Here is a 72,089-nt window from a genome sequence, read left to right on the forward strand (position 1 = left end):
TTGGAGGCCGTGATGCCATAGTCAATCTTGGATTAATCACTGGAAGGGGCCAGGGCTTGTGACGGGGTTTCATGCCCAGAAGGTAATGCCACAGCCTCTCCAGTCCCCATCTGGCTCCTGGAAGTCTTGCCCACTTAGCGATTCTGGGTGCTGGGCGTGCTGATGAGCCTCGGTGGTCAGAGTGAAGCTGGGCGGCCTCTTCATCAGGCCCTGCAGCCTGTGCCCCTGACCACTGGAGGTGAGATGAAATGAAGGAAACAGTGGGGTGCCCGGGTGGCGCAGTTGGTTAAGCATCTGCCTCTTGGCTTCTTCGTTTAGGTCATGGTCTCACAGTTCATGGGATCGAGCCCCATGTCAGGCTCCACGCTGAGCATGAGCCTGTCTAAGATTCTGTCTCTCTCTTGGGGCACCTGGGTGGCTTAATCGGTTAGGCATCCAACCCTCGATTTCGTTCAAGTCGTGATCTCATGGTGCGTGGGATGGAGCATCACATTGGGCTCTGTTGACAGTGTAGAGCCTGCTTGGGATTCTCTCTCTCTGTGTCTGCAGCTCCCCTTCTCATGCCCTCTGTCTCTCTCTCTCTGAAAACAATAAAAATAAATTAAGGAAGCAAGTGCCTTCCCCATGTCGCAGAGACGGTTTCTTCTTGAAATCTTCTCATTGCCCTTTTGGCTTTTTGGCTCATCATTTCCCGTTTCCATTCTTCTGCCCCTTGGGCAGCCTGCCCTTGGGTCAGGCAGAGGCCAGAGACTGGGAAGTACCAGACAGAGGAGCCCAACACCATGGTCCCACTTCGTGTCTAAGTCCGCAAAGAGGATTCAGACCAACATCCTCGTTGTGAATCGCTTTCCTAAACCGTCACTCCCCGGTCCCCATTAGGTGCCAGGCCCCATTCCAGAGCTGTCCCATGTATCCTCACCACATCCCTCTTGGGCTGGCAGGAATGCACTGCTCCCGTTTTCAATAAAATATGAGGAAGCTCAGAGAGAGGGAGGAGCTTGCTCATAAATGGTGGAACCAGGATGGGACAGGATCCGGCCCTCCAGGGACTCATGGATACAGAGTTCCCACGAGGAGTCCCACAGAATGCTGGGAAGAAGACATTTGCAGGTGAGGGGAGGGGGCCAGAGTCGAGGTGGATGGACGCAGCCGGAGGATGGACAACGTGGATGTGGCAGATGCCCCCCCCCCCCGCCCCCCACGGCAGTTAGAAGAGGTAGGGACCCTGGCTCTGTCCTCACTACCATGGTAGCGTTGATGCATATTTAACTGACAAATATGCCAAAAAAGGGGGCAGGTGGCAAAATCTCAGACTGAGATAACTTTGGTCAAAGACTCTAGAAATTTAGTTTTGGTTGCTGCGTTTTCATAATTAAAGGTATGAGAGGAATAGAGAGGCTTTCCCTTCCTTTGCAAATGTCCCCACCATCTGTCTCCTCCCTCTTTCTGACACACACACACACACACACACACACACGCGCGCGCGCGCCCCCACCTGGAGCTTCCGAGATAGCCAGACCCCACCTGGGCATTATAGCTATTGCCTCACCAGGAAGGGACAGGGACAGCACCATGTAGGATAAGGCTTTATTTTCTGTGCCTCTTCCCTGCCTGGGCTGCTGGGTGTCTGCTGGGCTGGAGACAGTGAGGGAAAATTGTGTCCTTGTGTTCCCTGGGGCTACATGATGTGCCCAGGCTCTTGGCCCAGCCTCTCTACAGCACTAATCAGCTTGCATTACAAGGCTCGGTTTCCAAGGCTGTCTTCACCATGTGCTTGCAATTCCCACTGAGCCACAGGCCAAACGTGATTTATTCTCTGCACACAGAAGTTGCTGGTGGGTGTGCTGGAAAGAAGGGGTTGCGGACAGAGTTAGAAGCCGGCGTTACCCTGGCACACCCTCCCCACAAGCCCACGTGTGCAGATGCGGAATTCCAGACCGAGCCATGAACCCCAATTCCAGGGAGTCCCAAGAGACCAGGGGACTGTGCTAGTGAGCCATGTGGTAGTTTTGCAATGGGAAGCAGACTCTTCTCGATCCAGAGTACAGGAATAGGTCGGGTGCTGGCGTTACCTCCCAAAGCTGCGTTGGACGTTCTAGGCATTGGTTCTTAGACCTAAGTGAGCATCAGAATCACCTGGAATGCTTCTTGAAACACAAATGGATGGGCCCCACTGCTGAGTTTCTCCTGGTCCAGGAGCATTTGCGTTTCCAGTCTGTTCCCAGGTGATGCTGATACTGTAGATCCAGAGAACTGCACTGCCTCGGTCAATCTGAGGGGAGCACGGAGACGGGAGCACGGTTTCAGTGGTCCCCCGATGCTGGGGTCTGTAGGGGTACCTGAACCACTGCTCAGGGTCATTCTATACCACACTGCTCCCACGCTGCTTTTTCTCATCTCATCTATTTCTTGCCAAAATAGCCAAGGCAAGAGGGAAAAAAAAATCCACAACCACAAAAATGCTCCTAAACAATAGTAGGAGCCACCGCAACAAAACTAAATAAGAAACAATATGTATCCCGGGTGTCGTAAAGCGGTTTTGCACGACGTCCTTAGTGCGAGCTCGTGAGGAGCGTGGCAGGGTCTAGGCATGCTGGAGTTTGCCAGCCAGGTCCTCGGTGCTGTTTGGGGAAATGGCTCCAGAAAGCTGGTGCGAGTACGAACCTCAGTCCCCACCTGTCGTCCCTTCCATTCGGCTGCCTCCTAAGGCATGGACGCCTCACCATCTGTGCCTTCAGTGTGAGAAACAGATCTTAACATATACTATTTGAGTAAAATGGTATTTGCAGGGGCGCCTGCGTGGCTCAGTCGGTTAAGCGTCTGACCTCTGCTTGGGTCATGATCTCACGGTTCATGCGTTCGAGCCCCATGTCGGGCTCTGGGCTGACAGCCCAGAGCCCGGAGCCTGCTTTGGATTCTCTCTCTCTGCCCCTCCCTTTGCTTGTGCTCTGTCTCTCTCTGTCTGTTGAAAAGAAACACTTAAAACAATGGTATCTGTCAGCTCACGGCTGCACTGACCCCTTCCCATTGTCGTGTTGCTGCAGGAACTATGGTACAACCAGGGGCGCAGGTCCAGGAAACGTTCGGCTTTCCAGGGAACGGAGGTTGGCAACAGTGTGGGAAGTTCAAAGAGAAGCTGCAAAGTGTTTGATAGCCGGCAGTTAGGCCCTCATGTTGTCCTCAGACACTGGGGACCTTCCGGAGGTCGAGGGTTATACAGTCTACGGTATTGACATTCCTAGAGGGCATGGGCACCTCTTAAACCCTCCATGAACTTCTCCACCCTTTCTCCCACCTGCCGTGCAGACCCCGTGGGTAAATACTAATCAACGTGTGTACCTAAAAACCCCTAATAATCCACAAACTGCACATCCCTGCCTGGAATCTGGCTGGGGTCCCAGGGCTAGAATGTACCTTCCTCTTCTTTCCAAGTCCAAATTGTGCCTCCATTCAGCCGGTTTGCTGCTCTCCATCATGGAAATTCGGAAGATTTTTCACAGCCTGGGTCCGACGGGCTTGTTACCGCTGTGCTCTGAATTCATACCTGCTCAGCCAGCACCACCTTCCCACGAGGAGGTGTCTCGAGGTGTCATCTGGGCTTTTAGCTCTGTTGTCAGCTTTGAGATAAATTGGACCCACATTGCGTGGCAAAGGGGAAGAGGTGAGGGAGGAGGGGAGGGAGAGGGGAGGACGGAGAGGCCGAGACAGACAGACAGACCCTCGTTCTAGACAGATCTATTTTCTGATTAGGCTCTAGAAGAATGTTCCCCGTTAATTGTGTGCCCCAAGTGTGGGTCTGTCAGCGGATCTGCAAATTTTTCCAGCTTTGTTTGACTTGTGGTTTGAAGGCAGAAGTTCCACCAGGTGGGGCTAAAGAGAGGCTTGTTTTGAACGAGGCCCTTAGCTGACTGGCTCACTTAACGAAAAAAGTTAGTCTTGGCAAAGAGTTTACTTTTCGCATCTTAAAATGAAAGTGAAGATCTGGAAAGTCGGTGCGGTTCATGCTGTGACTGTAGAACGTTCCGTGCTTTCAATGGTGCCGGGGGTCTCTCTTCAGCCTCAAACCAATGCCCTGCAGTGGGCTTCCTTTCTTCTTCCGGCCTCCCTCAGCCCCTGATCTCCCTCCCTTTCCTCACTCCCTCTCTTCTTTCCATCTCTCTCTCCTTCCCTCCTTCTTAACCACTTCCCTCTCAGGGCCAACTCCCCCCACCCCCATTCGGATTTAAGATTCATTTGTCTGTTGGGACAATCCAATCTCCCCTTCACCTTAAAGCACGATTTCGATTTCAGGGACTAGCTATGTTTTCATATGTTTCTGAGGCCTTCAGACCCCGAAAGGCAGGGCAGAGCAGCTCACCCTCTCATGACAGAACTCGTTGCTCTAGAGCGATTAACATTATTGCTTTGGAGAAATTTCTTCAGCCAACTTCCAACTGAATGTGTGTATAGCATTTGCCGGGGAGATACTAACGGTTCTCAGAATCCCCCGACAGAGCACCTCACCTCCCTGACATGCTGGTGATCTCTCCTTCCTGGTGAATGATTTGCGAATTCCCCTCCCTTCTCCCTTGAAAGCATTAGGGAAGAGTTTCCGCAGTCGTACTTTGAAATACAAACATTTGAAGTTCAGAGTGTGCAGATAATAAATAATGCTCTAAGTTTTTAGATTAATTGGTAATTAATTTTTGCAAAGAGCTTTGGAGATAAAAAGTGTCGCACGCCATCGTGTCAAATTAGCATTGATTACAGAGATTTTTAAGTTTAACACCATGTGCATGTTGGGTTTTTCAGACTACTTCTGTTGCGTTTCCAGAACAAAAGCGCACCTCTTTGGAATCTTACATCAATTGTCAGATAGATGAGACAGAGAATCAGTGACCTTGATGAACATAACAATCAGTCTGGTAGCAAACACACACACACGCAAACACACACGCACACACACACACACACACACACTCACTCTCATGCATGCCTGATGAGAATTTTGACTGCATTGGGAAAGGCATTCTGCATCATATTCTGGGCAGACTGGAGTGGGGAAAACGGCAATGAAAAGATGGCTCATCATGGAAGCCCACAAACGGACCTTTCTCAATTTCAAGTTGAATGTGATCATGAAAGTCATTGAGTGGCTGTGTTGACTCGGTCCTCAGAAGTCAAGAAGAACCAAGCAGGAGGTATGAGAAAACAGTCGAGGGCTCGGGAAAAGTACCTCACAAAGTGTTGGCATAGATGACAGCCCAGGATGGCTTGGGACAGCACAGGCTGTGGAGTCCCCTGACACAGAAGCACTGCTCACCCAGCCGCTTACTCTTATGCAACTTTGGGAGGGTGGTCCAGCCACCTGGGGTCTCAGCTTCCTCTCTGAAGGGTGGGACAATAATACCTACCTCAGAAGCTACGTGCGAAATGAAGTTCCTTGGCACACTGCCCGACAGGTGACGTTTTCCGGAAGTGTTATCCTATGTACCATAAAGCCTAGGTCTGCCCAGAAAGGGTTTCCCCAAATTGTCACAGGAGAGAAGAACCCGTAGCGTGAGAGTATTTGAGACAGGTCCAGCAGGAGGAACAAGTGACATTTGCCTCCTTCTTTGGAACTGACGGTGCACCATCACAATTACTCTTTTGTGGTCATCCCACAACCTCCTTACGAGGAGGTCAAGGCAAGTAGTGTTTTCCCAGGCTCCAAAATGAGAGTTAAGTGATTTATTTCTCCAGCTCTTTTGATTCTGAGCCCAGTGCTGTTCTCCTGCACCCCTGAAGGTACCGTCCCGCCCTGGACGGTGTAAAAGGAAGAAAACAGATGTAGGACATCTTCGTTCCGGATCAGAGAAATCGTTCCTCTGATAGAGAGAGGGAGCCACGACCTCTCTCATCCCTGTGGGTCAAGCACGCACACGCACATACACACACTCACAACACATTCACACACCCCCCCAGACACCTCTCTCATCTCTGTGGGTCGAGTGTGTGTACTTGCACACACGCACACGCACAAACGGACCTGAGGGTGACCTGAGAGCTAGTTTGAACTGCCCCCCTGCATAATGCATTGAAAAAGGAAGCTGCCATTTCTAAAGGCTAATCCCTACTTTTTGGTGTGTGAAACAGAAAGGAAATTGTGAGTTAGACACTGGTGGAGTGAGGGAAGGATGCTGGGTTAGTTCTAGAAGTGTGAAGGAGGCACGCTGGTCTGGGCAGTATAAGTGTAGTTTTTCCCTGAGCTTCACATTAATGTCTTTCTTACCCACGTCTTCTTTTTCTTCTTGTGAAATGATGCTGACGAATGCGGAGGAGAGGACTTTTATTTTGTTAAAAGGAGCTTGACTTGAGACAAGTTTCCATGACGACAGACTTTTTATATATAGCAACAACACTACCTGCTTTTAAATAATTCTTCTGGAATCAATGTCTGAGTCATTTTACATCTGGTGAATTCCTAAGATACACCGGGGACAGGCAGAAGGGGTTCACACACACACACCTTCCGATCGGTGGGCTTGTGGGCACTTGGCTGCACGTGGCTCGACCTGTTCTCTGTGGATCCCCTGCCGGAGGGAGGCCTGGCAGGCACTCTGTCTGTACCGAGAGGGCTGGAGCGAAGGCTGGCAGTTCCCCACGTCAAGTAACACTTCCATTCCGGATCACCTCCTTGTTCTCTGCAGCTCTCTTTCGCTTTCCTCCTTTCCTTTTCTCCTCTCTGACCTAGCAGGTTAACGACATGCTGGGATCTTTGCCACACGTAGACCTCAGACTTGGCTACGTGGACCCAGTCGCTTGGGTGAGCTGATTAAAACTGCAGGTTCCCGGGGCCATATCCCTGCTGTCCTGAATTAGGCCAGAGGATCTGCATTTCTAGGCGTTTCCCCAGGTGATGCCGAGCCCACCAGCGTGGCCTGAGTCCTGCTGACTTGTAAAGAACAATGTCAGATCACAAAGAGCATTGTTTCTATGCGCGCGCATTCGATATTTGCGATCGCTCTATAGGCAGAGGCCGAAGCTGAGACTTCGGGAATTTTCAAAGTCAGCTATTTATTCACTCACCCATTCACTGAATCCTTGAGTGATTTCTACGTTCATCGTTTCTTTAGGGTCCAGGCCCTGAGATATGACCGGAAATACATAGAGAAACAAAGCATGGTCGCGCCCCTCCGCGGCTGTAAGAGTTGGGGGCACAGCTCATTGCTGCTGGAAGCACAGCTCAAACCTCTTATTCTGACTCCAGACCTTATGCCTTTGAAACACCTTTTATTTTGAAATAACGATGGGCTCACAAGGAGTTCGAAAAACAGTATAGAGAGTTGCTGTGTACCCGTCACCCAGCTTCTCCCAGAGGTAACACCTTACAAAGCTGAAGTGCATTCTCAAGACCAGGAAGGTGACACTGGCACAGTGTCACTAACGTGGCTCCAGACCTTCCTCAGATGCACCAGTTTTTGTTTTGGACTCTTTTTACCGTAGCCTGAGGCCACCGGTGGACCTCACGTAGCCTTGGCATTGGTTCCCAACCAAAACCGAAGTGGTTTTGATCTCTGGGATCATAGGTGCTGATCAAAAAATGAAGACACAAACTTTACTCCGGGTTTGTTTCTCACAGGATGAAAGCGTATGTGGTATCTAATGGACACTCGCGATGCTACGACCGGATTCCCTTTACTGGGCCAGCGCTTGTCCCCCGGTTGTTGTTCACTGCTACTGGCTTATGTCTGCCTTCTCTGCAAAACTGGGTCTCAGTTAAGCCAAAGCTGTCTTGCCTGGGATGTCACGTCCCCCTCCCCACCTCATGCACAACCCACAGCCTGCGGCCGGTGAAAGACTGACATGGGGGCAAAGAAAGCCAGTCCTGGGACCTCCCAGCGGTCCCAGCTGTGTGACACAAGTCATGCTCCAGACTTCCCAGGAGGCTCAGGCCGAAGCCCGTCTCCAGCTGAGAGCACTTCCTTCCTGGCTTAGCTCTTCCCCTGCCCCAGCCAGGTCTCCTCACTCCCTTTCTCCATAAATCACATGCTTCTCAACCCCCGCGTCAGACTCTGCGTGTAGGGAACTTGAGCAGAGCTACATGCTTATTTTTTCTTTCCTCCCCTTTTCATTTGAGAGACAGGCAGTTTCAGAGAAGGGCAGCTCAAAATAGATTCCCTTGCAGCACGTTTAAATACCCTCTCACACCTCCGGGACATACACAGACACACAAACGCACACACGCACACTTAGTTGCACATCCTCTCCACCACTCATCTCTTACTCACAGATAAACCAGAGCCGCGTGGCAGGTGGCGGCGGGATGGTCTCGAGTAACCATTTTTGGACCCTCTATTGTGTGCATAAGCAAACAACAAACTGAAGCCAGGATCAATGGTTATGAATTTCATGTCAGATTGGGTCTCATTAGTTGGTGGACATTACTTGCAGATAATCAATACGGTGTGATTACAATGCAATTTTAAGTGTAGCATAACATCTTAGCTGGAAATCCAGATTACTGCCTCCCTGCCTCCCATTTACACAAAGTCAACTTTAAATGAGGGATTGAATCGAACAGATCATTTGTTTTTCCTTCAGCAGAGAATGACATCAAGAAGCCTGCTTCCTGGCCTGCTGGAATGGTTGTGGCCACTACAAAATCATGAGGAAGGGCCATAGTCTCTCTGGAGGTACCATTGAGTGCAAAACTGGGATTTGGAAGTCTGGGGCTTTCCTAACCTGCTCGATGTGAAACCCTGGGCCCACTTTTGTAAAATCTCCAGCTTATTTTCCCATTCAATGAAGCTAATATACCCTCACCTTTCTGCCCCAGGAAATAAGATAGCCTTGTTGAAGTGAAGGTTGCTTTATAAGCTCAGAAGGGGCTGGCGAGAGGCAGGCGTCAGTTTCCAGGATCTCAGCCCTGGACTTGAGCATCCCAAGATATTGAACAAGCCCTGGTAGTTTTCTACAGAATACCCCCAAAGTGCTTAGTGTTTCTCTTATGGGATGTCTGGAACCAAGGAACTGTTCCTTAGATCACCCTTCAGTCTGCTGTGATCACAGAGCAGCTAAGGGATTGGTAGGCACTCAAGGGAGGGCTGAGGAGCATGTGGTGACGGGGGCTTAGTCTTCAGGTTTGGAGACTGTCTCCTTTGAGTTCATTTTCCACTTTTTCTTGCTTCTGGAAATATACGCTTAATTCCTTCTTCCCACTTGAAATCAGATATTAGCATCCTCCCTGAAGACTGCCTCCATATGGGGTGCAAACAGCATCAAAATATAACAGTCCAGATTTTGTATGCTATAAAAATATAGCATTTATTGACATGAAGTTAATTATATTGGAGGATACCAGAGGGAATAAAAAGATTAAACTTCTACACAAGATAACTTCACTTCTCAAAATTCATGCAACTTACCATAAAACTTGTTTCGGAGACAAAGTCCAAGCAGTTTACTAATGCAGTTCAAGGTCTGAGCCTTCTGGAAGTCATTGATGTCTATTTCCTGAACTTGCCTGGGAAAGTCTCCAGGGAGTCCTGGTTGCTTCTTATCGGTAAGACTCTGGAAATGCACAGACTTCTATGTTCTACTGGGTTCAACCTGGGCATTTTGAGCGTTTCAGTTTGTGGAATGTTTGGGCTACAATCAGCAATGTTTGCAAACATTAGAACATCATTTTTTTGTAATAGCAAAACAACATCAGCAACAACAACTACTGCATTCTCTGTTAATGCCAACTCAGTCAATGGGTACCATTGTCTACTGGTTACATCAGCCTTCAGAGGTCATCTTCAAGCTTTCCTCTCACTTCCCATGTCTGATCGCTCACCAATTCCTATTGATTTCACTTCCATAATTCTTTTTTTAATGTTTATTTATTTTTGAGAGAGAGAGAGAGAGAGAGAGAGAGGGAGTGAGTGCACGGGAGGGGCTGAGAGAGACAGAGACAAAGAATCCGAAGCAAGCTTCAGGCTCTGAGCTGTCAACAGAGCCCCACACAGGGCTCAAACTCATGAACTGTCAAATCATGACCTGAGCCAAAGTTGGATGCCCAACTGACTGAGCCACGCAGGCACCCTCCATAAGTCTCAATAAATCTTTCCATTCCTCTACATTGTGACTGCCCCCGTTTGAACCTAAAGACCTCTCATATCATGCCTAGATTAGTATAACTTTGTCTTCTTGAAGCTGTTTTTCCCCTCTCCCATCCATTCTCCTCACATCTACTGGGGTGACCTACAAAAATGCCCATCTGGTTTCTAATTTAAGATGACAGACCAATATGTCTGGTCTTCCTTCTTCCCAAAAGTCCCTGAAAAGGACAAAGGAAAAAATTTTAAGAATGATAATTTATAGACACATAGATCAATAGAACAGAATAGAAAGCCCAGAAATACACCCATAATGTTATGGTCAATTAATCTTTGACAAAGGAGGCAAGAATATGCAATGAGAAAAAGATAATCTCTTCAACAAATGGTGTTGGGAAAACCGGACAGCTACATACATACAAAAGAATGAAACTGGACCACTTTTTTTTTACACTGTACACAAAAATAAACTCAAAATGGATTAAGGACCTAAACGTGAGACTTGAAACCATAAGAGTCTTAGAAGAGAGCACAGGCAGTAATTTCTCTGACACTGACCATAACAACATCTTTCTAGATATGTCTCCTGAGGCAAGGGAAACAAAAGCAAAAAATAAACTATTGAGACTACATCAAAATAAAAAAGCTTCTGCATAGCAAAGGAAACAACCAACAAAGATAACCTACCGAATGGGAGAAGATATTTGCAAATGACATATCCGGTAAAGGGTTAGTACTCAAAATATGTAAAGAACTTATGCAACTCAACACCAAAAAAATGAAATAATCCAACTAAAAAATGGGCAGAAGACACGAACAGACATTTCTTCAAAGAAGGCATCCCAGTGGGCAACAGACACTGGAAAAGATGCTAAACATCACTCATCAGGAAAATGCAAATCAAAACTACAATGAAATATCACCCCTCACCTGACAGAACGGCTAAAATCAACAACACAAGAAACAGCATATATTGATGAGGATGTGGAGGAAAAGGAACGCTCTTGCCAGGGTTGGTGAGAATGCAAAGTGGTGCAGTCACTGTGGAAGACAGTATGGAGGTTCCTCCAAAACTTAAAAATAGAACTATCCTATGACCCAGTAATTGCATTACTGGGTATTTACCCAAAGAATGTGAAAACACTCATTCAAAAGGATATATGTAGCCCTATGTGTATTGCAGTGTTATTTACAGTAGCCTAATTATGGAAGCAGCCCAAGTGTCCATCAATAGATGAATGGATGTGGTATATATATATATATATATATATATATATATATATACAGTAGAATATTGCCCAGCCATAATAAAGACTGAAATCTTGCCATTTGCAATGAATGACATGGATGGATCTAGAGAATATAATGCTAAGCGAAATAGAGAAAGACATAAGCCATATGAGTTCACCCATATGTGGAGTTTAAGAAACAAAATTAATGAAAAAAGGGAAAAAAAGAGACAAACCAAGAGTCAGACTCTTACCTCTAGGGAACAAATTGATAGTTACCAGAGGAGAGGTGGGTGGGTGGATGGCGAAATAGGCGATGGGGATTGAGAGCACACTTATCTTGATGAGCACTGAGTAAGGTATTGAATTGCTGAATCACTGTATTGTACACTTGAAACTAATGTAATGCTGTATGTTAACAACACTGGTTATATAAACACAGCCAAGAAAAAAACCCACAATAATTTAAGTGCAATAGTGCTGGAAGACAAGGACAGAACTCAACAGCAAAAGAGAAAGTTTGAGGAAATCCTGGATGCTAAGACAGATGTGACCAGTTTGATGCAGCCAACAGAACTGGAGCAACACCAGTCTGAAACGCCTGAGATGAGAGCAGTCTTCTCTCGGGAGAACAGAAAAGGCTTTGAGGTTGAGGCCAACAAACACAAAATGCTGGCCACGGGTGATCACCAGGGTTAGTAATTAAAACAGATGAAACTATAACAGCTTAGTCCTTTGGGGGTATCCCCTTTCTTCCACTCTCTCTCATACCTAAAGCATGTGACAATGGCATGAAATCCAAGAACTAGTCTCTAAACAAATTGTGTAATCTTTCTAGAAAGCTAACCTCCCGTGGTTTGGGAGATCTGGAGAAGAGCTGACCAGATCAGAAATGAACTTGGCAAAAATTACCATTAGAAAGAGAGAAATAAGGCCATCAAGAACAAAGCAGCTCCACCCAAGAAGTCATTCCAATATGATGAGCACTCTCCTTACCTGGCAGTTGTAGGGGAGGCGGAGAGGGGCCGTGGGGCTCTGCCTACAGAGGGCTCTCCAGCCCTGCACTGCACAGGGATGTCTGCAGGTCACCAGCCTCTGCCTCCTGCTCAGAACCTGCCTTCAGCTGCCTGGCTTGTGGAGAGAGAGAGAGAGAGAGAGAGACCTACCCAATTGTAGAGATTTTGCTCTTTACTCATGAGTATGAATTCTCAAGCAAAAATCACCAGACAGTTAAGGAAACCTAGCAGGAAAGGGAAGAACAAAAGGGAAAGATTGAGATAAAAAACAAAAAATAAAAAACCCCAGAGCAACCTTCTGTGGAAGAGACAGAAATAATTGGGAAATAAAAAAGTACTTGAAAGTTCTATTAATATCCTTAAATGGCGAGGCTGATGGATACTGTCTATACTTTTCTATTTAAAAAACAAAGAACAAGAGGTTATTAACAAAAAACAACAATAAGGAATTCACAAAAACGGAATCCCTGGAAACTCAAAATGTGTTCAATGAAAGTGAGAAAAGAAATCCAAGGACTGACTAAATAAGAAGCAGAAAAGCCAGGGTTAAAGACCCAAGGTGAAAGACAAGTCCAGGAAGTCTCCTGCAATGGGAAACAAAAATCTAAGAGGTCATCCTTTGAACAGGTGAATGGACATAGGTCACAGGAGAGTCACATGTGGGGAAGTATACGATAATGAGAACAAGAACACCACAATTACACATGAACGTGAGTGAACCTCATGAACATCAGGTTGTGCAAAAGAAGCCAGCCACAAAGAGCATATATTATATTTTACATATATAATATCTATGATATTATAATTATATTATAATGTAATATAATTATATTATCATGTATAACTGTAGTATATGTATTATGTTATAATATATATTAATTATACATATATATAAAATACATAAACATATATTTATTATAGTTATTATTATACTTATTTATTTATATAAATTATATAATTTATATATTAATGGGGCACCTGGGTGGCTCAGTTAGTTGAACATCTGACTTCAGCTCAGGTCATGGTCTCATGGTTCAGGGGTTCCAGCGTCGCATCGGACTCTGTGCTGCCAGCTCAGAGCCTCGAGCCTGTTTCAGATTCTGTGTCTCCCTCTCTCTGTCTCTGCCCTTCCCCCACTTGCATTCTGTCTCTCTGTCTCTTTCTCTCAAAAGTAAACATTAAAAAATTTATAATTTATATATTAATTCTTTAATATGTATCTTTATATTAAATATATTATATAACATATCTTTATATTAAATGCATCTTATATTATTATAAATGTAATTTATGTAGAACCAATATCTATTAATATATATATACAGTTCAAGACAGCAACACCGTCTATCCTATGGCATTATAAGTCAGGAGAGAGGTTGCCTTCAGGGAGGTTGTGACATGAGGTGACCCTGGGGAATTGATAATGTTCTCTTTCTTTTTTTTTTTTTTTTTTTCAACGTTTATTTATTTTTGGGACAGAGAGAGACAGAGCACGAACGGGGGAGGGGCAGAGAGAGAGGGAGACACAGAATCGGAAACAGGCTCCAGGCTCCGAGCCATCAGCCCAGAGCCCGACGCGGGGCTCGAACTCACGGACCGCGAGATCGTGACCTGGCTGAAGTCGGACGCTTAACCGACTGCGCCACCCAGGCGCCCCGATAATGTTCTCTTTCTTGATTGGGGTGCTGCTTACACAGGTTGTCTGGCATTGCCTCGTGTCCTTGTGTGCACTTTTCTCTAAGTGTGTTATACCTTGGTAAATTTTATCAAAAAGAGAAGAATACATATAAAACTTCATGCCTTCAGATTTATCAATTTATCCTTAATGGTTCTGAGTTTTGTATTATATTCGGAAAACTCTTCCCTCATCTGAGATTAGAAGTTCCTTTTTCCTGATGCTTTCTTCTAGTACGTTTGTGGTTTAATTTTGTTGTTGTTGTTGTTGTTGTTGTTGCTAAAAGGGCATGCCCATCTAGATCTCCTTGTAAATCATCATTTTAAAAGCTATTTCATGTGTCACCAACAAATGGGTAATGATAGCTTTAATCAATGCCCTATCACTAGGAATATAGGTTGTATCCAGTTTTCACTACACAAAAACTAATGAAATACAGACAGCTGAGCACTAAGGAGTTAAACATTCATCCTTCGGGAGTTACAGAAAGAGGACAGAGATAATGGAGTGGAAGAAACCAGTGGACAATAGAGGAAGTTTCTCAGCAGTGAAGAAAGAAAAGCTTTCAGAGTGTAATGGTCTCACCACACTGAGCAAGATGCTGAGAACACAGACCCACACTTAGAGGCAACCGAGTTAAAGTAGAAAACTCCAATGACACGAAGAATATTACAAACACGTCTGTAAATTAAAAGCAGGTTACCTGAGATGCAGGGAGAATCAGCTTGACATTAGACTTACCACCATCAAGAATGAAGAAATCTTCTTGTTTTTTTTTTTTTTAAAGAAAAGGATAAACCTCAAATTCTAAATATGCCCCCCACCCCCAGCCAAACTTTCAATTAAAGATATTTTTGAAGGGTGCCTGGGTAGCAGTTGGTTGAGCATTTAACTCTCGATTTAGGCTCAGGTGACAAAAAGGGATCGAGCGAGCCTTGCGTCTGACTCCGTGCTGAGTATGGAACCTGCTTAACATTCTCTCTCTCTCAAAAAAAGATATTTTTCATAAATCAAGTACTCAAAATATTTACCACCCATGTAGCTGATCTGAACATAATTACTTGAAGAGTTGTCCTTGGATGTAAGAAGGAATATAAGTAGATAATTTGAGGTACATGAAACAGTAACAAGTGAGTGAAGAAATTAGAACACGATGGGAGACACTTGGACCTAGGTGATGCTGGAAGCCTTCTTTAAGCAGCAAGGATTCAGGGGCATCCGTAGTAGGTTTGCATTACACACAGTTCTATCCATGGGTGCAAAGACGGTGTCGCTTTATTTCTCTGCATCTGATCTAATATTAATAAGAAATACCCTGTCCTCCCTTCCTATCCATCACTAAAGTTGCAAAGTACACTTGTCAGATATCTCTCCCTGTTTCTCTTTTAAACTGTGTGTTTGCGGTAACTTGGTATCTTCCCGGAAAATATCCCAGCTCTCATTATTCTTTTCTGTTTTTCCTAAGATGCTACTGATTACTTTTTGGCGGGGAGGGGGAGGTTTACGTGCCTTCATGATGTTGGGAGAGATGTCCTCAGATGCATTTATAGAGATGTTTGTGCTTTCCTTGGGTTCTTGCTGGCCTCTGCCACGGACTGTATGATCAGGCTGGTCCCTGAGCCACTAGGAGGTGTGTGCTGGGTCATGGCTGACCTTGTCTGGCCTTCCAAGGAGAATGCTGTCACCTGAAGCTGAAGTCTTATTGCAAAGTCTTGCTGCTCCATAATCTCTTTGTTTGAACCCCAGACCCACTGATTCATCAGTGTTCTTGGTAGCCCCATGTCCCCTCATCAGGATTCACGAGTCTTCTGGGCCTTCGCCTTACCTTACACCAACAAATGAATAATGAATAATGAATCAAAGATGCGGCCTCCGGTACTATGTTTAGATAATTCTCTCCACCCATGCTGCACCATTCACCCCTCCCCAGTTTGGACCTGGTGACAAGCTGAAGGGAGGGCTTCTCCTAAAGCAATGCAGTGTCCCTCAAGCTCTGACCTAGGAAGTAGTTCACTGGCCCCCAGTGGTCTCATGAACCCTTGTGCTAACTGGAAGGTTACCATTATGCATGAACCCTGTGGGATTTCAGCCTGGAGGGAAGCCCGTGCATATGTTTCTGACTGTTCGCATCTCCACCTCTTTTTCTTCTTCATACTCAGCAGAAGAGTGGGACCTTCCCATGTGGCTGGGATTTATTGTATCCCAAACTCTCTCTTTTCCTTTGGCTTGTGGCTCATCTCCCGGGCCTTGAGAACCCGAGAAATATAGATAATTCTTCTCCTCTCAATATGACAATTTCCTTGATAGGAACTTGAAAGTCCTTTATGGAATAGTTGGAAACTATTGACTCGAGTATTCTCGCTGGAACCCACTGTCTTCTTTCACGTGGTAAGTCTTAAGCTTCGTTTGATCTAAGGGCAGCTAACGCTTCCTTGACTCCTCCCAAGCTAAACCAGGTCTGCCCTGTTTACACCCATCCAAGGCTTAGTAACTGGCTTCTTTGTGTGACTATCATCTGTTTATTACGTGGCTTCCCCCAGATCATGCATGTCATGAGACAGAGGCCTCTAGACAAATCTATGAATTGCCCTGAGGATCAGATATTTCAAACCCGTGGAGGACTACCTCATTGCTGTTTCTCTGTGCAAAATGGCAGTAAAGCTGAGGGGTAAGAAACACCTCTATATGTGTGCCTCATGATGAGGCATGGGCTCAGGAAAGACACAGATCCATTTTACCCTTCTTTGTCGATATTTGCAGTTTTCTCCACAATGGCTATCTTTTAAATTTTTCAGAGAGTCATGTGAGGTGGCAGATCATTGCTTCTGTGACCACGTTGATGTAGAGGCAACAAAGATAGCAGAGCTGGGACTAAAACTGTGTCCCGATGATTCCTATTCAGGTCTCCTAATCCACTGAGTGCCGCACCTCTGGTAATATTTATTCATTCGGAAAATGACCACGTGAGCCAGGTGATTTGTCGTTACCTCCGTTTGCTCGTCTACTTATTGGGGATATTGGGGAAGCCAGTTACTAACTAGATTTGTTGTGAGGATTAACATTAGTAAGGTGCTGTACTCAGGACAGAGGGTAGATCGGTGATATTTGGCAGCTTTTACTCTGAAAATCACCTCCTTGTCAATTGTAGTTACAGCAATGAGGCAATTGGTTTCTCTAGCCTTATATTGTGACATCTTCTTAAAGTGAATTTATCTATTTGGAGACAGTGGGGGAGAGAGAGAGAGAGAGAGAGAGAGAGAGACAGAGAGAGAGAGATCCCAAGCAGGCTGCAGAGCCTGATGCAGAGCTTGATCCCACAAACTGAGAGATCGTGACCTGAGCCGAAATCAAGAGTCACAAGCTTAAGTGACTGAGCCACCCAGGTGCCCCAGTATTGTGACATTTTTGGAATAACAGCAAATGCAGATTTGAGGTGTCAGTTTTAAGCAACTATTTGGCCATTCAGAATAAGAACTATTTATTTATTTATTTATTTATTTATTTATTTATTTAATTTTCTACTGGCCACGTGGAAGATGGTGTCTGACCAAGAGCGGGGGGCACTTGAGTCATTTAGAGTTATTCTGTTGAAGTGTTGCAGGTAGTAGAAGCCTCAACTCTAAATTGTGGTTGATTGATTAGCAGTGGCTACTTAGAGTGCTGCTTTGGGAAGGATTCTCAGGCTTCATCCAGACTCAGTATGAGAGGGAACTGCAATTGATTAGTGATGTCTGTAATGAGAACTGGAGGTTGAAGCAATAACAGTAACGTACCGTGTTTTCCGTTCATGACGTTTGAAAACAAAGTAAACCTTGTATGGAACCACAAAAGCCCCGAAATAGCCAAAGCAATTTTGAGAAAGAAGAACAAAGCTGGATACATCACACTTCTGATCTCAAACCATATTACAATGCCATAGTAATCAAGACAGTATGGTACCGGCATAAAAGCAGGCACATAGATCGATGGACACAACAGAAAGTCCAGAAATAAGCCAATTCATATCCAATCAACTAATCTTTGACAAGGGCTCCAAGAGCACACAATAGGGTAAGGAGAGTCTCTTCAATAAATCATGCTGGGAAAACTAGATATCCATAAACGAATGGATGAAACTAGACCCTATCTTATACCACTCAGAAAAATTACCTCCAGCTGGATTAAAGACTTAAATGTAAGACCTGACACCATAAAACTCCTGGAAGAAAACATAAGGAAAAATCCCTATGGCACTGGTTTTGACAGTGAGTTTTTTGCTATAATGCCAAAAGCACAGACAAAAAAAGCTAAAATAAATACGTGGGACTATATCAAACTAAAAAGCTTCTCCACAGCAAAGGAAACCATCAGTAAAATGAAAGGCAACATATGGAATGGAGACAAATATTTTCAAGTCACATATTTGATAAGAAGTCAATTTCCAAATTATATAAAAGGAGTTCATACAACACTATAGCCAAAAGAAAAAAAAATCAATTAAATAATGGGCAAAAGACCTGAACAGACATTTCTTCCAAAGGCATATAAATGGCCAGTAGCATGAAAAGGTGCTCAACGTCATAATAATGAGGGAAATGCAAATCAAAACCACAGTGAGATATCAACTCACACCTGTCAGGATGGCTATTATCAAAAAGACAAGAAAGAGCAAGTCTTAATGAGGATGTGGAGACAATAAGAGCCTTGTCACTGTTGGTGAGAGTATAAATTGGTTTAGCCAGTGCGGAGAACTCTTTGGAGTTTCCTCAAAAAATTAAAACTGGAGCTAGCATATGATCCAGCAATCCCACCTCTTGACATTTATCAGGAGGAAACAAAATCAGTAAAAGAGAGGTATTCATCCCCATGTTAATTACAGCGTCGTTCACACCAGCCAAAATATGGAAACAGCTTAAGTATTCATCAACGGGTGAACGAATAAAGAAAATGTGGCATATCTCTACAATGAACTATCATTCAGCCATAAAAAAGAAGGAAACCCTGCTATTTGCTATAGTGTGGATGAATCTTGGGGGGATTCATTAATTAATTCTGAATTAAGCCAGAGAGAGAAAATAAAAAATGTATGGCATCATTCATATGTGGAATAACAACAACAACAAAAAGGTGATCTCATAGAATTATAGAGTAGAAGAGTGGTTGCCAGAGGTTGGAGGGGGCAGGGAATGGGGAGACATACGTGAAAGAGTACAGACTTTCATCTGTAAGGTAAATAAGTTCTGATAATCTATGTGCAGCATGGTGATTATAGTTGATAGAGTAGTATGGTATACTTGAAATTTGCTCAGAGTAAAATCTTAAGCATTCTCGCCAGAAAAAATAATTAAAAAAAATTTTTTTTACATTTCATTTATTTTAGAGAGAGAGAGAGAGAGAGAGACAGAGCACAGTAGGGGAGAGGCAGAAAGAGAGGGAGACACAGAATCCAAAGCAGGCCCCAGGCTTTGAGCTGTCGGCACAGAGCCTGACACGGGGCTCAAACTCACAAACCATGAAACCGTGACCCGAGCCGAAGTCAGATGCTTAACTGACTGAGCCACCCAGGCGCCCCTCGCCAGAAAAAATAAATTAAAAAAAAGTTCACTATATGAAGTGATGGATGTGTTAATTAACTTGATTTTGGTGATTGTTTTACAGTGTGTGTGTGTATGAGATAATCACATGGTATACTTTAAAAATATACAATTTTATTTGTCAATTATTCTCAATAAAGCTGGAAAATATGCATGCTATATTATTTTAATAAAGTAAATTAAATATTATTTGAAATATGTGCTAAAATGTACTCCTTCCTTAATTCGAATCACTCTACCTGGTTACTTTCTTCTTTAAAATAGCTGGAGTCCTCCACCTTAATGAAAAATTAAGTTTGGGGTGCCTGGGTGGCTTAGTCAGTTAAGTGTCCAGCTCTTGATTTCGGCTCAGGTCATGATCTCACATCAGGCTCTTCGTTGACCATGTAGAGCCTGCTTGGGATTCTCTCTCTCCCTCTCTTTCTGACCCTCTCCTGCTCATGGTCTCTCTCTCTTTCTCAAAATAAATAAATAAACAGAAAACAAACAAACAAAATTAAGTTGCAATTTGGAGAGAGTAGAGAGAGGACATTTTGGATCCTAAAGAATTTGGAAGGAGAAGGAAAGATGAGCCTGGGAGGAGCAACAAAGCTGGAGGGGTCTGGACTGATTGTTCTTTCTTGGTCCTCCCACATTCTCTGTCCCCACTCTGTGTTGTTCTGTGCTCTGAAAGGATGCCCCACATAGACTATCTCCATGGGCTCCCTTGCCCTTCAGCTTCCAGGTGGATTTGGACAATGGTCAGCCCTGTCCTGGAGAACAAGAGGATGGAGAGGCCAGAGTATTTGTCTGCCTCCCTCTGTGCCCCTGGGGTCATGCTTCTGTCTGGAGCTGTGCCCTCCATGACTGCACCACCCACTGTGTGGCCTTCCACAGTCTGCCCTCACTGAGTTGCAGAAGTACTGCTTCTTGGACTTGTCCCATCAGCCATGGGGGCTTTAAAAGGTGCACCCTGGTGGCTCAATTGGTTAAGCGTCTGACTCTTGATTGCGGCTCAGGTCACGATCTCACAGTTCGTGAGTTCGAGCCCCGCATTGGGCTCTGTGCTGACAGCATGGAGCCTACTTGGGATTCTCTCTCTCCTTCTGTGTCTGTCCCGCCCCCACTCTCTCTGTGACTCTCTCTCTCAAAATGAATAAACTTTAAACAAAAGGGAGGGGTTATGCTTTCCAGGCCTCTGACTGCTGCAACATTCCTTATTGATTTCCTTAACCTTTTCATCTCTTCAAAGAGTCTCTTCATCTGAACCATCCATCTGAAATGAGTTGTGAACCTCGATGTGGCCCTGGCTGGTTCAGGGTCTTATCTGATCCAGATGGAGAATGAGAATCATGGTGGGTGAGGGAGAGACTCACACTTGAAGCCAAACTGTGTAGAAGGAACACAGACAGATGGGCAGGAAGCAGTGACCCTCCACACTGTGCTGCCTAGAAACAGAGCCAGTGGCTCATTCATAAAGGGAAGCGAGTGCAGAAAGCTGAAACCCGCAGATGATTTCCAAACCTCATCTTCAGCAATAATTTCAACCTCCCCTCTGATTCCATTGCACTTTCATTTTTTTTTTTCTTTCTCTTAAGACAAGGGCTGCTAACAAGGGAAAAATGGACTGATTTAAATTTCATCTTCTTTAATTTTCTCGGTGCAGGCTGAGGTAGAGGAAAGACAACAAGGGTTCATCGGAGGGGTGACAAGGAAGGCTGGAGAGGCCAAAGCCCCCACCTAAGTGGTAAAATTATAGAGAGGGAAGGTCTGCATGAGGATGTGCTAGGTGCCTGTAACAGAAGACCCCCAAATCTCCTTGGCTTAACACCACCGTAGACATACCCTCATTCATCGCAGAGCCCAATTCAGTAGCGGGTAGTGGTGCTATGCTCTGTGCAGTCATTCAGGAACCAAGGACCGTTCCATCCCTTGGGGCATCAGAGGCCTCCACTGGATCCTCTGTGTCTGGCTTGAAGATAAAGAAAGAGACAGAATATGGAGAATTATGAGGGAAGTCTTATGCGCCAGGCCTGAAGGTGGCATATGCAAGTTCTGCCCACGTAGAACTTAGTCGGATGGCCCCCTCTCATTACAGGGGGAAGCTGAGAAATGTGGTCTAACCACATTCCCAAGAAGAAAAGAAATAGAGTGAGGGAACACATTAGAACACCCAGGTCCTTTGCATATGTTGGTTGGGAGCTCAGGCTCTGAACTGGGGCAAGAACTTTTCTCAGCAGTGTCTGTGCTCATTCATGGTCTTACTCCTGGTTCTTGATTCACCCCTTCCTTGTCAGACTTCAGTTAAGCCCCAGCACCAAGACCACAGCTTCTCTCAGTCAAAGAAGCTCTTTCTGATGGTAACTGACTCTTTCTGAAGGAGGGAAAAGGAGATAAAGGACTGCTATTTCTTTATGGTCTAGTGCTGAGGGATGGAGCTTCAAGCCCTTCAGATCCGATCTTGAATGTTTGTTGTGTCGTTCACCTTTCTGGGCCCGAGTTTCTCCAACTGTGAAACAGGAATTAAAACCCTTGTCTCTTCAGGCTATTGTGATATTGAGGGTAGTGGTTGTCATAGTATACAGGTCTAATATCGTATTAATCTATAACTCTCAGTGGACTCAGAAGTGGAAGGAAACTTTCGGACTTTGCTTCCGATCCCTGTGACTCTTGGGAGTTGTTAACCTGGGGAGGAATCAAGTTCCCTGGTGCTGTCTCTTTCCTGCAAATTGACTGACAGACATTGAATCCAGTTATGGCTTCTTGTAACCAAGAGGACGGGAATAATGGCAAAGAATATCCATTTCTGGAACAAAAACGAGGTTTGGAAGGGCATGCTCAAGTGTCCAATTCTGCCAGTCTTTAGAGCATCAAAGGACCAAGTGGATGACTGTTGGAACAGTGCTGGGAAAAGGTAGAACTGTTGGAAGCAGTTAGGGTTGATCCTGAAATTTTAGAGCTTAGATGACCTTGTGGAAATCTTTTCCTCTGTTTCCCATGGGAATACAAGAAATGAAAATAATTGTTAATTCTCTCAGCTCAACGTCTGTTTTAGTTTGTGCTACTCCAGGACTGCAAGGGCCACAATTATAGTCATGATTACTGGAGTAGTGAGGGCGCTGGTTGAATGGTAGGAAACAAATACCCCTACTCGGTGGTTACCATATGCGGGCACTTTCTAACTTGTTTATTATCTTCGTCTTGATAGACCTAGGATGGGTCCAGCACCAGTTGGCTACAGAGTGAAGCCTTTTGCACAACACGGTGCTGTCTCTTGGGTTGTGTAGCAGTTAGTGCTATAAGACCCTCAAGTTCATGTGATGATCACGTGATGATGTGCCTTTGTTACACCGGATGGAAATTGCTAATTGGGCAGTGGGTTATTGGGCAAGTGTGGACTATCTTCAACAGTTTTTGTTAGGAATGTCCAGTATTCTTAGTCTATTAGGTGAACTACGTTTCTGTGGGTCCAGATTCCAAGCAGGGACAGAGTTCCCAGTTTCATGAGTCAGAGTATATCTGGATGGTTAAAGTTGTGCGTCCAGCACCAAGGTTCCCAAGGGAGTTCACAAGGGATGTTAATGTTATAGAAAAGATCTGTGTCAGGGTGGGGAGAACAAGCTTAGACAGCGAAAGAATAGAATGGGGTCTGGGCCTGTCAAGTGGGTCTTAGAGTCTTCTTGGGAGTTATTTGATATTCAGGATGCAGAAAGTTCTCAGAAAGACCCTGGGTTCATTATGCTTGTGGGAAGACCTCTACCTCTTTGTATGTTCTGGGCAGGAGTAACCTTGGTGGACGAGGTGTGTCCATTCAAGGTCCTCGCGTCAGTGATAGCAGTGGGCTCTAAAGTAGAGATTGGATGAAGCTGGAACAGCCCTCCCCCATCCCTGTCCCCAAGAGCAATGACAAGTGACCAAGGACACTTGTATAGACTCTTTCCTACAGATTTCCAGGAAGTGGGAGACGGACAAAGGCTAACTCTTGTTTGACATTTCTGCTGCTCTCCCCATTTCTTACACTCTACTCAGGAGTTCGGAAGTATAAAGAATTACTTTGTTAACCAAATGGGCAATTTAATGAACCCACTGAAATCAAAAGGAAGACCCACAATATCTTTATCTGTGTAATTAATTAGCCTATGTCTGTGAAGTGTTCCGAGCACGTGAAGTGCAACGGAAATCCTGTGTTATTAATTATTATTATGCATGGGAAACGTAACTGGATTTCTTGACCTCCGTGCACTTAATGGTTCCTGTTTAATGGCGTGTTAATTGTAGCTTTACTTTTTGATCAGCTTTGATTCTCTCTAGGCGGTGATATATTGAAACACCTTCAAGACTTTCAAGACTTTGCTTCAGAAAATCAGGTTTTGTAAATGTGTGTGCGAGTGTGAGTGACAGTGAGGAACAACCAAGGTGTCTGAGGCAGGGGGAGGGTGTGTGGCTGCACAGGAAGCAGGTTTTTAGATGATGCACCTGCTAGCATCAGAGTAAATTAAAAGGGGAAGAAGAGACCCACTTAGGCGTGAAATAATGAAAATCTGAACTAGGGAACTGGGGATTGTATGGTAGAAAGAGAAATTTATTATTTCGGGAGGTGTGGAAGGTAAGGTCCTAATGGGCCCTCTGGTGTACTAGGGAAAAAACTGTAGGTAGCTTAATGCCCTCTGTTAAAAACGAAAAGGAGCTTGAGGAGCTGGAAGTAGCTTTGCAGATGCAAAGTGAACTTGGCACGAGAGCACCACCACAAGACTCCAGCGAGCTTGAGGAGGAAGTCCCCTGCGGCGCGTGGTTGGGGCCGCAGCATGTAGCACGGATTGTCCAGGAGGGTCTAGCAATCAAGCTTATCTGCTAGTCTGTACTTTGCTGCAGTGTAATCCTCACCCGTTGTTACTATAAACAGTCACTAAAAATATGCAGCGCCAGTGGGGGTGGTGCTTTGGAGGAGTCAGGGTGATCCATCCCTGGGTCAGCAGCACTCAGAGGGAAGCGGAAGTTGAAAGGGCAACGTGAGTTGGGTGAAGTGTCCGCCAACGTGGGTTCATGTGACTATGGACAAAGAGCCAATCGGAATTCTGTGAAGTCTTGAGCAAGGCCTGGATTTCCTACAGTATGTGAGCTGGGATCCAGCCAGGTTTGTTTGATGTTCAAAACCAAGGTGACCTCAGCTGATACCTAGATAGCAAACAGAAAGACAAATCCTAGAACTGGAGATACTTTCCAAATTGAGGATTCTATGCATCACCTTATGCAAGACAGAAGCCCTCCCTCTTTCAATTTTTTTCCCTTGTGGCTCTGTTCACTATTTTTTTTGGTTTACTTTTCTAGAATAGACACCCATATCTCAATGGGACAAGCTATCTTTTCAGAGGTTTCTGAAAATCCTTCCCCCCTCTCCACCCTCCCTGCTGCAGAGCCATTCTGTTCTGGATCACTCTAGGTGTTTAATGGGACACGGTCTAGATAAGTACTCTGGATCATTCTGGACTTTTAATGAGATGAGAGCCAGAGACATCTGTCCCAGAGCATTTTTGGCTATGAATGATGTGAGGCTAACAGAGGGTGGACTAAGTTCGTTTTTCCCAAGCTCCTCAGAGTCCAGATACGGCTCTGCCATCTCAGAAAATCTATACAGACAGGAAATGCAAACATACGGATGAAGTCTTCCAAGTTGCTACCTTCGTTCCCTAACGCCTCTCCATTTCTATCCGTCATGTTGTTTCTTTTGTAGTTAGTGTGTGTGTTGGTAGGCTTTATCAGTGGAGAGGTGGAGGTTAAAAGTTGGGGGAGTAGCTGTTTATGAACTCCAGGACAGCCTTTGTCACTAAATAGCTTCGTGACCCTTGGCAAGTCACGTACTCTCCTCCTCTGCCTAGCTCTGACATGTACCTATCCACTGTTTGGACTTCCCTTAGATAGCCTTGTTTAGCTGCCTCAACTGACAAAACGCTCAGGGTAACTGGTCATTTTATCGCCCAGAACCCAAAGAAAAAAGTAACAAATGTTGCCTTCTACAGTGACACCGATGTCAAGATACTACACTATTGCTCACTTTAATATCTCAAGGTGGGAATGCCTTCCCAGCCTGGCCTCTGGTGCTCGCCTGTGAAATGGCTTTGAGGTTGGAGCCACTGTCTTGTGGGAGAGAAGTTTCTCTCCCTGCAGAAGTTATCGTGCCCACCCAGGCTTGCAAGTCATGTCAAGGATCCTGGGCAAATGTCCCAATATGTCTCTAAGGTATATTTCATTCTCTGTGTTTCTTTCTCTCGTCATTCTAGGATGCAAACCGGTTGAAGACAGGAACTGTCTTTAATAGAATCTGAACAGTGCCTAACCCCTGTGGATATTCATTGAATGTTAAATAACAACAGTGATCATGTAATAATGATGCCCAGCCCACTTGGGAGAGAATACCAAATAGCTTGGAATTTTCCCATTACTGACGGCACAGCCTAGGAGCATCCTGAGGTGAATTTAAAAACCTCAGCAATTCGAATCACATTTCCCATAAGAAATACATCTTCTAGCTTGGAGTAATTGTTCGGTTTATTGCTGGTTTACTGCGTGATTTGTTAGTCTTTGTTTGAATCTTCCAGGTCTGGAAGAAAGATATTGTGTTTTAATGATAAATAATCTCCAAAAGAAGGGGAAAAAATCCAATCAGCTCCCCTGGCCAGTATTTTTTTTCCTCTTTTTCTTCAGCCAGTATTTTTTTTTCCAACTGCTTTAGTTGTTCTAAAGTAAATTATTACCATATGAGCTCAGTTTAAAGGGCTGCTATAGAAAACAAGCTGCCACAGGCTAGTAAGAAAATAACCCTATTTCAGTTTTGAGTGAAAAGGAAAAAAATTAACTCCATTCACGATACACACACACACACACATATATATATATATATATATATATATATATTTTTTTTTTTTTTTTCAGTGAACCAGAGTCTTTCTCTAAAGTGTCAGTGAAGAGGAATTGTGACCTTCTTATCCTCCTGGCTTTTCTCAATTTAGCCCCCAGTCTCACTGCATGGTATCCTGGAGGAGGCTGTCAGAAGTCTCGGTTAAAAGCTTTCTGATGGGGACATTAATGATCGGTTTGGAAAGAGCCAGGTTTAGTGGGCGTGGACACGGCTTCCCTCTCAAGATCTTCATAGAGCACAAACATCTTCTTCTTGACAAGTGCCTAAACTCTGCTGTGGTATTACTGGGCTTGCACATCGTTTGCTTATTTATTTATGGTTTGCTAAGTGCCAGACATATTGCTAGGTGATGAGGATATAATAAATAAGACGAGAGAGAGAGAGAGAGAGAGAGAGAGAGAGAGAGAGAATGTGAAAACGGGAGAGGCAGAGAGAGAGGGAGAGAGAATCCCAAGCAGGGGTTCGATCTCATGAACCAGTGATATGACCTGAGCGGAAATCAAGAGTCAGACACTTAACCAGCTTTGTCACCTAAGCACCCCACTCCCCCTGTTGATGAATATAGTGAAAATGACAGATACAGGTTGGAGGTGAGCTGTGGGGCCACAGCTCGGGAGAACCTACCCACCTTTCATGGGAGGAATTGATACTTGAGTTCCTTTCAAAGACAGATAGGAATTTGCCAGTTGAAGGGGGGGCCAGGGAAGAACCTTTCATTATAGCATCTTATTTGCTTTCTGCCCCTGGAAATGTAGGTAGAATTATTTTACCCCACACTTCCAAACTTGGCCATAGTCGAAGAGGAGACTGTCTCACGGCCATCTCTCTTTCTCTGTGTCCACCACTAAGTCTAACAGCTATCAAGCACCTAAAATGAAGCTGATGCTGGGTTGGGTGCTTTGTAACATCTTCTTTCTCTTAATTTTACTCCCATATTTACATATGAGGAGGCTGAAGTCACACAGCAGATAATTCAGAAAGCCTAGCCTTTTTCCCCAAACTCTAAGCTCTTCTCAGTATAGCATGCTGCAAATTAAAAAGGGAAAAAAGTGTATGGTCTAAGTGGAAGGATATTCTAGTCTGAGCTCTCCACTTCCTATCATGAAAGGTTATCTACCAAGTTTATGGTATTTGCCTGAACAGATAAGTAGTATTGTTGTTACTATAGTTGAACAGGGTTATTATGCTTGCCTTTAATTTTTCAGTATTGTCGGGCCTTGAAATGTATATTTTATAACACATTTCCATTTCTTATGAAAGACATCTCAACATTTCTATATTGTTGGTCTGTGGGCCCAAAAAGAAACTCAAATTCCTGAGCCAGTTGCTAATAGACTCTCAGAAACACTGAGGAGCATGATGTCTAGGTAGAAAGATTGAACACTTCACAGTCTCTTGCTCCGGTGTAGACACAATGACATGTGACACTGGATTCGGAAGTGTCTATTTAGGGCTTTTCCCTCTTATGGATGTACCAAAATTCAAATGAGAGTATTAGGAAGTTTTGAGCTGATCATCATCCCGGGACTGGTCCGAAGGCAAAGACCACTGACTGTATGAAAGTGGTTTTGGTTTTTCTTCTTCCTAGGCGTATGGCTAGACTACATTTCCCAGCCTCCCCTGCACTTACAGTGGTCATGTGACTGCAGTCTAGCCACGGACTGTGGGTGTCCATGATGTGCATCATTTCCAAGTGTGTCTCATAAAACCTCCCATGCAAGTGCCCCCATACTCTTTCCAATGTCTGGAATATGGATGACTTTCAGGGTGATCTTGGAAGCCATGTGGTAAAGATCCATGATCAACTGTTTTCCCTGAATCATCAAGTGGAATAACTCATTCTCTGCCAAAAACTTTTATGTGAACAGGGAATAAACTTCTATTGTGTTTTCATGAATTATTTGTAGGCTTATTTGTTACAGTATCTGGTTTTATTTTAAATGATACAGGCAATCATCCCCGGAGACATTATTGTCATAATCTGTGTACTGAATCTTGCAATTTCTACTGTTGAGACCCCAGCAAGGATAAAGTTGAAGGAGTCTGTGAGGTTTTAAATGGAAGTAAGGCACATCTCAGGCCTGATCTCTGCCTGTAGCTGCTTTGCATGGCTTGTCCCCTGAGGGCTTTGCAGTCATGGGGGATGGGATGGGGGAATGTTCTGACTGTGGTCTAGCAGAGATATTTTCCTTTGACTGATTTATCAGAATGGTTTGTTCCCGCTGAAGGGTTTTTGGCGAGATTTCTGGCCACCAGGGCCTGCCATCTCTCTGTCCTTATTTTCCCCTTCTTCTCTTAAAGAGTTGTCTATGATAGTGGCTTCATTAGCTCTGGCTATTTTCAAAATTTTATTCAGGTAAGAGGGTGAGAATCTTCCCACTCTTAGAAGTCAGAGCTGCTGAGTGAGAGCAGCTATATTTGGTAGGTGGGAGCACAGCAATTTCTTCTCTTACTGATGTATGTATCAGTGGAAGGTACTGGCAGGGGCCTGGTGTCAGCGAAATGCCTTTTTATACCAGTTTAGTTAGAAAAATATGCATATATCCTGTCGATGTTTCTAGAGTGCTTTGTAAATCTGAGGGTTGCAGACAGTTTTCCTGGGTAGATCTGGGGGAAACTGGGGGTCTTCTCTCTTGGTGTGTCTAGCCCATATGAAGACAATAGCCAGGAAACATCTCTTGCTGGGCAAATCCAATTCTCACTTTATTAAAATGATCCAGAGCCTGACCCAAAAAGGAATGGTCAGAGTGGTCCATGACCCTGTTACTAGAGTCTTCAGAGTCTGAGAACTAGGTTAAATGCTTGCCTTCTCTGTGACTCTGCATTGCTATTTCCTTCTTCTTTCCCTAGACAAGAGAAGGGTGACGTGGGAAGGATGCCATGGATGGTATCTTCAGGATATGCTCTTCTTCCTATTTCTGGATATGGGCAATACGGTGCAAGTGGGTAGAATGAGACTGGTCAGCAGTTGGGAATGTCGGAGGTACGTTTGATATTACAATCATCACTCTCCTCTTTCTGACCTAGCATGTCAACCCAGACTGAACTGAATAAAATGTTATTTGTTTCTCTAGATGGAGGCATCTCCTTTTACTCCTCTGGGTTTCCTATTGTATTTATACCAGAACATCCCACAATTCTTCAAATATGTACTGTTGATCTATTGTTTATTATTATTTGGAAACCTATCTGAGCATTCGTCTCCATTCAGCAAGAATACTCCTGACATCATCCCAGAGGCAGCGGTAATAATGGCCATATGACCTAGAAAAGGCCATGGCTTTCTTACCTTCTTTAAAGATATTATGTCTAAATAATTCTAACTTTTTAACCCCTACTGAAGATCTTAAACTGATTATCCTCATTCACAAACTCGCCCAGGGGAAACTGGAGTGGCTCCCTTAATAACTACCCTTTCATTTAGATCATGTTGAATTGTCTCCACTTGAATAGTGACTGCTAAGTTACATTAGTAACAACAAATCCTTGAAGCTGTTAGAATTCAGAGGGTGCTTTTAACTTAACCAGACACCAAAACATTTGCTGTACATGCCATTAATGGGTCCAGTTACCCCCTGAACACCTTGTCTTAGGGTCTCTTCTTTCTAAGTCTCTGGAGACCCGGGGAAAGCAAAAATCTCTTACTAGAATGCAGAAGCCCAGGAAAAAAATCAATGCCTGATAGAACTCAATGACAGGCCAATAAGGAATGTCTTTAATTCAGTCTTGATAATTTGTAGCTAGAAAATTGTGTTGGTTTTCTTATTGAGATCATGTTGGTTTAGTCATATTTGTAAGACATAACCATCAGGGAGCTCATTTGCTTTCATTTTTTTTATGTGGCTGGATGGGGCCCCCTCCTCTCTCCTGCTGCTCGCCAGCCCCCTCCCAATGCTAAGGAAGTATTAAGAGAGGTTTTGAGCTTTTTTTTTTTACAAAACAGTTCAGGCCAAAGAAGCAGATAGACATTGTTTTTCACATAACCAAATAGAGGAGGTGTGCCAGTGGGGCAGTAATCTCACCCTACAGCATAGCCGATCTGGTTGGGCTTTGGACACCTCACACTCTGATCAGATCCAAATAATGGTCCTTTTCCTCTTCCTCTGGTTTATAAGGCCTAACTTCTCGCTCCTTTACAGCAGCAACATCAGTGAGAACTGATAGGGACTCTCCGTCCATCCTGGAGGCCGTAACCAAGAGAAGTCAAAGGAGAAAGGAGGCTTTCAATGCAGAAAGACAGGGAGAAGGAGGGGCTGGGAGGTTCCTTCTGTCCCCTGCAGGGATGGCCCCTCTTTCTCATGGGGGTCTGAGATCCTGTATCGGGTAAGATAATTTCGCACCAAGGAATAGAAACCCCCAACCCAGGTGTTGAAGAAGGAAAACTTATTTCATGTAGATGCATTCTGTGATGTATTTGCGATGGCTCCAGCTTCCTCAGACTTTCTAGCGTATGCTTTCCTTGACATGTCAGCTTTGTCCTGGGACTGGTGTCTTAGTGGCCTCAGTAACCTCAGGTCTTCTAGACATTACAGCACCAGAGGGAGAAGAAGGGCCTTTTCTGTGGCTTTCTCTTTACATCGAGGCAACTTTTCCCGTGACATTATTTCTTATTGGCTAGTGTTGGGTTACTTGCCCACTCCTTAACCGATAACTCTAAGGGGGTGTAATTACCGTGATTTGCTTCGAGTAATTATTTGGAGTGAAGTGAATGTGTCGTATGATGTCACCATGACATCAGAGATTCCATACCTGTGATGGCGTAAGATCGTAATCTCTTATTTTATTATCTCTTATATATTATCTTATCAATTAGATAAATGATACTTAGGTATTTAAAAGATTTAATAACTGATATGTAATACAAAATAAAAATCTAACCATAGTCCCTTTGACTTCTGTAACTAAACTACATATACTTTCTATATAAAATAAATTATATCAATATGTATCCTACTTGTATATTTATATTACCTATTAATATACTCAAGTACTATAGTATATACTGTGTATATTAGACGATTACTATATATAGAAAGTATGTGTGTGTGTATATACATAACACACACACACACACACACACACACACATATATATACTAAACTCTATGCAATGTAAAAACTTTCAAAGTGCCATATGTTGTAACACAAATCCTTCATCACATCAATCTAATAATTTCCTCGTTGTTTCTTGTTTTTTTTTTTTTTTTTTTTTTTTTAATGTTGGTGTTTTCTTTTGCTGGATCCAGCAATCACTAGCCATTGGGTGCGTTCTGTCAGAGCTATGGTCTGACAAGTGCATCAGACTCTTGCGACGTCTTTCCCATTACACTGATAGACACTGGGGACTGGGCTTCTTGTTAGAACCTGAGTGGGGTTTGTGACTTTGCCCCATCTTAGCATAGAGCTCTCCAATGGTCTCCAGGCCTTGGCTCCTGTCCTTCCGCCTTCTCTTCCCTGCAGTTGCTCAGGGTGCTACCTAGGCCCCATGTAGGAGCTGCATCTGGGGGCATAGCTCTAAAGGGACAGGCAGAGGATAAGGCAGGGATAGGGGATAGCAGGCAAGGGGCAAATTGCCCCCCACCTCCAGCTGCAAGAGCCAGGGCTTGGATCTTTGATTTGCCTTTTCCATGGAGGGAACTCCAAATAACTGTAGGCCCAGGACAGTCACTGGAGAGGGGGCTCTGTTGAGAAGGGGGCAACTGACTGGGATACTCTCTGGGAAGTGGAACAAAGGCAGAGGGGAGAGACGGGAAGGGAACGTGGATAGTGAAGAAAGATGAACCGTGGTTATCAGTGGCCTGTTTGGATGGGCTCAGCTGCCTGGGAAGCGTGGGGTGTGGAAGGGGAGGTGTGTATGGGCCAAGAACCCTCTTCTTAAAGGTCACTTGAAGAGGCACAGGGGACTGACACAGACACTTGCTGGGATATCTGGGCAGAGTTCTCTCTAAGGCTTGTTCAGCTCCCTACTGGGGCACAGGTTGTCAAATAAAGCAGAGCTCCCCCAGCTCACCTGGAGGCCCTGCTCCGGTATCTGTCTAGGCCTGCTGGCCCTGACCGTTATTCAGCCCCTCCCCGAGCCCCGTACGCTTGGATGTCTTTGGGTTGCCTACAAATGATCCTCCCCAGCTTGGCTGAGGGGCCTCCCTTTTCCACCCAAAGACTTGAACCCGGAAACAAATTCTCAGCTCATTAAAAAAGTGGACTGAAGCAGATCCAGGATCCAAAATAGAAAAGCATCTTGACATTGCCAAGTCAATGTGTGGCTTCTGAGATTAAACCACGTGGGATAGAATTTACATCTTTAATTAATCCTCCTATTTATGGCAGTTTTACTGTTTACTGGTCAATATGGAGGCATTTAAATATTTGGATAGCTTATAGTGGTGTGTACCCACTGAATATTAGCTGTGGTTACATTTCTCCCTGTCCCCCAAAAGGTGGCTTCTGGAAGAGGTTGCTGAATGATGTTGCTCAAATGTGAGTAAAAACCTTACTGGTTGTTTTGGGGGCTATGCGGTTCCTTGTGTTCTAGGGAGGGGTAAGCCACCTTCTCAGTCTTCATCAGAGTAGCGTCTCAAGTGTTTTCCAGTGTGGAAGGTGAATGCTTAGCTTGACGGCTGACTAGTAAACAGATAACTTCCTGAATGTTCCACTCCCTTCCCCTCCATACTGAGGGAAACACATCATTTGGTTGTACTTTTTTTTTTTTTTAAGTAACATATTCTCCTCTGCTAGGGAACTCAGAAGTGGATGTTCTATAGACGTGTGGACTGTGAAAGCATATCTTGTAATTGATGGTCAATGTGCTTTGAAGGTGAAAAACACCCTCTGGTCATACAACATAACTGTAGCTTCTGTCTGTCCTTTTATCCATTTCCCCCCCTCGTTTGCTAGCTGACTTGGGTAACCCATGAAAGAGATCTGAAGAAGGAAGGAGAAATGAAGAAGCACACTGGAAAAATTCTTCATTTATTATTAAGTTAAAACTCCAATTGACTTGCTTCCCCCAGGGCTGAAGACTACAATGAGAGCACGGAATTGGTCCAGTTAGCCTCAAAAATTCAGAGGGAGATTGGTGTCATGGAAAGATCAGTGAACTGGGAGAGAAGAGCTGAATGCCAACCGTGATTTGCTGAGTCCTTTCACTTCTCAGGGACTCAGTTCCTACTCTGAACACTGTTCTCCCTCCTTGCTGGCCTCTATGCCTACTCGTTCTGTGGGTTTCTAACTTCTTGGTTGGTTTAGAAACGGAACAGAAGACACCTTAGGACTGTGTATTGCTTAACTTTTATTGTGTAAAAAATCATCTCAGAACACCGTGGCTTAAAACAAAAGTCGTTTTATTTCGTACATAATTCTGTGAATTGTCCAGTCCTGGCCCGGGGCCGGCCCAGCTGATCACGGCTGGCTCTCTTATGCATCAACTGGCACGTTTGCTGAATGGTCTAGCATGGCCTCTCCCGGTAGGCTGGCTGCAGGGTTGGGACGCCTGTTGACTGGGGTGCTTCCTGGGGTGCACCAGTTCTCCTGCAGGTGACCTTCCGTCCTCCAGCAGGCTACCTTGTGCTGAATCATGATAGTCTCAGGCCTCCCAGTTCAGCAGGTGGGCAGGCCAGAATGCTCAAGCGTTTTTCACACTTCTGACCGCATCACATTTGCTAATGTCCAATTGGCTGATGCAAATCACATGGCCAACTAAGATTCAAAGAGAGAAGAAACAGATTTCCTTTCCTGATGGGAGGAAAAGAATTTACGGCCATTTTTTGCCGTCTAGCGCAGGCTGCATTTTAAGATGCTGGAAAAAAAATAAATGATCGTGGAGAAAACAATTTTCAGTATTTACTAGGTGCCAAATCATTGATTTTACATCATCTCATGACACTTGATCTCCTTGGTCCTACATCTTCGGTGCTTTCATTAAAAAAGAAAGTGACTGTGTTAGAACCTTGCTCTACTTTAAGAAGCAGACGGGGAGCAGAAATGTTTCTTGTCAACAGAAAGTTTGTATCTTAAATTATATTTTCAGCCCCATGGGGGAGTTGGCTATTTCCAGGAACCCTGTTGTGAATCCTTTTTTTGCAAGCAAAGAATCCTTTTGTAACATCCCAAATCACATCCTGGTTTAGCTGCTTGGCAGGTCAAAGCAAAGGAATTTCAAAATTTAGATGATGTAGAAAGGGCTCCAACTTTCGATTTGAACTTCCACAGGTTCAAATCTTACTGGCTGTGTGATCTCGGGAGAGTTACTTAATTTTCCTAAGCCCTTGTTTCTTTTTATTTTGATAAAATAAGTTAGTAGATACCTACCTCCGCTGGGTTTGTTGGAAGGATTACATGAAAAGGGAAAACTATATGTAAAGACCTAATATTTTACAGATGTTCAAGAAATGAGTCCAATGTATTCTTCCACATTTTTTCAGATACTAGGTTTTGTAATTGCCTGTTCTGTCATTTCTCACCGTGGACAAGAACCTGATGAAATATTTGTTTTCCAGTTTGGGAATTAGCTTGGCTTGGTTCCCTTTGTCTCTTCTTCCGAAGTCTTGCAATAAAGCTTTACAGCCGTTTGTACTCCTTGATCAAATTCAAGAGGATAGATGAGGAAATGAATTCATAGCTCTGTAGACATTACTGGCTAAAGAGTCTGTACTAACCCAATTTAAAATAAATTAGTTGAGAATGAGGCAGGTGCTGCCTAACATAGTCTGCAGAGTTATCTTTTCACCCAGTCCGCAGAGAGGAGGAAAACAACGGATTTGGAAGCCATCCTCGGCTGTCTGAGGACCACAGACCACAAGGTGGCCATCGGAGAGACTGCTACTGACTTAGGGTCACTGGGTGCGCCTGCAGTGTCAGCACAAAACCTTGACTTGGGGCGGCTGGTCTCCCAGTGCTGGGAGAGCATTGGAAGGAATTTATAGCTGGTGACTTACAAAAGCAGCTTTAATTAGCCCCAAGCGGCAGTTGCATAAGAACTACAGAGAACATTGCAGACTCCTATTTGCTTCCTTCTCAGGATTTCATATGAGAGCCTGGTAATGAATGTTCTTTAACAATAGGAGCTGAGAGACCTGAGCCCTATTTACTCCTGAGGACGCAGCCTCCTCTATTTGCAACCCTGCAAAGATCAGTCGGATACTGTTGTTAAACCTTGAAACTGCCCCCCAATTTGCATTGTGGTTTAACTCAGAAGGGAGGACCACAGGGGAAGAATTTTTCCTTAACCGCCACCCTCTCTCCCCATGCAATAATGAACAGTAAATAATCTCGCGCTCAAATAGATTCCTGGGCCCGATTTCAGTGTGTGTGTGGGGAGGTGAAGGTGCGGTTCCTCACACCGATAATCAACTCTTGGTCCCCAGCAGCATGTCCTGCAATTCAACTCAATTCAACCTAGTTCTGGCATTATCTATTCCATAACAGCACCAGATCCCACAGGTTAAGGGTTCAGTCTACAAGACTGCTCCCTACCCTTCAGAGGCCAGTTGCCAGGCCAGTTGCCAGCCCAGGTTGTTACCTGTGCTTCTGACCCACTGACTATACATCCGAGGTTCCCACAACCCTCTCCTCGGGGTTGGTTAATTTGCTAGAATGGCTCACAGAACTCAGAGAAACATTTTACTTACTAGGTCACCAATTTATTATAAAGGGATGTAACTCAGGAATAACCGGATGGAAGAGGTGTGTTCGGCGAGGTATGTGGGAAGGGGCTCAGGGCTTCTGTGCCCTTTCTGGGGTACCACTCTACTGAATCTCCTCATTTTCACCAACCCAGAAGCTCTCCAGACCCTATCCTTTTGATTTTTTAAGGAGGCTTCATTATGTAGGCACGAATGATCAAATCATTGGTCATCAGTGATTAGTTCAGCACCCATCCCCTCTCTTCTCCTGGGAGGCTGAGGGGGTGGGATTGAAAATTCCAACCCTCCAATCGCAGGATTGGTTTCCCAGGCAATCAGCCCCTCGTTAGGTGACTTAGGGGCCTTACAAAAGTCACTCATTTACTTAATAAAAGACTCCTTTATCCCTCTTACCACTTAGGAAATTGTGGTTTGAGAAGCTTGAAAAATGGGGATGAAGACCAAATACATTTCTTATATAATTCACAATATTACGGGCACTCATAGGTTTTGGAATTATTTTTTTGAGGAACTAGCACGTTTTTAAAAGGATTTTTAGGCACAAATGGTTTGTTTGTTTGTTTGTTTGTTAATTTGTATTAATAAAGAGTAACAGCACCTCTCTGACACTCGCAGGTTAAAATACTCTTTCTGGGGGCGCCTGGGTGGCTCAGTAGGTTGAGCATCCGACTCAGGTCATGATCTCATGGTTCCTGCATTCAAGCCCCAGCTCAGCCTGGAGCTTGCTTTGAATTTTCTGTCTCCCTCTCTCTCTGCCCCTCCCCTGCTCTCTCTCTCTCTCTCTCTTTCTCTCTCAGAAATAAATAAACATTAAAAGATATATACTGTATATTGTTTCTGGAGTCACGGGCTGCTTTGGCCAGTTGTAGTCATTAGTTCCCTTGGTCCCTTTTCCCTAGATCTCTGGGTAAAGATACTCAGTAGATTAATTCTCTAGTTGAATTTCAGAGGATGGCTTGAAAATTCCTCCCTTCTTCCCTCTCTCCATTGAACAAATACATAGGGAACATAATATGGGATGGTCTCTGTTCTAGAGGCTGGATATGCACCCGTAGGTTTGGGTGCAAAATCACTCCCAGGTCTTCCCTGAAATCAGAGCCCTCTGGTGTTGCTGGTTATGGCTAGAAATCCAGACAGGTAGCTGTAGGGATCTTTAGGGGTAACGGTCAGCCATATCCCCATGCTTGTATTTCCTAAAGCAGGTGACATTCCAGGATGTGGCAAGAACAGGGATAAATTGAGCCCATTTTCCTTGAGTCTTGCAAGACGGTTATAATAGATTTAAAAATAGGCAGTTCAGGGGTGCCTGGGTGGCTTAGTCAGTTGAGCATCTGACTTCGGCTCAGGTCATGATCTCGCAGTTTGTGAGTTGGAGCCCCATGTCGGTCTCTGTGCTGACAGCTCAGAGCCTGGAGCCTGCTTCGGATTCTGTGTCTCCCTCTCTCTCTCTCTCTCTCTCTCTCTGCCCCTCCCCCACTCATGCTCTGTCTCTGTCTCCTTAGGAATTAAATAAACATTAAAAAAAAATAAAAAAAAATAGGCAGTTCAAAAAAGATAGAAAGGGGTGTCTGACTGGCTCAGTCAGTGGAGCAAGCTAGTCTTGATCTAGATAGGGGTTGTAAATTTGAGCCCCATGTAGGGTACAGAGATTACTTAAAACTAAAATTAAAAAAAGAAGATAGAAAAAAATAGTCTTCAAGGCAATTTTTTAGTCCATCTTGGTGGTGGCTGATATAGAACTTGAATGGCAGACCTCTTCTAGGAGATGGTCCAGCTTCACTGACCTTCTCTTGGTAGAACCACTTAAGAGCTTATTAAGATACTGATTCTGGAGCTCCAGCCAGGGACTTCTGAGTCATAGTATCCAGGGAAGAGGGTGAATTTCTGCCTTTTTAATGAGAAAGTCTCTGATGAAGCTCTTGGCTAAAAATCTCAGGCAGGCCCATGTGGCTTGTGGGCCCCATATTGGAACCTGAGGGCATCACCCCTCCATTCCTCCGGCAAGAGCATCTCACTTTCTTTTACAGAACCACCCTGCTCATCCGGTGGAGTAGGGAACCATGCTGTAGTTGGTCTTATGCCCTTAGCTCATCCAATCAGATGCTGTTTTTCCCAGAGTGATGTAAGAATAGGAAAAATTGGGTGGAGCCCATTGGTTCTATGGTGGTACTTTAGCCAGCTGGTATTAATGTCTGCTGCCTAAATCCTTGGAGTGGCTCTGGTTCAGCTCTTGTCTGAGTTCAATCCTTTAGCCATTCCTTGGATTCTGTGAACCATCACAAAGTCTTCAAAGAGATTGTTTTTTGGCTTCAGTCAGCCAGAATTATTCTGTTGACATAACCAAAGAAGCAGGAAGGACAGGAAATCTTGTCGAGTGGTAGGTGTTCTGGCTTTGGGTGGATGTCGTGTCTAGAACGGAGATGAAGGTCTTTCTTCTGCATAGTCCATGTTGGGAAAGTCTACCGTGCCCTCCGCCTCCACCCCAGAGGGAGCAGCATGTTTCTTCTCTCTTCTTGAGTTTAGGTAACTCTGTTATCTCTGCCCAATCTTCTTCTGTCTATCCGTTCTTCCTCCTAGGCTCTGAGCACAAGAACTTTGTCTTATTCCTATCTATCATTCTGGGAACTAGCAAGGGGTTTGGAATCTGGAGGGCTGCATGTGTGGCCGTGAAATGGGATTATATTCTAAGCCTGAGCAGTGATGCAGAGGCTGTGACCCGTCCTGCGCTGTGAGCCCCAACTCTTTCTCTCTGCCTTCGACCATCTCTGTGCTTCCTAAGGAAAGACAACTACGTTTCAGCTGCTTTCAATAGGAATTTTGAAGTCCAGGGGTCTCTCGTTTGTTTAGGGATTGGCATATTTCTTGGATTAATTTCTCTTCTTTGGGACCATATTTTATTCTCTGCCCCTCCTGAGTCTATTCTGTGCTGTTGGCATGATAGACAAAAGAAACATATCCATCTTTAAACTCCCCAGGACCTCGAGTCATAAAAGTTTCCAATTAGCATTGTTTCCTTGGCAGCCCTGCTTCCTGATTAAAGAGCTTCATTGGCTTTGGAAAGTTTTAGAATTTAAAACTGAGTGCTAACAGAGACCCAGGGGCAAGACCTTATGAATAGAGGCCAGAAAGGAAAGCAGGAAAGCAGATGGAGCCAATGAAAGGGGCGGGGGAGCCACTGTTTCTGGAGAGGCGAAGGAGGACAAAAATAGCCTATGGAGATAATTTGCTCTCCCACAAGCAGAGTCTGTGGTGAGTTCCATAGAGGCAGTGTGGTCTGAGAATCAGGAAATTCCAGGGGGCTCGTCTTTGTTCCTGCTTTGTGAAATGCCACTGAATAAATCGAGGAATCTTGCTTTGTAACTTCTTCCTCTATAAACTCACTTCATGGCCTAGATGTGCTCTGAAATATTGCATTTAAAGCAGTCAGGCAGGATATCAGAGTTCAGCTTAGTAGTATGGACTACTATGCTATGTGACTGGCTAGATGTCAGGAGATAGGATTCTGCCCCCCTCTACCCACCTAGTTTATATCATGCTACACTATAGTTCACCCCTCTTCTCTAACTTAACTGTTAATCTCTATTGCACTATGCCCTCTCACATCCATGCCTTTGCACACATTATTCTCTCTGCCTAGATAATCCTTCCTCTTTGACTTGGGTAGTGTTCCCTAAAAGCAGAGAGGAAGACAGAGTTCATATGATTTCTTAAGGGAGTGGTCTCAGGGGAAGGGAAGGGAAGGGAAGGAAATAAACTAGGGTAAGGGAAGCAGCTAAGAAAGAATGTGATCTCAACAGATCCTACAGGGAGCTCTGAGTGTGGATTGCACCATAGAGATTGTCCCAGTTTCAGGAAGGGCCTCTGGACTCCCATGCCAGTCAGTCGTTGGAAAGGGGATACCCCTGTAGATAGGGTATGTAACCTCCTGATGAGTTGTGTTCCAATGGTCAGGAGTAATTATTCCCAGAAGGGGACCAATGTGAAACACAGCAGCTGGACAATGGAAAGCCTTTCCTGTTAAAGGAGATCTTGGATCATCAGCAGCATCATTCTACCCCCATTCTTCCCCTCGTTGAGTTCTAGTTACTGATGTTTCAAGAATTGGTTCAAAGAATTGTTCTTTGAGCACTTCTTTCCTTTGTAGCACGTTAGGTGTCCCTCTGTGTTCAATAGCCTCTTGGACTTATCAACCTCCATCTCATCTCACTGTATTAATGGTCCTACATGTCTCACTGTATTAATGGTCCTCTTCCTGTATTCTTCATCCCTGGTGACCTGGGATTACTTTTCTAATCTCTATCTGCCATGCTTACCACAGTATTCAGAACATAATAGTGTTCCGTAAAATCGTGTTGAGTGGGTGAATGAAATCTTGGATCCTCCATTAGTTTGCCCTGTGATCAAGATTATATACCTAACTTTTGTGAGCCTAAATTCCCACTTCCATGAGTAGGGAATAATACCTGTCCACTGGTGCCGTGGTGTTATTGATGAGGTCAGGTCACCCAGCACTGTCTTAGCCATGAGCTTGAGGCACAGCTTGAAGACCAGATCTCGCTCACCCTAGGGTGAGAGTCTGCCTGACATTCCCCCTAAGAAAGTCCTATGCAGCTTAGACAGAAGTATCCCTCCCGCCCTTTCCCTCTGTTGGAACCTTGGACAGCTCCCATAGACCTTTTTCAGTGGACTGAATTCTGTCTATCAATAACTTCTCTTGAGTCTTAATTTTGCCTCCTGGAGCCACTCAGACAAGTCTGCTCTGCATGTCCCATGACAGTCCTTACAGATTGATTATTTCAAGGAGTGTTGCTGTCTCACCTGCTGTTCTCATCTCTTGCTGACAGCTGCATCCAAACCTTTGAAATTTGAGTCTTGCTTGTCTCCCTCCTTTCCTCAGTTGTCACCAGCTCCCTCCGTTACTCAGATGAGATAGAGAGAGCTGGCTGTTCACTGTTTGCTAAGTTCCCAGGAAAATGGTCCTCGGGAAGGTCTTTTGAGGACATATGTGGAATCGTATCTCTGTTTTTCTAATCCTGCCAACTCAAGAAACTTCCTGCTTAGAGGGATTGACTTGCCCCTACTCTTCCTCAACAATATCTTCATGACAGATGTTACCATATCCATAATTAGTTTGTGGCTTTTATGGATAAAGTATGGTTATATTAGGATGACAAGGAAACACCGGCGCACGAGGGGCTACATATCTGGAGGTCATTAATTAGCTATGTGATCTCAGGCAAATTTCTCTCTTAGTTCTCCTATACCAATCACCAAGTGAGAGGAGTAAAGACAGACAGAAGTGGGCAGAATAGTCAAATATCAGAGGACCTGAATTAACAGATTCAGTGATGCCTCTGGTGGGCGGGGGGTGAGGGGAGACAACAATTGAGGGGTGACCCTCAGAGCCTATAGGAATTCAAGCATGTTGAATGGGGAAGAGGAACTTGAAAAGCAAATTGAGGAGCCAGGGATGTGGGAGGAAAACCAGGGACCATAGAGTCCTGAGAGAGTCCAGATGATTCCAGGTGAGGGGAGTAGCCTTCACTGCTGAGGTATAAGTAAGATGAGGACTGAAAATCGTCCTTGGATTCCAGTGAAAGACAGGTCAGCTGATGATTGCAGAGGCTTTTTTAAGCCTGTGATAGGGGGTGGGAAGGCAGAGTGGAAAGAATTGAGGAGTAAGTGGGAGAGGAACATATGGGGACTACAAGGATAGACAACTTTCTGGAAAACTTTGGGTGTGAGGAGGAGAGAGGGCTATAGCTGCAGGAAACATGGAGTGGAAGGAAGATATTTTTAAGGTGGGACGGACTTGATCTGGGGAAAATGTGATTGAGAAGGAAGGGTTGACTCCATGGAAGAGAGATGGATGAGTTGATATCCTGAAAAGACTGGGGAGGAGAGCCAATGTGCAGGAAGAGGGACCAACCTTGGCAGAGAAGGGCACTGCCTTGAATGTCAGTCAGAGGTGTGTGTGTTGCTGTGGAAATCACGCTCTAGTTCGCGGGGCCACTGCTGTTTCTCCTTCCCTCACTCGGGGCCAAAAACACTTGCCAAATACCTGTTACCCAGACCTCAGTCCTCAGCAGCCTGAACTCCAAATGCGTGTGTCAGATGCGAGGAGGAGAATGTCTCAGGACTTCACAGGCTCGTCCTCGGTGATGGGGACTAAACCCCTTACTGCCTTTGTTCACACAGAGGGTGATCAGGTGTGATGCTGATGCCAAGGCTCCTTGCTCCCTGTCCCCTTTCCAAGTGCCCACTGTCATCAGACTTCTCAATTCTCATCCTGCTGACCCATGTCAACCGTTTGTCCCTCTCTGTCCCCTCAGACCAGTGTCTCTAGCCCAAACTCCTCTGTGTCTGGGTCCAGAGTGAGTCAGCATTCTCTAATGTGCTTGGCCAAGTCCATGTTTCTTACAAATTAAGTGATTGGGCCCATTTTCCTGGTTTATAGAGAAGCCTAAGGAGTCCCTCTGCCTCACCTGTGTGTGCTAAGTGGCTCGAGTGCCACTTAGCCTGACTTCAAGATGTATGACTAGTTTCTACAAGTGTTAATAAAATGCTGACCTTATAAAAAATATCCCAGTGTCACGTTTTAAAAATCCAAGAAGCAGTTATTAGAAACGCCAATTAACCAAGAGCTTTAATATGCTCCTATGTATTTGTGCATAACCAGCTTTCTAAAGACCTTGAGACAGAATCCCAGACTTTTTTTTTTAAAGCTCCAAGAAACTGCAAGTCAATAAACATTCTATTCCTGTGCCACCTTCTACTCATCCAACCCAATGATGATGAAATGCACACTGACAAGAGGAATAAGAAAAATAATAACATTATCACAGGATCAATGTCTATTGCTGGCTCCATAAATAAAGGACTTGGCTTCCCATTGATGTTTAATTTTTGTAAATGCCTCTGGAAATTTAAGTAGCAGTAGGAAAACATTATCCTGAGATAATGTTCAATTTCTCCTAACATAAGCTCTTAAACCTCGGACGTGTGCAGTTTTCAGTCTGGGGCAAATTCAGGAGAACAAATCTCTTTGGAACAGAGTGCAGGAGATTTATTTTAAATAGGCTGGCTTTAGTGCTATGGGTCTAGGGGACAGGGTGGTTAGAACAACCGAGGCAGAGAGGCCGAGGCAGAGATTTCCAGGAAGCCCACGTTTTCTGTGGCTTGTTCTCAGGTATCCCTCCTCAGAATGGGGAGACTCTTTCTCCTCTATTCCATGTCCCATGGCTGGTGCTACAGCATGTCCCGCATTTGTACAAGGGCATGAGTGTGGAGGTTCAGAAGGGTTCACCTGTCTCTGTGGGACATTATGATGTCTTAGCGTTTTGTTACCCCTTGTTGCCTCTCAACCGCTCTGGCAATGACTCAGATAAATCCCTGGGGCTGTATAATCAGCACCTGGCTTGAATAACAAACGGACTCCAGCTAGCTGTGTGTACCCTAGGCAAAGCATTAGAGTAATTGGAAGCCATAGAATCACAGATATTAAAGCTGAAAGAGAGTATCTTCCAGACATCTAATCTAGGATTCCTCAGAAGAAAGCCGGAAGATCCAGCTTAGAGGGCAGGGAAGTGACATCCAAGTCTACTTGTAGATTAGTGTTTCTCAGATTTGAGCTTGCAGAGAACCACCTGGGGTTCCTTTAACACACAGATTGCCTGACCCCACCCTTAATTCCTGCTTCTGTAAATCTGGGGGTAGGGCCAGAAATTTGCATTTTTTTAATTTTTTAATTTTTTTATTTTTGAGAGAGAGAGAGAGAGAGAGAGAGCACAAGTGGGGTAGGAGCAGAGAGAGACGGAGACACAGAATCCAAAGCAGGCTCCAGGCTCTGAGCTGTCAGCACAGAGCTGATGCAGGGCTGGAACTCACGAATCGTGAGATCATGACCTGAGTCGAAGTCAGACGCTTAACCGACTGAGCTACCCAGGCGCCCCTGCCTTTCTGACGAACTCCAGGGTCGCGCTCAAACTTTTGGTCTTGGTCTGGAGAGACTACGCTCGCAGAATCGCTGCATTGGAGTTCTCTTCTTTTGATTTCATGATCCATTTGCTCTCTTGTTTTGAGCCAACAATCGAGTCTCGGCAACCTATGGGCTCAAAGAAGGGCAGAAATGCCCACATTCCCCAGAGAAACTCTTTCCTTTATAGGAGACTCTGCATAGTTTTTGCGCTGGAAAGAGTAAGCTGCATTCCTCACCATGACCTCAGGGGCTTGCTTCAAAGTCATGTGTGCTTGGAAAGACACAGGGATTTCTCACGTACCCCAGCCTCTCACCTCAAGTCTCTTAACTTGGGAGAAGACCTGTCACCTTCCTGGGAATCTGAAATAGAAAGGCAAACTTGTGAAGGCCTCTCTGATGTCTGAACAGTGGATTTGCACTCGCCATGGTGATCGCTCAGTGCCATGCGGACCTGAGAGTGATGAATGATGCTGGACTGCACTCAAATTCCATCAAACCTCGAAGGTGGAGACCCCCCGCCACTGAGCCCAGGGCCTCTGGCCTTTCTTGTCAAGGCATCTGTGGGACAGGGAGACAGTTGAAAAACTGATGGGTAAGCAGCAAGGAGGAGAGGAGGAGGGAAAGAGGCAGCAAGGTGGGCAAGGCCACATGGGTATGTCGCCGACTGAGGCAGTGATAAGATAAGGGGTCAGTGGGAGAGGAGGGAAGGGTGGAGAAGAGTGGGAGGATTCCCTTCAGTCTTGAGGATTTTAGACACTTATTCCACCTCCCTTCTTCCCTGATGGAAAATCTCAAGAAACTCCATTTGCCTTAGAATGTAGGTCCGGGCCCACCTGAAACAAGCAAAGGGAACAATTAGGCTCCTGGCAGGGGTACGCATTCCAAATAGTCTTGCTCCGCTCTCTCTGCCAGGAAAGTTAGAAAACAAAAAGCAGGAACTGTCAAGTCATTGTCCGGCTTCTTTCTGTCAATTTCTAGTCTGCAGCCTAAGTGTTTTTCCCCTTTGTTTTAATTCCTCACATCATTTGCCTTTTGTATTCTTTCTCGCTGGCTCTATCTTTGTTCCTCTGGGGGGAATTCAGATTTCTGCTCCTCCATCCACCTTCCTTTCCAGTCTCTGGCTTTTCAGAGCAGACTGTGTAGGTGGTTATGAAACAGGAGGTTTCCGGGGCCACTCCTCCCCCCAGGCAACTTGCATTTCAGGCAAAATGAGCCCCCCTCACTTCTATTTTGCTTAATGTAAATGTTACTGACGTGTAACCTGCATGCAGGAAAACACACAAATCTTACATTTTCAGCCTGTTGGATTTTCGCACGGTAAACTCATGAGGGACCAGCACTCAGATCAAGAATCAGAACATGTACAGTTCCCCGCCCACGCCCCACCCCCAAGCCCCTGCCCTGGGGAATATCCATCATCCTGACTTGTAACGCCACACATTAACTGTGACTGTTTTTCAACTTTGTGTAAATGGAATCATTCAATACATACTAATTTATGGCTGGCTATTTTTCTCAGTATGACGTTTGTGAAATTCATTTGTGTTGTTTCATGTACTTGTAGTTCCCTTTTTTATCGTTCCCTCTCTCCTTTTCCCTCTCTGTGTAATGAATGTATCACGCTTTATTTATTCTACTATTGATGGACGTTTGGGTTTTTCCAATTTGGGACTGTTATGAATTTCTCTGCTATTAACATCTTTTTTTAGATATTTTTTCTTTTGATTAGTTAACATTTTATTTTAAGGAGGCTTCCCACCCAGCAAAGAGCCCTATGAGGGGCTTGAACTCACCATCCTGGGATCAAGACCTGAGCCGAGATCCAGAGTCAGATGCTTAGCCGCCTGAGCCACCCAGGAGCCCCACCATATTTTTCTGTCAACACACACCCTCTCTCCCCTGGATTTGTAGGTGGGAGTGGAGGTGCTTCCACGGATCGGCACTTAAACAGCTTTAGTACATGCTGCAAAATGGTCTTCTAAAGTTGCTTTACCAATTTATCGTCCCACCAGAAAAGTTCAAGAGTTTTCCTTGCTCTATAGCCCCACCGACATTTGAGATATTTAATTGTAGTCATTCTGGGAGGTGTGTGTTGATAGAGGATTGTGGATTTAATTTACGCTTCTTCAGTAGCTAGTACAATTGAGTAATTTTTAATGTGTCTGTTGGCCATTTAACTACCTTTTTGGTGAAGTACCTCCTCAGTATTTTCTCCATTTACAAAATCAGGTTATCTGCTCTATCTTATCGCTTTGTAGGCGTTCTTTGTAATCGTGGGTGTGAATTGTTAGATGGATTTTCTAGAGCAAGTGTCTTCCCCCGACCAGCAGCTTACCTTCCCGCTCTTCATCAAACTCCCTTTACAACTGTCAAACTCATACTTTAAACTAGCTCAGAGGTCACCTGCCCAGTGACTTCTTCCCCATCTTCTTTCTCCCAGGGTCATTGCCCACCCCTTGACCTCCTACAGAGTCTAAAACCCTCTCATAGCAATAGTCACTTTAGCTACAATGGTCCATTTCTTACCTTTCCCCTTCCAGCCCTTAAGTACCCTAGGAACAGACTACTCTAAAAGGAAGGGGGGGCTCCTATTTCATGGAGCATCTGGGTATCTTGTTTCTTTTTTACTTTTTAATTATCTGTGTCCCAACTTTCTACTATGTGTTATAACCTTTATAATGATAAAAAAACATGTCTTACTTTAAGGAAAAGAAATGTATATAACATCATACCCTTATCCCTGCCTCATCTCCAGCATTGTGTGTTGGATATCTATCTAGCAGAAATTTCAGTCGACATGATAAAAAATGAGCTCCTCAGTTCATCTTCCTGTCCCATTTTGGTTTCTTTCCTGGCCTCTGTGACAGGTGCAGGATGACAATAGTATTGTCCAGAGGCTCAGGATAGCAGAGATTTGCTCTAAGTTTGCTTTTGCTCCCTTCTCCCGCATCCAAACCACGCTTTCTAGCTCTACTGTCTTTGCTTCTTTCTGTTCCCCTGGTGAAATTATAATAGCTTCTAAGTGGCTCCTTTGTCCATCTCTGTCAAGGAAAATGTCGCACTTGATGGAATTAAACAGGGAAGGAAGACTTCATTCAAGACTACTGTAATAAAGATTAAGATTATTGCCTTAGGGGAGAAAGAAATTCAATTTCACAGAAACAAAAGATGGGGAGTTTTTAAGCACTGAGTGGAAAAGTCCCGGAGGACTTTAGGGGGCAGGTTGGTCAATGTGATTGCCCCTCTGTATTTGCTAATTGGTGTTTATCAAAGTTAAGGCTTCTATCCTTCAGCAGAGACTGGGAGCTGGCTTTTATCTTCTCTTGAGGATTGCATTTCAAAGGGATGACTCCCAGGTCCTTGAGAAACATTCCTGAGTTGTAATTGGCTGGGAGAAGAGTTAAATCTCAGGGGGGGCAGAGAAAGAATTTCCAATTCCAAGTTTTCTAAAGTAAATGCTCCAAGAAAAGGGAGATTGGGGCTTATCATCAGAAAGATGTCTGTCTAAAGTTTAGTCAAACTGAGGGGACTGTTAGTCTTGGAAGGCTCACCCCAATTTAACTGTCAGAATTTAAACTCGGTTTTAACATTTTCTCTCTTTGTTCGAAAACCTTCCATGGCTCCATACTAACCACCAAAGGAGCTCTAAACTCCCGTAGGTATTGAAGAGTCTCTGTGCTCTCACCTGAGCCTCCTCAGAGGTGGCACTGGTGTGGGCATTCTGGAAAAGCTCTCTCTGGGTCGCTAGACCAGCCACTGGGAGCCCAGAGGAGGACCACAATGTGTGCCATTCTCTGGGGCTGGGGTCAGGGGTCAGGGGTCCCTGCCTCTCTCTGTACACTCTGCCTGGCAGTGCGAGCTGTGGTGGACCCGGTCACTGCTCCTGGTCTGCTTCCCATGTCTCTGTTTGAGGATATGGGAGAGAAGGGGTGAGGCAGAGCCGTGAGAACCAAGTTGGCCACGGCCGCCGTCCGTGCCACCGGGGCTCTCTGCCCTGCTTTCTTGTAAGTGAGGGTCGTGACACAATTAGTTGTATCTATTGATCTCTTAAGATGAGAGTATGGCAACCATTTTACATCATCTTAGTATTTTATAGATACTGCCTTTAATGCTCTCACTACGTTAAATACGGTGACCCCCATTTTAAAGATGAAGGAGCAGAGGTGGAGGGAGCGTAACAAAATATCACGGAATGTAAGTGGGGTGATATGACTCTTAGGCTGGGTAAGGGTAGAGCAAGAGAAAAAGACCAGGTAAATCCCAAGATCATTACCCTGCCAGCCAGATGCGTTTCCAGGAAGACAGGCATCTCCCATCAGGTAGATGCTCAGAGGGTGACCTGCCCTGATGTCTGAGTGGTGACCCAGCTGCCCCTTCATGGCTCTCTGACAGCTGCATCATGTCAGGGTCAGTTTGGCAAAATGCTGTGACTTTTCCTCATTTGGAGACCACCTATGCCCCACCCAGGTCAAGGTTGTGAGTCAGTCAATGTCCTGTGCTTTTCCTCTGAAAGTCAAGGTTGTGAGCCAGTCAGTGTCCCGTGCTTTTCCTCTGAAGGTCAAGGATTGGACGTGGCTCTCTTTAATGTCTCCTGGATGACAAGGGCAATCTAAGATTCTCTGTGTTCTGTTCCACCGAAGATACAGAACTCAATTGAAAGACCATAACACATTTAAGTGTCTGAAATTCAATCTGGAGTTGAAGCAGCAATATCTAATGCACATTTGGAGAAGTCATTTTTTTTTATCTCTGCATGTGGAGGGAGAACTGCCTTCCTACTTCCTCTGGTCCCTAGAAAATGACAATGACTCTTCACCCTGCCTGTCTGTCAGACTTGGGGCTGCCTTCACCTTCGGCTGTGTCCAGGGCTTGGGTCATATTTAATTCTTAGGGCTGCTTTTCTTGGGGCCCTACTTTTCATGACTCTCGGTTGTACTTTTCTTAATAAAGGGACAAGAGGCTGAGGGATTAGTAACTATAGTTACCATTTATTAGGCACTTTATCAGTTAAGGCTTTTAATAGCAAACAATCACAACTGGCTTGAGAAGAAGGGTAATTTATTGAAGGGTATTAGCTTGCACACAGAATCTCCAACAGGGCGAAAGAACAGTTTAGAAGCTGTGCAGCCAGGAACGATATCCAAAATCTCACTGCAGAATTTGGGGGGAAGGAAGACATGACAGCTGCTACTGCTGTCCTCAGCACCCCAGCCTGAACTGCTAACGTTGAACCCTGGAAGCCGTGTCGACTTTTCCCTGCAACAACAGTGAAAGGTAAACATCCTTCTTGTTATCTTACAGTGAGAAGTGAAGTTCAGAGACGTTGGGTAGCTTGTTTCCGAAGCCAGTCAGATTCTCTCAACTAAGTTCATTGAGGATGGGGACTATATTGATTTTGCTCACCATTGCAAGCTCAGAGCCTGGTACGGTGCCTGGTCTGTAGTAGGTACTGAATATACTTCTAGAACGAATGGGGCAGGGGGAAATGGTGCAGATAGGTGCGGTTGCTTTCCCCACCTTCTTTGGTACCATATCCCGTGTTTCTGGCCAAAGTGTTGGGCAGATCACTCAGGATGGGGTGGCCACGGTGTTGTGTCTTCCTGGCTGGGGTGATTGGTTCCAAAGTTTGAAGGATGTGAATTTGGCTAGATATCCCATTGTATGGATTAAGACTGAGAGCCAACATGCAGAGAGAAGTGAAAACAGGATTTATGGTTCAGTTATCCTGCGTGATATGAATATGGACTCTTTTCTAAGCAAGTACTATTGCTCTGGTCAAGAGAGACAGGTTGGAGATGGTGATTGTCTTAGGAAGGGGGTTTGGTTTGGATGGCAACTCCAACTCCACTGTCCCATTCGATGTATGTGCTGCAAGAAATATTCCAGAACTGGGTCCAATTACATCTGTCTTCTTGGTCTTTCTTCCTCTCTCCTTGGTAAGCCCTCAGGCATCTTACCTCTCACCTATATTTAAATGGAGCCTTTGTTACCTGCAGTTTCTATGTCTCCAAAGCCTTGCTCAGTGAATATCTCTGAGATCTGTTCGTTGGGACACCTGCTGGGCTGAGGATATGATGGTGTTGATGGATAGAGGAAAGCAGCCTTCAGGGTAGACAATGCAAATTCTGGTGGCCGTGGCTGGTTTCGGGCCGTGTGAGAACCCTCCACTGGAAGCAATCTGTTGTGCAGGGCTCTTATGTGGCCAGGAACAGAGCACTCATTCAGGCCAGCTCTGGTAACGGGACTGTTGTAAAGTTGTCCATGTTGTAAAGCTGTCTGTGAGTTGCCCTGAAGGGCTCTTGCAGGAGCACAGCCATAGCCTGGGGTTCTGCGGATATTGGAATGTAACCTGGGAATGAGATGTTCACGCTACCCAAGATAGCTCTTGCCTCAGACCATCTTGGCACATCCTTGTAGCATGGAGGCTCCTTCATGATCAGGACTTGGTCATCCACCTTTTGTTTCCACTCTGGCTCCAGCACTGACAGCATGGTCCTCTCCCTCATTACTTCCATGGACCAGTGGCTAGCCCACAGATTAGCTTCTCCCGGACTGGTATCATTCCTAATCCAATCAGTTCTTGCAAGGGGACCAATGTCACACAGTATGAACCTTCTGACTTATTTGCAAATAACCCCTCGGGCTGTTTCTTCTGCGGGGTGGAATTGGGAGGGAAAGGAAAACATTCTAAAACTTGTATTCTGCTTTACACATGATTTATGATTTTGCTTCAAGAAGCAGCTTGAGTTACTCTATAAAGAATTACTCTTGAGATTCATTAGCGTACCAGGTACTTGTCATGCACGAAACCACTTCCTCTCTCAAATTCTCTGATTCTGGTATGTTTTTGGCATTTCACATCAAGTGTCTCTCTGCTTTGTTGCTTCAGGAATTTCTCTGAAGCCAAAGCCTACTCCGTTACAATCAGAGTGGTGGAGGGACTGATAAGTCACTTCCCCAGGGCAGCCCTTAACCAATTGGGGAAGGGAACCGGTGGAGGAGTCCCTCGTCCTCCGTGTCTTTGGAGATGTGTTCTCTGTGGTTCCTTCACACGCCCCCAACGGAACTGACCCCTGGTTGCTCGCAGAGGTAACTAGCAATTGGTGCATTCCATAAGAACTTTTCTCTCTTCTCTGTCTCGTTCCCTTACTTTTTCTTCCTGGGACTGCCTCTTAAATAAATTGCCTCCACTCCAGCTTTTGTGTCTTGACACCAATTCTCTGACCCCAACTGGGTGTCCTCCAAGTTAGTTAAACTCAGACACCAACTACTTGGTATTAGCGTAGACCCCACTATGCTAATACCTTCACAATACTGTCCCACTTCAGAGGTCACCTGCAAACCTCAGGGTCACCTGCACTTCGGACTACTGGGCACAAATTCAGAGACTTCCAGACCTCCTCAGGTGTGATAATTTGCTAGAAAAATGCACAGAATCCACCGAAAGTGCTAGAGTGATGATTGCCATTTTATTAAAAGGATGTAACTCACGAACAGCTCTATGGGAGAGATGAATAGGGCAACTTCTAAGGGAGGGCGGAGCTTCCACACCCTCTTCTTGTGCAGTCTGGGTGCATCACCGATCCTGCACATCAATGTGTTCAACCAGGAAGCCTCACTCAGCTTTGGTACCCAGAGTTTTTATTAGAGTTTCATTACATAGGCATTATTATTTATTATTATGGATTAACAATTATCATTAACTCATTGGCCACAAGATTGAACTTGATCTCCAGCTCCATTCCCCTCTGCAGAGGTTGGGCTGGCCCATAACTACAGTTCTCTAATGATGTGGTTAGTCTCTCTGGTGACCAGCTCCAGTCCTGAAGGTCTGTAGGGACTTCTGCCGGAAGTCACCTCACGAGCATAACAAAGACACTCCTATCACTAAGGAAGCTTCAAGAGTTTTTGAAAATCTGCCAAGAACTGCGGACAATGACCAAATATATTGATTAGGCTATACTTTGTGAATAATTCCAACTGAAACAAAAAGTTGTTATACTCACACCCAATACCTGTAAAAAGCACTTTGTCGGTAGGTTCGAGAAGTCACAGAAGTTTGATGGGATGATATCACGGAAGGCCTCATGTCCCATGCTTGTAGTGAAAACAATGACAGTCCCTTCAATTTTCTGAGTAAAGAGTAAGTGAATCAATGTATTGGCCTTGGAGGCCAACGAGAACCAGATGCAAAGCTGGGAATCCTGAATAAGATTTCCTGGGGGCACTTGGGTGACCCAGTTGGTTAAGCAGCTGACTTCTGATTTCCCCTTGGGTTGTGATCTCTTGGTTTGTGGGTTTGAGCCCCACATCAGGCTCTGAGCGACAGCACGGAGCCTCTTTAGGATTCTTTCTCTCTCCCTCCCTCTGCTCCTCCCCCACTCTCTCTCTCTCTATCTCAAAATAAATAAACATGTGTGTGGGGAGGAAAGACTTCCTGGAGTGACATTTGGGCATCTGTTCCGCACAGCAGTCACTACTGAGACTTAGGTCCCTGGAGGCTTTGAGAGCCACATCCGCGTTAATCATCAAAGGACTCCACTTAATGCTGGTTTGTAGGGAAACTTCACTCCTGTTTCCGAAGACTTGCCATCCTGCCCATTCCAGCATGCTTCCAAGCCTCTGAAGCACGGACTCCACGCGTCTGTGCACCCCTGGAGACTCAGAGCCTTTTTCATCTCTGTACTTGATGTAGAGTGCTGCTGTTCCCACTGCCCTTCCCCATTCACCACTGCACCAGCCCCCTACCCAGTCTTCCCATCTCCAGACCTTTCATCCATCAGTTTCCATCTCCCAGGCTCAAGGATGCTCCCCGAGCACGTCTTCTTTCCCAGAACGCCCGGCCTCTGGGCCTTTGTCTTCCTTCCTGCCATGCTGGTTTCTCTTTCCTTCTGAATCATAAGGAAGGCAGCCTTCTGCTGCTCAGCTCCGTCACTGCTCGTCTTAGTAACTTGGCTTTTCATAATGAGGCTTCGTTGTAAGTTTTATTGACGGACTTATGTTAGGCCACAGGAACCCATCTTGAATGAATTCAAAGCAATTAATCACACTGTGATTAACTTTAATGGTGGGATGTTTCCTACACACGGCAAGTAACTGTTCACATATGTTTCAATTAATATTTTTACCCCCTTTTGTTGACAATGATCTATTGTACTTAAAATTAATTAAATGTTAGCATGGTCCCAATTAACATTGCATTAACAAGAAAAAATGCCTTGATTGTCAATACTGAGCAAAGTCTGTGACAATCTGCCACTTTAATTGTGCAGCATATCTTATTTGAACACATGGGGGCCTAACCTTTTCGCAAATATAGTGGATGGTATGGTCGAAATGTGAGGCCGTGTTTCAAGCCATTGAAAATCTTGACGGTTTCTGCTCTGACTTGAGATGGTCAGGGAAAATAAAACCTTGTTCCCCTAGAGAGAGTTGCTTATCCTCCTCTGTCTCTATTCTGCTAAACCCATATTTAACGTCTCTCGATTGGCTTACTTCACATATAGTCTCTTTTTGTTTAATTCAATATTTTATATTATTTTTGTTTCTTTTATCCCTAATACTGTCTGATTCTCTTTTCTTGGGTGTTTCTTTACCTAAAAGCTATTATGCTATAAATTTCAAACTGTGTCTTTTAGCTTTTCCCTCAACCTTTTAGCTTTGAGACCCATCTAAGTGGGTATGTGAGTCCTTTTCATATGCAAACATAATATTGATCCATGCTTACATTTGTAAACATCTAAATTGTTTCCAACTCTGCTTTTATAAGGAACGCTGGGATGAATATCTTTATGCATGTGAATTTGGGTACCTGTCTAAGATATATTCCTTGGAGAGAGCAATCATTGGGTCATAGGGCGGGTGCACACTTATCCCAGGATCAATCAATTTTGCATAGGAAGAATTGGAGATCTTGAGATGTTAAGCAATTTTTTTTTTCAAGGTCAAGTTTGAAGCTGGGCTTGATCTCAGATCTTCTAAATCTTAGTGAAATATTTATTTCACAATATGTTATTCCATCTCAATTTCCTATGTTCCCTGGAATTGTCCACGTAAAAATCTTCAGGATGATAGTATCATTATGTTATGGCCTGGAATCTTCCTCATTTTGGTCACCTTAAGTAGAGACAAAATTCAATATATAAGTTGCAGTTGGCACAGAGACACATATAATTGCTATCAGGTAGTGGCATTTGGAATGTAAGCCCCAACTCTTTTCTTCAAAAAGGTCTGCCTTTTTTTTGGCAAAGGCCCATAAAACCAGCCATATATTTAGAGACCTAACAATGATCAATCTGAGATCTCAAAGTTCCTCTCACAAAAGGGGGCAAAATATCGCTTTAATAATCAAACAACATAACTCCTACATTTCTCCTTACAAGTACGCATGCCCTAAGGGTGTATATGTGTTTATTTCTGAGAGGTCTAAAATGATATAAATCCTCTAAGCTTTCGAGTTGTCCCTGGAACTTGATATTTCTTTTGGCTGTTTGAGGAAGGCTTGACTGCTAAAATGCCATCCCGAGATACATTATTCTCCCTCCTTATTTCCCCTGCCTCCGTTGACATTCATTCCGTAAGGGTTAATTGAGCAACTACTGAATTCAAGCAGCGGATCACAAGAATGATAGACATTCCTTGTCCTTATAATACAAGGCGGAGGGAAAGGAGTGACAGATTTGTGCGCTGAGCAAGGTGGTGGCACCTGAGCTGGGCTTTAACAGATGTGTAGGAGGTGGTCAGGCTGAGGGAGGAAGGCAGGCGTCACGAGTACAGGAGACAGCACAGCCTTTCTTCCTCGCCCTGCACTGACACCCCCCTCCTTCTCCTGCCCCTACGGTAGCCATGTTCAGAAATAATCCAGCATCCCTGAGGGAAGAGGAACAAATGTTCTACACGGCACCATGCTAAGCACACCCCTCCAGTACTTGTGCCTGTGAAATGCATTTCACGCCTCATCTGTTCCCTAAATGAGATGTGAAAGCCGTTTACACCTCGTTTACATTTGTGCTGTTTTACCAAACAGTGTAGATACAGCTCCATCCCAAGTAATGAAATGAGGTCATTCACCCCTTTCTCTCCTTGGATTGAATCCACTCAGCTCTTCAGGTCCTTCCCAGGCTCTGGTGGCTCCCAGGCAGCGGGGAATCTACTAAGTGTTGGGAGAGAAGGTGCAAGGCTTAGAGGTATAGGCAGCAGCTAGCGTTTAGTTCCTCGTAGGTGAGGCATATGGCCTTTCTTTCAAGCCAACAATTTATAATTTCCTTACGTAAAATGCGACAATCCTAAACGGACAGTTAAAAGAATGTTAACTTCTGCATATACCTGTGTAAGCAACACTCAGATTAACATACAGAACATTTGTCTTACCCCTGAAAGTTTTCTCAGGTCCCTCTCCAGTCAGCGGCCCCCCTCCCCAAAGATATCTTCTGTTCTGACATGCATCACCAGGTCCGTTGTCCTTGTTGTAGAACTTCAAATACACAAGAATGTATAATGCATATTCTTTGGCTCAGCTAATGTCTGTGAGGTTCACGTGTGTTGTTGCATGTTTCAGCAGCTCATTCCTTTGGGTTTTTGAGTAGTCTCCCGTTACCTGAATGAACGACAATTTAGTCGTGCCTCCCGTTGATGGACATTTGGGTTGTGTTCTGTTTTTGTCTAAGGTAAAGCTGCCTTGAATATTCTTGCACAAGGTTTTACAGACATAGACATTCAGTTCTCCTCAGGTACCAGTGAGGAGTGGAATTTCTGGGATGTAGTGTCGATGTGTGTAGCTTTATTAGAAACTTCCCAACGATTCTTCAAAGTGAGTGTGCTGTTTCACACACCCACCGGGAGCGGATGAAAATCCTGGTTGCCTTTGGTGATTCAGAGTAATGAGATTGTGTACATGTAGCACCTTAAAGTACCACGAATTCACTTAAGGAACTTCAGATGACAAACAAGATTGAAATTTTGGGAAGAGAACTAGAACATGAAAGAATTCTGTGCATGGATCGGTATTGCCCCCACTCATATCTCTTCAATGTCCTGATGTTGCCTAAAACTCTCTGTATTAAAAAAGCATAGTACATTTTGGGGCGCCTGGGTGGCTCAGTCGGTTGAGTGTCCGACTTCAGCTCAGGTCATAATCTCACAGCTCGTGGGTTCCAGCCCCGCGTCGGGCTCTGTGCTGACAGCTGGGAGCCTGGAGCCTGCTTCTGATTCTGTTGTGTGTGTCTCTCTCTACCCTCCTCTGCTCATGCTCTGTCTCTCTCTGTCTCAAAATAAATAACATTAAAAAAAGTTATTAAAAAAAGCATAGTACATTTTGTCTTCTTTAAACTACATGCTTGTAGGTGTAAGAAGTGAGTACTAGGAACCATTTACCAAACGTAGACGGATAATGTTTCCAATTTTTGACAATCTGGTAAATGAATATTTATATCTTATTTCCATCTAATGTTTTGTGCTTCATAATTCATGGCATATAGCTTTTAGTCGTTTAACGATACTTGTAGTTTTTCTTAGTGACCTGACTTCATGTCCTGTGCGGATACTGTCCAGTGTTTTCTTCCTGGTAATGTTTATATGACTGTCTACTATAGGTTACCGCTTGTCACATATTTTGCAAATATTCCTCTTATTTTGCTGCTTACCTTTCCTTTAGGAAATGACTTTCGCTATTTAAAAATGCTACTTGCTCATCGTAAAACATTCAAGCAATGGAACAAGGATCATGGAAGGGTAAGAATTCTTCCAAATTCCAGTCGCCAGAGACAAAACAAAAAACAAAAACCAGAGATAATAACGTTCTGGTAAAAATCACTTCTGATCTCTCTCTACGCATATATAGAGGAAACTAGGCTATGCGGGTAGAAGTTTAGAAGAATTGCCTAAAAATACAACATAATTGTAATGAAAGGGTTATACTTAATGTAATTATTTCTTTATTACAAAATATATGAATCTTCAAAGATTCTTTATGAAACATTTGTGAGTTTGGAATAATGTTGCACCATCTAATTTAACTTTGGAAGATTTCTTTGGAAATCTTTACTATAAAGGTAAAGAATTAGCAAACATACCTTTTCCTTCTTACTTCCTTGACACTGCTGATTTTATTAGTACCTTAATTTTAATGTTGCCAAGCTTTATAACCTTCACAGCCTTTTCTCTAATTGTGATTCCCACCGTGGTCAATTTTTTTTCTATTTTAAAACACACCATCAGCATTTCTTTTCCCTTGGCATTGCATTTATATTTGCTTTACTTTGGTTTATTGCTATTTATATCGTTTTATTATTCTAATAATTTTCTTCATGAAGGACTCGCAGTGTTAGATTTCCTGAATTCTTGCATCTTTCAAAATATTTCTTGGTTGCGTGTGTACTCGGAGAATGCCTTGGCCAGGCATCCAATTAATGAATATGCCATCTTCTCCCTCAGAACTTTATAGGTACCGCACTATTGTCTATGAGTATGAAATGTTGCTTGGTAATGCTGAGCTCAACAAGAACCCCCCTGAATCCCTCCCAAGCACACACTTACACACTCCATAAGCCTGTCTGTAACTTTCTCTTCCTGCCTCGATGCCCACCTGAGTTTTCCCTCTTTAAATATTTATAGTTGATGATTACTCTGGAGATACAGCATCTGTCTTTGACTTATCAAAGTCTGATGTTATTTGAAACTATTATCCTTTTCCTGGACCAATGTTAAAAAAATGTGCCTCATTTCACCTTCTATCGGTTTGTATGCAATTGTTGTGCATTTTAATTGACTCTACGTTTTAAAACACAATACTAATAATTATTACGAATAAACACAATTAACAATAGTGATTATTTTATTGTTATTGTTATCATCAATGTTTATTCATTTTGAGGAGGGAGCAGAGAGTAAGAGAGAGAGACTCCCAAGCTGGCTCTGTCAGCCCAGAGCCTGATGTGGGGCTCGAACTCAAGAATGATGAGACCATGACCTGAGCTGAATCAAGAGCCGAGCACTTAACCGACGGAGCCACCCAGGTACCCTGTTACCATTATTTTATACAGAGAGTAATCATTTTGGTTGGTTTCCATTGATTATTTCTATTTTTAAAAAATATTTATTTATTTTTGAGAGAGAGAGAGAGAGACAGACAGACAGACAGACAAAGCATGAGTGGTGGGGAGGGCAGAGAGAGCGGGAGACAACAGAATCCGAGCAGGCTCCAGGCTCTGAGCCATCAGCACAGAGCCCAACATGGGCCTGAACCCACGAACAGTGAGACCAGACCTGAGCTGAAGTCAGATGCATAACTGACTGAGCCACTCGGGCGCCCCAGACTGCTGATAGGTTTTGAGCCTCCTCCTTCTCTCTTCCTTTCGGCCCACATCTGGAGAAGATGATAAGAAAGCCTCGGGGCTCCCTCCTTGGGTGACAGTGGGACATCCAAACCACAGGAGTCCCTGCCACAGGAGGGGACCCTCACCCGCGCCCTACCTCCTCGCCACGGTGGCACCGTGGCTCTCTGATGTCTTCTCAGGCTTGCTGGAGAAGCCTGTCGTGCTTTCCACGGACACCTCGATTAGGTCAGCAATCACCTTCCCACAGCCTCTGGGGATCTTCGGTCCCCACATCTGAACTGTACTTTGGCTGCGGGCCCATTTGGCCCTTCAGAGGACCATAACACTGACTTCATCAAGTTTACCATGGGGTATTTAATTGTTCTTTGTAATTTATCTTTTATTTTTTTGCTCTGCGTAGGCCTTTTTTGAACCTATAGCTCGATGCTTTTATCATCAGTTTTGAAAACTTCTCAGCCATCATCTCGCCAAGTATCGCTCCTTGCAAATTCCCTGTAACCTCTCCTTTGGGATTTCATCACGTGTCAGTCTTTCTCACTTCTGTTTGACTCTTTCTCTGTATTTTCATCCTTTTCTCTCCCATGTTTCACTTCAGACATTTCTTCTGATCTCGTTTCCAGTTCAATAATTCTTTTTTTCACTAGTGTCTAAACCTGAACGTTAAGTTCTTGATTTTGCCAAATGAATTTTTCAGTGTAAGATTTGATTTAGTTCTGTTTTATCACTTTCTAGTTTTCTTCCCTGACCCTCAATCTTGTGTTTGATCCCCTTGAATATCTCGGGATGGTTATTTTGAAGTTCGTGTGTGGGAACTTGATGGCCATAAACCCCTGTCGGCTGTTTCGAGTACTTCTTGTTTCTCTTGGTTCTGTTTCGCTTTCTTGCTTCATTTCTGTGTGCTTTAAATTCGCGTTGTGCCCAGTGGGAGAACTGGCCCAAATTACCTAGTCTGCAGAAGTGGAATGCCGAGTCTCTGATTTATTTTGTCTTCATCCCTAATGCTCAGTGACTTCATCAGAATTGAACTTGCTGATAAATATTTTGCAGTCAGTGCCCTCACCCCAATATTCCTCAGGATGTAATATTTCTTTATTCCAAGCAAGTTTACTTCTACTATTATTAATACTATTCAATATACACACACACATAAAGGTAAAATGGTTCTATTTATATTATCTATATATAATTGTTAATAATATTACTCAATAATATATATTAATACTAGTGGAAGTGTACTCTATATAAAGCATACGTGGAAAGTAAATTGCTAAATATTTCATTTATTTTTTTCTTTCTCAGAATGTTAATTATGTAGATATTGATCTTCTTTGTTTTTTATTTTATCATCCCCTTAATGATCCTTTAAATATCTGCTGTTTTTCTTACTGTTTGAACGATTACCAAGGGTAATTACCCTTGTCACCCAGGGACCTGGCTATGTTTTTTTTTTTTAATTTTATTTTTTATTTTTAAAATTTACATCCAAATTAGTTAGCATATAGTGCGACAATGATTTCAGTAGTAGATTCCTTAGTGCCCCTGACACCATTTAGCCCATCCCCCCTCCCAACGACCCCTCCAGGAACCCTCAGTTTGTTCTCCATATTTATGAGTCTCTCTGTTTTGTCCCCCTTCCTGTTTTTAAATTATTTTGTTTCCCTTCCCTTATGTTCATCTGTTTGTCTCTTAAAAGTCCTCATGTGAGTGAAGTCATATGATATTTCTCTTTCTCTGACTAATTTCACATAGCATAATACCCTCCAGTTCCATCCACATAGTTGCAAATGGGCAAGATTCATTTTTTTTGATTGCCGAGTAATCTGCATGTATATATATACCACATCTTCTTATCCATTCATCCATCGATGGACATTTGGGCTCTTTCCATACTTTGGCTATTATTGAAAGTGCTGCTATAAACATGGGGGTGCATGTGTCCCTTCGAAAAGCACACCTGTATCCCTTAGATAAATGCCTAGTAGTGCAATTGCTGGGTTGTAGGGTAGTTCTATTTTTAGTTGTTTGAAGAACCTCCACACTGTTTTCCAGAGTGGCTGCACCACCTTGCATTCCCATATGTTTTTAGTTATAGATATTCAATAGCTTTCTGCTTCTGATAGGACTTGAATCTCTGTACTGTTTTCATTTCTCTTTTCCATTTCTATTGGTGTTTTACCAGCTCACTTTATCACTCCTTCTATTATCTTACAATCTCTTTTGATGCTTTTTAAAAAAAATTTTTTTTTAATGTTCATTCATCTTTGAGAGAGAGAGAGAGAGAGCGCAAGCGGTTGAGGGTCAGAGAAAGGGAGACACAGAATCAGAACCAGACCAGGCTCCGAGTTGTCAGCATAGAGCCCAATGTGGGGCTCCAACCCACGAACCTGAGATCATGACCTGAGCTGATGTTAGACACGTAGCCGACTAAGCCACCCAGGCACCCCTGTTTTGATGCTTTTTGAACACTTAGTTTTCTTTTTGAGATCCTTTTCCATATATTAAAAAAATTTTTTAATGTTTATTTTTGAGAGAGACAGAAATAGAACACAAGCTGGGGAGGGGCAGAGAGAGGGAGACACAGAATCCCAAGCAGGCTGCAGGATCTGAGCTGTCAGCACAGAGCCCATTATGGGGCTTGAACCCATGAACCATGAGATCATGATCTGAGCTGAAGTTGGACGCTTAACCGACTGAGCCGCCCAAGCACCCCTTGAGATCCTTTGTAAAAAGAAAGTTCCATGTAATTCTTTGAGACTCTGAAGAATCATTTGCATGGCTCTTCTCTTTTTTTATGTATGCTTTTGTGTTGTGTTGTCCCCCCCCCCCACTTTTTTTCTAGTTTGTTTGTTTTATGTGTGAATCTAGTCCCTTTTCATTTATGGCTCATCTTTTTGTGGTCAGCTAGTTCTTGTATGATCAGAAACTTGTAGTAAGTGTTGAGCCAAAGATGTCTATGGCTTAGATTCAGGATTTGTGGCTTTGAACATGATGTAATTTAATCTGTCCTCTGCATTCTCTTGGGTTTAAATTTTTTTATATTTATTTATTTTTGAGAGACAGAGTGAGACGAAGTGAGAGTGAGGGAGGAGTAGAGAGAGAGGGAGACACAGGATCGGAAGCAGGCTCCAGGCTCTGAGCCATCAGCACAGAGCCGATGTGGGGCTCAAACCCACAGACCGTGAGATCATGACCTGAGCCAAAGTTGGACACTCAACTGATTGAGCTACCCAGGCGCCCCTGCATTCCCCTGGGTTTAGTTCTTCCCTTGGTTGTTGGAGGTCAATAGCTAGTGTGGAACAGAGCAAGTCCCTTTCATTCACTGATTTTCTGGGACATCGTCTGGCCGTTGTTTTCTTCCTACCTGCTTTCTCTCTCGTTCTCTCTCTCAATTACTTACTTACTAATCAATTAATTACTGAATATAGTTGACACACAGTGTTATATTAGTTTCAGGTGTACAACACAGTGATTCAACAATTGTATACATTACTCAGTGCTCATAGGATAAGTGTTGTCACCATCTGTCACCATACAATGTTATTGTAATATTATCGACTATATTCCCTATGCTGTACTTTTCATCCCTGTGACTTGCTTACTTTAAAACTGGAAGTTGAATTCTCTTAACCCTCTTCACCTATTTTTTTCCACCCTGCCCGCCCACCCTTCTGGTAACCACCAGTTTGTTCTCTGTATTTAAGAGTCTGTTTGTTTTGTTTTTTAGATTCTGTGTATAAGTGAAGTCATATGATATTCATCTTTCTCTGACTTATTTCACTCAGCAAAATACCTTCTGGGTCCATTGATGTTGTTGCAAATGGCAAGATTCCATTCCTTTTTATGGATGAGTAATTATCTATCTATCATCATCATCATCATCATCATCATCTATCTATATAGTTGATTCATCTATTGATAAACACTTGGGTTGTTTCTATATCTTGGCTACTGTAGATAATGCTGCAATAACCATAGGGGGCATATATCTTTTCGAATTAGCATTTTAATTTTTTTTTATAAATACCCAGCAGTGAAATTACTGGATCATATGTTATTTCTATTTTTAGTTATGTGGAGGACCTCCTTACTGTTTTCCACAGTGGTTGCACCAATTTGTATTGCCACCAGCAGTGTGTGAGTTTTCGTTTTCTCCTTTCTCCCTTTTCACCACATCTTTGCCCACATTTATTATTTCTTTTCTTTAAAAAAAATTTTTTTAATGTTTCTATATTTTTGAGAGAGACAGAGCATGGGCAGGGAGGGCAGAGAGAGAGGGAGACACAGAATCCAAAGCAGGCTCCAGGCTCTGAGCTATCAGCCCAAGCCTGATGCGGGGCTCATACTCATAAACTGCGAGATCATGACCTGAGCTGAAGTTGGACGCTCAACTCACTGAGCCACCCAGGCGCCCATCTTTTCTTTTTAATACTAGCTAGCCATTTTGACTGATGTGAGGGGCTCTCTCATTGTGGTTTTTAAATTTTTAATTTTATTAAAATTTATTTTGGGGGTACCTGGGTGGCTCAGTCAGTTAAGCGTCCAACTTCACCTTTAAGAGTCATGATCTCATGGTTTGCTCAAGTCCCACATCTGGCTGTCTGTTGTCAGTGCAGAGCCTGCTTCAGATCTTCTGTCCCCCTCTCTGTCTGCCCCTCCTTTGCTCGTGCTCTCTCTCACTCTCTCAAAATAAATAAACATTAATTTTTTTTTTTTTGGTGGGGGGCACCTGGGTGGCTCAGTTGGTTAAGCATCTGCCTCTTGATTTTGGCTCAGGGTTGTGAGACTGACTCCCGGGTCAGGCTCCATGCTGGGTGTGGGGCCTGCTTAAGCTCCTCTCTCTCTCCCTCTTCCTCTCATGCTCTCGCTCTCCAGAAACCCAAAAATTATTATTTATTTTTATTGTTTTTTAAGTTTTTATTTTAATCGCTCTGTGCTCATCACTACAAGTGCACTCTTTAATTCCCATTACCTGTTTAACCTGTCCTCCCAACCACCTCCCCTCTGGTAACCATCAGTTGGTTCTCTGTAGTTAAGAGTCTGGTTCTCTCTCTCTCTTTTTCCCCTTTGCTCATTGGTTTTGTTTCTTAAATTCCACATATAAGTGAAATCATATGGTATTTGTCTTTCTCTGACTGAATTATTTCACTTAGCATAATACTCTTTAGCGCCATCCACGTTGTTGCAAGTGGCAAGATTTCACTCTTTTCTATGGATGAATAATGTCCCATTAATATATATTCCATTATATATATATATAGTCCATTATACACACACACACACACACACACACACACCCCACGTCTTTATCCATTTATCAGTTGATGGACACTTGGGCTGCTTTCATATCTTGGCTATTGTAAATAATGTTGCAATAAATATAGGGTGCATGTATCTCTTTGAATTAGTGTTTTTGTATTTTTTGGGTAAATACCCAGTAGTTCGATTGCTGGATTATAAGGTTGTTCTATTTTTAAGTTTTTGAGGAACCTCCATACCATTTTCCACAATGACTGCCCCAGCTTGCAATCCCATCAACAGTGCACAAGGGTTCCTTTCTCTCCACATCCTGGCCAACATTTGTTGTTTCTTGTGCTTTTGATTTTAGCCATTCTGACAGGTGTGAGGTGATATCTCATTGTAGTTTTGATTTGCATTTCCTTGATGATGAATGATACTGAGCATCTCTCTGTGTGTCTGTTGGCCATCTGGATGTCTTCTTTGGAAAAGTGTCTACCCAGGTTCTCTGCCCATTTTTTAATTGTATCATTTGTTTTGGGGTTTTGGGTTGGATAAATTATTTATATATTTTGGATATAAATCCCTTATTGGATATGCCATTTGCATATATCTTCTTCTCCCGATCGGTAGATTGTCTTTTTGTTTTTCTTGGTGGTTCCAGCTGCCTACTGTTTGCTTTACCCCCGGATCTCTCATTGAGTAGGAGTCTCAGGAAGCACAGTGGCCAGGCTTGAAAAGAGAGAATCGGTGTGCTGTTGCTGCAATGTCTAGGATTACAATTTAGGCAGCATCTAGGGTCTAGGCAGGAGCGTAGTCCAAATCTAAAGGCAGAGGTTTATTTCCTGGGCTGGTGACCAGGTGCAACTGATGGGTGTTCTATCACAGGCCTCAGCCAGTATCTCAGGGTTGGGTTTATGCTGCAGTTCTGCACGACACAGGAGCTCCTGCTGAGGGTTGAGGACCCTTGGGAAAATTCTTATTCAGGGCCAAATCAGCTCAAGGACCAATCCTTCAAGGACCTATCCAGATTATTTTTCTCAATAATAGCCACTTCCTACTGCAGCTTTGGGTCTTCCTATTCCCAAAGATAGGTTGTGTGACATCAGTCTCTAGCTGCCCTGAACAAATGCTCAAACCTTTCCGTGTTAAGAGGCTTATTGTTTATTCCTCTGGAAAGAAGGTGTCTCAGCCTTAAGAGAATAAGGGAGTGATAAAGCCTATAGAATTTGAAGTTCTGATTACAGGGTTATAATGTCTAACTTCTTTCTGAGGCAGAATAATGGAAGGCCTCTGGCCTTATTGTATGTTAGTGTATTGGGTAAGAAGCTGGGATCTAGGTTCTACTACTTACCAATCGTATGAATCAGGCAGAGTATTTAGCCTTGGTTCTTTGTTTTCATTCTTGTTAAACGGGTGTGATAATAGTACCTACATCCTGGGGTTATTGTAAGGATTAAATGAGCTTGTATTGTAAAGGAGGTCAGTCTTGCCTGGTACATAATAGGTGTTCAATGTACATTTGCTATTATTAGGTTTCTGGCTTTTCTTCTTACACATGGAATCCTCACATCTCCCACTCTTCTTAGAAAGGTCATCATGGAGAAGAGTCCTGGTAGAGGAATAGTTCTCATATGGGCTTTTCACTGAGGGAACTCTCCCCCATGAGGGTACTTCTCCTATGGGGATCCTAAAACAAGGAGAACTCCTCCCCCAAACCCTTTCCTATCAGGATCCTTCCCTATGAGGACATTTATTCATGAGGACCTTTTCCCTTTAAGGACCCTTGCTTCATGAGGATTCTTCACATGAGGACCTTTCTTCCATGAGGGTCGTACCCCTAAAAAGGCCCTTTTCCCACGAGGACCTGTTCCATACGAGTACTAATCCTCCTAAGAGGACATATTCCCCATTAAATATTGCCTCCATGAGGACCTTTCTCCATGAGGATCTTTACCTTAAGAAGACTGTTCCTCTCTCAGAACTCTTGCTTCTCAAAGACTCTTACCCTGAAGTGGCCTCAAGAGACCCCTTGGAAAAATTAGCACCTAACTTTTGAACAATTTCTCTTCCTGAGACCCTCTGGCCCGGTTATTAGAACTCAGTCCTTGGCCAAAAATGGCCTCTCTTGACATTGTGCACAACTGGCTGAGGGCCTTCTCTTTGTTTTGGTTATACATCTCGCTTTTGGGAGAGGACCAGTGGTGGCAGGTTGGCATGGGCCAGGCCCTTAGTATGTTGATGACCCTGATTATTTTCCTCCAGCTCAGTGCACAGTGACAGGAAATGGGGTGTGTAGGCCACATGCCTATTAGCTCGGGATGCTCTGACAGCAGACTTGCTTGTGGGACATCACAGTGGTAGGGCAATAACAGGCTAAGCATTCTTCTACAGGAAGGTACATGGCACGGGTTCTATGATCTTTGTTCTCGCGGAACGAATCATCTAGGGGAACTAGAAGAGTAAATTACGGAATATAAACAAAGTGGAATGAACAGGTACTGAATTCAATTCAACATCACCTTGTTCAGTTGCACTCAATTTACTCTATTGCTTCAAATTGTGGTAATTTTAAAAGAAAAGCACAGCATCCCAAAGAGAGAAACCAGCATCTCTCAAGACCCAGGGCTTTGAAAGAAGGCCAGCATGCAGGCCTTTATTTCTGGAAAAATCTGGCAGGCCCTAGTGCCAGGAATACATAACTGGTAAAGAGAAATCATGGGAGATGAGGTTAGAGAAGCATTTTAGTCTCAGATGCTGAGAGCCTGTGCTAAGGACTTCTGATGAGATTCTGTAAGCAGTGAGAATCCAGAACAGGTCCTCGGGAGGAGACTGATCCAAATCCCTTGGGAGAAAGAGAAATCTATTGGCAGCGTGCGGAATTAGAAACGTGAGAGGCTGAAAGAAAGGAGTGCATCAAAGTGCCATTGTAGGAAGCCAGGTCCCAAATGCTAAAGGCCTGATGTAGGGGTAGGAATGGAGGAGACAGATATGGAACCTCGATTAATTCCTCCTCAGTGATTAGAAGAACGAGACAGAGGCAAATCAAAGATGGCTCAACATTTCCAGCACCGGTGATTTGGAAATTAAGAATGAGTCTTACCAAATGAAGTCTCACATGGCTACCAAGACCATCAGGGGCGAACATCTTTGATCATAGAGTAATGTGAAGGGTGTGTAGGGTGGTGATGAAACACTGGGTGGGAAATGGAACATGCACGTCCTATTTGTGCCTCTTCCACAAACCGGCTACACAACTGAGAATACAGCTGTTAGCCTCTTTTGGCTTCAGTCTCTTCAATGTTAGTGTGCATGGCTTGCTGAGTTTTTCAAGTGGCGATAGTCTGCTTTGAAGATCTGCACATTTCTACGTCCTCCTGAAAGTGCAAATTACACTTTGTTTTTCTTCCGATTGCTTGCATGTCCAGAACAGAGGAAAGACACCTGGATGAAGCATATTCACAGACTTCGCAATTCCTGTAAGGGGATCCCAGAGCCCTGAAGCTTCTCCCAGGTTCCTTTGAGGTCTCTCAGCCCAGGGACTGCCACCACATGTTCCCTCTCGTCCACACTTTCAGCAGGTGTGTGTGGGTGGAGCTCAAAGTTAAAAGAAACTCAAGTAAACTCAAACATCTTTTTTTGCCACTTGCTGTTCAGTTGAAGCGCTTAAATTGTCAGTATTTTTCTTAGTGGTTAAACAGAACTAAAAACAAAGACAGCAGCCGTTAATAACCACACTATGCCTCCTACTTTCACCTCTAAATCAACCTCCCAACAGACATAGCAGCAATGTGGTAAGAATTACCTATATATGTAAAGTACCCCGAGTGTCATGTTCACAGTGTAATCCTCATTGGCAAGGATTCCAAAGTTGAATCACATGCAAACAAAGGGGTTATAACACAGATGAGCTGTTTTGAGCATGCATTCCAACACTTGTAGCTTCAATACCTTAAAAAAAAGGACTTGCTTCCAGAGCCAGGACAAGACGTAGAGAGGAGTACTCAATACTGTCACATTGGGAAAGTCAATTCATTTAGTGTTATCTACTTACAATATTCCATAGTTATTGAGTTGCTGGTGACCTTGGAGATACAAAGCAGCACTCTAGAAAGAAAGGATGTCTGTTTACCAAAAGTCTCAGATAAGAGATCATTTTGCCACCGCATGTGATTGAGGAATTTTCCGTTGCATTGCATTGGAACTCACAGAAATATCTGCATACTGGAGTGGATTGAACCCATGATAATGAAAAAGAATAATGAATTTCTCCCAGCGTCTGTGCTAGATATCTATCTGAGTCCACATGACTGATTCTTGCAGTTTTCCACATTTCCATGGATATGACCCAATAACGAAGAAATCCCTATGTCATGACTGTGAAGTAGGAAATGGTGTTATCTTAAAACTTTAAGGATTTTTGACAAGAAATGGTAGAGATTAGAAGGAAGAACTGATAAGTTCTCATTCTCTCTATTGAGAGGAATAACCTGTCTAAGAAGTTAAGAAGACCTCTGGCAACAAAATGAAACAAACAACTCAGTAAATTCTTCTTGTCTGAACTGTTAGGGTCTGCAGATGAGAACTGGTTATTGGCAATTGGTGTGTGTGGGGGGGGGAAATCTATGATCATATTAGATTTTCCAACCAATCTTGTGATGAACAATCCAAAGAGGGCACCCTGAAAGACCTGGAATGTAGATGATAAGCTGAAGGTCATGGAGACACTAGACTGGGGTTGGAGGTAGATATATGCCTAGGGGGGCCTCCTTCTGTTTGATTAGGTGGAAGGGGGGGGGAGAGAGAAAGCACTCCAGGGATGGAGAGAATGTTTAGCCCAAAAGATATTTCTTCCCAAGTCTACCTTGTTTTGTCCATATTCACCAAAATACCCCATACAAAAGACTATTGTTTCTCCATAAGTTAAAACCTTTCCTTTTTCTCTTGCTATTTTCCTAAAGGTTTGAACACTAATATATTTGAACCATATAACCTTCAGCGGCACCTCAATCAACTCCTAAAGCTAAACATAGACTTCCTACTACCACATAAGAATGAGTAAACATTTTAAAACCTTCCCAATACATGTATATATAGAATCTGCAACTATTTCTAAATCTCTATCTATCTATCTATCTATCATCTGTATGTTTATAAAGTCAGTAATAAACAATGTAGGATACCAATATAGACAAATAGTTCTTTTTAAATAAATTTACTACTATTAATAGATAAATCATAATAAAATTCAATGAAATCCAAGGGGGGGTTAAGTCAATAAAATGTAAGCAGAGAATCATGAAAGAATTATCTTTCATGGACATAGGAGAGTTCTTAGAAGAAAAAAATATCGGAATATTTTAAAAATCCTTAAAGAAGGATATCACATTATGACTTCTAGACTAACCCAAATAACTTACTGACTGCGTATTTCATTTCCCACGAGCCTTCCTGAAAACTTGTCCAGATAACTTTGATAAAATATATACAATAAAAGGAAAAGGACTTCAGTGTTGTGAACACAGAAGGAAGACGTGTCCCAGTCCCTGGCCAGACAAATACCACAGAAGGTGAATGCTTGCCCTACCGATGGGATGGATGTGGTTTGATGATGTATCTATCTGCTCCATGAGAACTCTGCTCTCTGTAGTCTGCAGAAACCAGGGAAGTGTGGATGCATTAATCAAATGCAGCAACCCCATTCTTGGTCTGCAGATTAGCCCTTTTTGTAAGACTTTCCTTCTCTGCTCTTGTGCATCAAAACAGGTCCAGATCTGCACTGGTTTTTTTGGCCTTAAGGATGTAAATCCAGAGCGAGAAATTGTTTTTTAAACGACTTAGATCTCCTAAGGATAATCAGAGGGGTGGGGTCTAATTATTCTTAACTTCTTTGTTTTTATAAGAAGACAAAGGTTGACTAATGATTAATATGATCCATATAATTTATATTCCAAACCTGGACCTTCTGGGAACGAAAATAGAGCTATTAATAATTGTCCTAGGACAATGGGCAAAATGGGATTAAAGGGTCCATTCTTGTGATCAAATAAAAACATAAATGTAGCTGGGGTTCAGTGATTTATTGCACGTTTAAAACTAAAACACGCTTAATAGCTAACACAGACATGGTCATATGATTTTTATTTTAATTCCCCCTGAGGGGGGGAAAGTACAATAGTCATTGAAAAATGCCCAATACGTCTTTTTAGTTCTTTTTTTCTGATCCTCCCACGTAAGATAATCATAAATAGAACTTAATAAATCTATTATATAAAACAGTGAACACAATGACCTTCACTGAAAGTAGATGTAGGACTCTGGTAGCTGTTGGAGGAATAATCCCGGAGCTTAGAGGAAATGAAGATATTCAAACAGTCTGAGAAGAGATCAGCTAGGTGGGGGAATAGACACAGGCTATGAACTACACTTGTAACAAGACTTAAAAGAAAAGGACAAAAAAAAAGGTAGAGTGTAAAAACAAAATAAGGGGGAAAAAAGGATAGATGAACATTTCCCTAAGATGGAAAACAAAACAAAAAATCCCACCAAAAAACATGAGTCGAGAGATAAGAAAATATTCACTAAGGGCCAGACTAGATGAATGAATAGAGATCCATTCCCGAGATATGATCTAATGATATATTGGATTTTTAGGAGTAAAAAAAAAAAAAAAAAATCCCAGTAAGTGTCCATGCAGAAAAAAAAAATTTATTCAACAAGTATTTGTCAATTACTGTGATGTGTTATTGTTCCAAATTTGCTACCCTGCCTATAAGAGGATTAATACGTTCCTGTTTGTTCTATATGACTTGACCCGCTTCCCTGTGGGAGCAATATGCCTCCCCATTGAAGTCAGCCTTGATCAGGTGACTTTCTTTGGCTAATGGAGTATACGCTGAGGTGTTATGTGCGTGTATCTGAGTAAATATTTAAAAGTGAGATTTATATGTGGCTCTGCCATGTCTTTTCCTGTCTCCTGGGGGAAAAAAAAAGTGTTCTGGATAGGATCTGCTCTATCAACTTGGATTCTGGATAAAAAAGATATAAAGAGAGCTGTGGTGTGGGTAGGGCCTCAGCCTACCTGCAGCTGACATGGAATGTTGATTGAGAAGTCGACTTTCATTGTTTAGAGCCATTAGGTTGATTTGTTCCAGCAACATAACCAACAAAGCTGACTGATCAAAGTGCCTATCCTATTCCAGTTTTCTCTGCTTTGTGCTTGAAAGTTAGCACCGCCCCCCCAATCCTTTCCTTCATGGAACTTACAGTTTAGTAGGTCATCCTATAAACTTTAGATACCCAAAGATAATGGATCAATATTTACTGGGTTTACGACAAGGAAAAATGAATATATTCTCAAATATGTAATAACTCAGAGAATATACCATTCCTATGTTCTTATGGAAAAGCATTTAGAGGACATTCATAAGAGAGCCGAAATATGAATCAAGTGTGCTCTAAAGAATGGAGAATTTGGTTTCAATAGGACTGGTGATGAGCACTGAAAAATACAGAGCCAAGTCAGTTGACTAATTCATTCAATAGATACTTATTAAATTCAGATGACCTATTTTCCCAAAGATTTTAAGAAAATCAACTCCAAAATTATTAGAACTAATAAAGAGTTTCCTACAGTGGCTAATTACAAAAATATCCATACAAGACATCATTTAGCTTTTGGTATCCTTGTGGATATAATTAGGAACAAGATCTCTGTCATCAAAGTAACAAAATTATGTAATACCCAGGAATCCAGTTAACAAGAAATGCGATACAAAGAGAACCTTACTAAGGGATATAAGTGAATGCGAAGATTTAATACTTTCAGGGTATTCATTTTCCCATATTAGCCTATGCATTTAATGTAAGGAAGAAATTGAGGTTCAGAGTCCTGAGTACTTGCCTGAGGCTTGCGATGCCCACAGAACGGAAGTGAGAATCTGAAGCTTGGTCTCTCAAACTGTGTTCACCTCATGACTTTATACAGCACCAAACTACTAACAGCAAAACATTAAATTTTTTTTTTTTCCTTTTGGAGAGAGTCAGCAGGGGAGGGGCAGAGGGAGAGGGGGTGGGTGGAGAGAGAATCTTAAGCAGGTTCCACACTCAGCACGGAGCCCGACTTGGAGCTCCATCCCACGACCTTGAGATCATGACCTGAGCAGAAATCAAGAGTAGGACGTTTAACTGACTGAGCCTCCCCAGTGCCCCAAATCTTTAGTTTTGAGTAAATATAACTTGGGACACTCAAATTCTACCAGGAAAGTTGGTGTGTATGTCCTGGTGATGTGAGAGAATCGTTAGCACAATTCGGGCTTTCTGAATGGTTTCTTCTCCAATAGCTGCCTTCTTGTACGATAATCTGAAGTGCTCCATCCACCTGGTGTCGCAGCTTTGCTAAATAAATCAATAAAAGGATCCTTAATCAAAGTTCCAAGTGGTACTTTGACTGGA

This window comes from Lynx canadensis, chromosome C2 (genome assembly GCF_007474595.2).
Source record: "Lynx canadensis isolate LIC74 chromosome C2, mLynCan4.pri.v2, whole genome shotgun sequence".
Classification (NCBI taxonomy): Eukaryota; Metazoa; Chordata; class Mammalia; order Carnivora; family Felidae; genus Lynx; species Lynx canadensis.